Below are 60,948 nucleotides of genomic sequence, written 5' to 3' on the forward strand. Positions count from 1 at the left end.
ACTGGAATTTGACACAACATTGTAAAATGACTATAACTCTGTAAAAAATGTTTAAAAAAATATGTGGCCAATTAAAAATATATATATTGAGTCTTCAGAACTATGAACATGATAATGCCTCTCCATTTATTAGATCTTATGAAGACATCAAGATTACTGTGTGTTTTAAAGACAAAATTAGAAAGTTTATTGCCTTATTCCTTTGGAAACAATTCCTTTTTCTCAGTAGAATGTGAAATTAAGACAGTTAAACCTCTAAGTTATGTGTGAGACGTAGAATCTGAGCTAGTGCTGCCCGGGGGCGCGGCGGGGGTCGGGGGGCTGTATTGAGTTTGCATGAGGAGGAAGGTGCTGGCAAGTTAATGGCCTCAAAGACAATGCTTATAGTAAACATCTTATGCCCCAGATATTCTAGTCAAAAAAGAATGCAAACAGTAAGCTGCATTCCAACAAGAGAATTAGGTAGCAAACCTGCCTTCGAGTTCTCTTTCCCACTTGTAAGAAGATGCCTTTCAAATTCCTGAGTTAATGAGTAATGCATTGCGTTTTATGAAAGAACATCATTAAAATGCTTTGATTTGTTTGTCCTCCAGGACAGGAGAGCAACCCGGGGAATCTGGGGTGTGTAAGATGTTTATTCTTGCTCTTCAATTATGAATCATTGCCTTCACTTTCCCTGGCTCTGCACTGGACATTTCAGTATTCATAAATATCTTGAATAGAATATTATGGAAGAGAATAAAATAAGGGATCAGAAAGTTAACGAAGCTACTTTGAACGCAGTAATGTTGATGACATGTACCGACATTTTCTACGTGCAGGCTCTGTCCTAATTTTTTTACGTATATTAACTCCTTTAATCATTATAACAACCTCATAAAGTGGGCACTATTCTTTTTTACATTTGAGGAAAGTGAGGCACAGAGCAGTTACAGAACCTGACCGGGTTTACATGGGTAAGGAATGTAGTTAAGATTCAAACACAGGATTTATGAGCTCAATCTAGACCGTTAACCAAACTGTGCTGCTCCTTAGCGACGCTGTGTGCTTCAGGCAATCAGAAGACCAAATCCTAAGTTCTTCAATAAACCTAACTTCAATATCATCTATGAATTAGATACTGCTGTGCTCCAGATCTGATAAATGTGAATCAGACACATGGTCAGTAGGGTAGAGAGATACATGCCCCAAACTACAGAGGTGGAAATCGGTACCCAGATTCAGATCTTGTGTCTAAGATTATGCCAAAGAAAATCAGTGCTGAACTAGGAGCAACTTCAGATTTTTCTAGCACCTGCCTTAGACTTTAGTCCCAGCCCCACAGATTTTAGCCACAATGTTTCCCAGAAGAATTTTCTTCCTGCAGCCTTTTCATACCTGCTCGTAAAATCCCTTTATGATGATTCCATTTCTTGTTTTCCTTTCTGCTTATGATCTAAATCGTCTTCCCCAGCCTCTCTTATTTCTGTCGCTGGAGGTAGGCGGGAAGACGAACTCCCACATCTTAGTTCAACCTTGCAGCGCCTCGAGTTCGCTTGAATATGCTGTTCTCAGGTGTTCAGTTCTGGGAACTCTGAGGCTGGAGTTTCTGGAGGTTTGTCGTTCCTAAGTAGAGGTCAGTGCTGTGTAAGCCAGACTAGCATCTCTGGCCGTGTCCATGTAAATTTATGCAGTATACTCAATAGAACCAAAGGAAATGGATGGGAAGGCGGTCACTGTGTTGGCCACTGGATAGGAATGCTGTAACACAGCGGCACTGTCTCCCGCTCCCCGCCCCAGTGGATCTGTGATGGTAGGTGGCTGAAGGCTGTTGGCTCATTAGATGACACAGAGTCATTGATTACCAGTGGTGGTAATGGGACTTCCACAAATCACAAACGTGAGTTTCTGTGACTCCCAATACTATCTTTGTAACATTTTTCATTTTTTTTTCTTTTAAACAGAGAGAACTGTATTTTAGAGAATAGTTCTCAGTGGCAATTCTGTACCAACTGCGGACTAGAAACTGATGAGTTTATCAATTTAGGACATTAACAAAACCCAGGAAACTTTAAAAGTTGTAATCCTTCCCTGTCTCTGAGGCCATCGAAGGCCAGAACCATCACTGCTCAGGCCTGCTGCTTCTTCCTTTTTATTTTTTTTAACCACTATGACTTGCAAAAATCCCTTATAAAGAATTTCCCCATCGAGCAAGCAATAAAAAAGGATGCAAAGCTTTTGGGAAATGCAAAATGCTCTATAAATTCCAGCACAGTTCTGTTCATTGTAAACCCAGACCGATAAACATATGATAATGACCTTGCATGAAAGAAAATATTACTTTTGCTTAATTCAGGGGCAGAATTGATGCATTCAATTAGGGACAGAATTGGTGCAGTGTAAAAAGCATGAATTTGGGCTCGGAGAGACTGGAGTTTGCTTTCAGCTTTGCCACTTTCAAGATACGAGACCCAGACAGATGAACCTCTCAGAGCTTCAGTTTTCTAATCTACATAATAAAGACAATCACACACATGCGTACACATACTCACAAACGTCAGAGTTTTGTGAGAGCTGAATGAGATAAATAACAGGCAAAGTGTCCAGCAGAATGTCTGTCTTACAGTTTTCCTAATGTTTTAAATGCTGAGTCACCAGGGTGAGCAGCGTTCAATCCAAGACAGGCCAGCAAGTGGTGTGCCCAGCAAAGTCGCTGCAAAGGAGGAGGAAAGCCTACCGGTGTCTCATTCTTTCTCATCCCAGTGGTTCTGTTTCGAATAAACATCCATGCGGACCAATAGTGTTGAACGAATAGATGAAACATTTCCTAAAATTGCTCCATAACAGGCCATTGTAAGTTCATTAATAATGAGGGAGTTACGCTGAAGAAGGTATCAAAGAAGCATGGGATAGCAAAGCAACCCAGAAAAAGGGCCGGGTGCTGAGGGACCCAGCTGCCTCCCGTTGTTGGCTGGCCGGTCACCTGGCCTCCATGGGTGTCAGTTTCCTCCCCGGAAAAATGAGGCACGTGGCCCAATGATCTTTGATAGCCTTGGGCCACTTTTTGAATCTGTGAAATGGAATTCCTTCATGAACGAGAGATCTTCTGTAGCTCAGCAAATAAGCCAGCTGCTAAAGAAGAGCTCTAAGCTCTCAGAGCAGGAGAGAACCCGCTAACATCTCCTGAATGGGAACTTTGCTTCAGCCTGTCTCTGGATCACTGGCTGCTGGCAAAGCCCTGAGCTGTCACTGAGGAGTAAGGAACAAGGACCTTCTTCCAAATGGGAATGTTGCCTGTAGATATAGCAACATTTTTCTAACAGCATCATTAATAGAGTTATTCCAGACTTTGACAATTTTACAACAAAGTGAAAAAGTGAAAAAAAAAAAAAGAGAGAGAGAGAGAAGAGGAACATTTCTTGGCTTCAACATCCTCTTTGACAAATGAGAGAGTGCAACAAGGCGATTTTAAAAGCATCTTCCATTTATAAATCCTATGTGTTTATTCTGTATACATAATGAAATTGTTGATAATCTCACAGTTGTATTTGGAAACTACACAGATTTAAGGGCAACGAAAATGACTTTTCTGCACAAAAATATAAAATGATTTCAGTGACTAGATAAATTTCAAGTTCCTTGAACCTAGAATTCAAATCCTTGACAACATAGAATGTATCACTTCAACATGATATATGTCCCAGGGTTACTTTCAACATACATTATTTTGTATCTCTCTCTCTATATATATGCAATTATAATATATGCAATTTTAGAGGATCAGTAGTATTTCTTGCCACAATTATCTATTCCTTAAATCTTTTTAAAAACTCCTTGAATAAGGGATTGGAGTTTTATTTTTTAGTTCTTATTAATGCCTTGCATATAGGAGGAGGTGGAGTATATGAAAATATAAATGAATAAATGACATCAAATCTTTTTTTCAAACACACAGAATGAAGGAGCAAAACCATAAGGAAACACAATGAAAGTGTCAGGAAAGCGGATAGTCTTTAACTAGAGGCTTAATTTATATCAGAGAAATATAGGACTGGTTGCACTCAGACAGGGACTTAGTTCTGCAGCCCGTGTGTTGAAAATACTTGGGAGAGAATCGAACCTACTGGGTTGAGCATATTTAGATTCACGCAGGCTATTTCTGCTCAGTAATATCAGGTGAGAAGCACGTGAAGGGCACTGGTTATTGAAGGTGTTGCAGCCTAATTTAACCCCTGGTGCTGTGTGATTGTGAGCACACTTCACCACACCCCAGGCTTAATAAAACTGATATTAACATGAGGAAATGCAACGAACACAGTACAGAGCTCGACCCTTCTTAAATGTTTAGAAACCTGTGAGTTTCTCCCCCCTCCAACTAATTTTGTATTTCTTATCCTTCTTTGTGAGATTAAAAAGAAAAAGTCATGTGCAGCCATTTCGATGATCCAAAAGCACAGACCACCGCCTGACCTGTGATCTTACTGGAGTCCAGGCCAAACGGACGTGGCTTGCAGCCCGTCCTGGTCATTTCCATCTCTTTGCCCTCTCCTACAGCGTTGCTTCTTCCAGACTGCAAGTCAAACAACGTGGCATAACGGATGTAGCGTGAGCCTAAAGAATTATTATCGACTCATTTTTTTAAGGAATGGAAATTAGGGAAACTTTCCTGGGTGGCAATCACTTTGGGGTGGGTTTCTGGACACTTTGACAGCTGTGCAGTTTCCAAGCTCAGAATTGCGTCCCAGGCCTATTTATCTGTCACCTCTCCGCTCCTGAGCAAAGATTTAGCAAAGCGCCGTAACTCTCTTAACTGAAGATTTCAGAATTTTCAAATGGGCCATTAGAGGAGAACTGGCTTGGCTTCTATTGGTTCCTGGATCTTCCTGAAAGTCTAATATGGTAATTCCAAAGATGGCACCATCACAGCTCCAAAATCCTATTAAATCAACCCAAATCACTAAAGCAGAATTCCTCCCAGTGGTCTGGTCATGCTTAGCTTATAGCTTCAATGTTTTCTCATTACACCTAATTTAAATACTTCCACCTAGCTTTCAAGTTCTTTTTATTTTAATATATACATATATTTTTATTGAAGGATAGTTTACTCAATTTCTTTTATTCAGTGCCTGCATCTACCCATTCAACCCCATCTTCCCTTGCTCCCTGGTACGGGGCTGCCCACAATCTGTTATTGGTCTGCCTCCCCTGCCTCGTTATCTTTAAATCAATGTTACGTTCCCCTGATGCACTTAAGCTCTTTAATCCCAAATCCTTTTTTTTTTGGTCTATCAAGGTCAAGTTGGTCTTATCTTGTCCATAAAAGCTTTTCTGATTAGTCCAACCCCTGTCATTATGAATTTCTTCCTTTCCCCACTAACATCCTCACCCACCCACCGTGCACACTTCTATAACCGGAAGTTTTGCTTACATAAGTTAATGCCCTCTAAGCGAAGCCTTTTCTCTTTACGCCTCCATCACCCATGTGTCTTTGTACCCATATTTTATGCCTGGAAGGGGTGCTGTGAATAGGAGGGGAGCCTAATGAGGAGGATGGAGAGAATGATTTAATTTTTTTTTTTTTTAGCCTGTTTCCTAAGTGTGGGAACTGAGTTTCATGAGATTTGGTGGAACTATCTGACATAACTAGATAAAGGCTGATCTGATTTAGGGCGCATGTCATTGCACGTGGCACCAATGAGGAAAAAGGATGAACATTCTCCCTCTCTCCTCATGAAACTAAGCAGAATTTTGACACTGGAGCCAACAGGGTCTAAGCAGATCACAGATGTGGCTCTCAAGTGGGGGTGATCGAGGTGTGCCAGTGAAAAAAGTAGCAAGAGGAGGCTTTGCTATTTTAGACAAAGGTGTGATTAGGGTTTCAGGAGAGTCAAAAAAGACGGAAGAGCATCTAAGGTGTCCTCCTTAGCTGTGTCCTCCCAAGCTGTTTCTTTTTTTTTAAAACTAGGATTTCTGGTATTAAATATTCAACACAGAAGCCACATTTCAGTGACAATGGTCAGATATCCCCGTCCTAAGTGCTTCTCCCCCAGGAGCACGTGGGGTGGGCTGGGAGCTCTGAGGTGCTTTCTACTCAGAGAGGGGTGGGCAGTGGGGGCTGAAAATGCCCTTAACGACCCACCGTCCCTGCTGGCAGAGGACGGTGATGCAATGCCCGCATTACAGAAGAAGGTTATTTGTTCTGGTTCTGACTCTGTTTTCTGACATCACCAAGCCGTTTTCTATGCTGAGAATGGAGATGGGGAATCAGGCATTTTTCTATCTTAAAAGCACATTTTTCTCTCTAAATTACAAAAAGTCAACTCCATTGGTCTTAACTAGTAATTTATGTAAACTTATAAAGAAGAATTTAATAATCTCCCTGCCTCTTTTATTTTTCTCTTTCTCGCAACAACCAAAGCCTGTCTTTCAGGCTCAAGTCCCCACCTGCCCACATGTAAGGTAGTTCACTCCGTGATCCTGGTCTGTCTAAGGTTAGTGCTTGCCACTTAATGCGGGATTTTTTTCTTGACATATTAGCCTTTATTCCCAAGCCGATATAAGTGCCTTGAGAACAAGGATGACTTAAAGTAACTTTTGTCTCCTATCAAATACATCCCCACCTCCCAGGCCAGCCCAGCCTACAGGGCACTAGGGTGCACGGCAGACCATGTACCAGGCTGTCCTACCGCACTCTGGTTACCAGTAGAAACAATGAAATTGCCTTGATTATCATTGGCTTTATAAAAAACGACCTAACTAAACTAAGACAAAACGTATTTCTTCTATTTCTAGAATCTTGCCAAAATGCAACTGCCTTAAGGAGCAACCTTATACCCCTTGCAACTATGAGAGAAAATTATATACTTAACAATATGCATAGATGCAAAATTTGGTAAGAAAAAGGGAAGGATTTTAACCACGGAATGCAAGTATTAGCATCATTGCCTTAGTGGATGTTAAACTTTTTCTTGTGACGCAGCTATTCCTCTGCTAAAAACCGCTTCTACGTATGCATGTGTGCATCCTCTGACTCTGCAAATAAAAATTATTCTCAGTGATAAGAAGAAAATTGCACTGTCATCTTCTAAGTACCATATTGTAATGCAAGACAGTCTGATCACCACCCCATCTAATTAAAGTAGTAAATCACTTCAGAAAATCCTTGCATTGTTATTGAGGACTTCATTATTACAGTGCTATATTAGCAGAGCCCCAAAGCAAAGAAGTCAGTAAAGCCATTACCCAGAAGAAACAAGCCTTCGGTGCTAGGCTTAGTCAGAAGCAGGATGCTTGTCAAGTCGGTCAGACTGCCAGGGATGCTGTCTCAGCCCTGCAGCAAAGCAGGGTTTTGTCTCCGTCACTTGCAGGCTGGTAATCTCAACTACTTCTTTAATTTAGGGCGGCTAACAGACGCTGTGCACTGACTTTCACAGTAAGAGAACAATTTACCTTTGTGTGTGTGTGTTTGTGTGTGTGCTCAGTTCTGGAGTCGTCCTTTCATAGGACAGTCTGATGTTCTTCCCTCTCCATCCTCCTGCCTGGACGAACTCACACAAGCCTAGCTGCAAGCACGGGCTCCCATCTCCCTACTTATTCCCGACCACCTCCAGTCCCACCCCTTCCAGCCAGTTCTCCCCAAACTGCCTGGCTCTCCAGCTCCAGGTGATTTCATTGTGTGGGCTCTGGACGCTTCCTCTATTGTAGTTTAAGGACCCACTCTGCACAGGTCTCTTTGGCTCAGCCTCTTTCGTCTCTTAGTCTCAATTTCACATCGTTCTTCTGGGAGGGTGGTGATGGGAGAGTCTCAGTGCTTGCTGAATCAACCCTGGATACACTTCCCCTCATGCCTGAGTGCTCCACTAGGGGAAACCCACTTGAAATATAGGGGAAAAGATCATTGGGAGGGTCAGAGAAATGGCACTGTTTGATGTTTTCAGTTAGAAAATTAAAAAAAAATTAAATTTTCATCAAAACTGTCTAAGTTAATTACTCATTTATACAAACCAGAACTCTCATTTCTAAATTAGATTACTGGGTCTTATGATGGATAGCTGCCTTATCTCCTTTAAAAGTATTTTTTTTTAATGAAAAACACAGATAGTTTAAAATAGCAAATAAGAATATTCAAAATGTATAACGGAAGACAGGAGTCTTTGCTGCACACTTTGCCATCCTGGCTCCCCCTCACCACGCACTGAGCATCCATCCTGGGCGTTCTTTCCACTACCAGCCACCTCCGCCTTCTAAATAAGTCACTTGGGCTTCCATTTGTATATTTGACAGTTTTAGGAATTTTCTTACATCTTCCAACTAAGAATAAAGATTTACCACTCTTTTGCCTCCTTTGTCTTACCACTTATTTCCTAATCTTTTCAAAATTGTTACAGCACAGTTGCCTTAAATGTTGCTCATATTTGAACAGCACAGTGGATGTGATTGTCTTTCTTTCCTGGTGTCTTTTTTTTTTTCTCTTGGAGTTCGAATTGCTCCATTAAAATTGTTTGTATTAAACTCTCCAGGAAAGGGTTTTTCGACCTTGGAACTACTGACGGAGCGCTAAAGGGCAGGAGGGTGCCCTGAGCATCGCGGTGTGTTTGGATGCATCACTGGCCTCATCATGCTAGACGCCAGTAGCATCCCCATCTAGCTGCAGTTACCACAAATGTCTCTGGACACTGTCAGATGTCTCCCAAAGGACAAAATCTCCCACTCTGGGAACCACTGCTCCAGGAGAACTGGAAACCCATCTTGGAATGGTCACTATGTACTCAACCAGATCCATTTTTTGCATTTTTGTTTATTTCCTCTTGCAGACATCTCTTCTGAAGCTTTCCATCCCTTGTTGCGTTCTGAACAGATACTCCCCAGGACAGCGGTCATCCTGGGACCTCCCTTCACCCACATCTGGTTTTGCTTTTCCACCTTTGCTTTTCTACTGTGTTGAATCACCTGTTCCCCAAATCTTTTGTCTTCTTATTCCTTGACTCTCTTACATTTTGAAGCGCCTCCTCTGCTAACTTCCCGTAGGTGAAGAACAGGTAAAAATGTTGAGAACGTGCATGGATCAACGCCTTCAAATATCGAGGGAAGATGGTTATTCTGCCTTCATACTTGATAATGAAGTTAGCTGAGTTTAGACTTCCAGTCTGAAAAACATTTCCCTCGATATTTGAAGGCATTGATCCAGATTCGTTTTCCCCATTTCCTCCTAACCTCCTGTACTGTGCTGAGAACATAATGACATCCCTGACTTTTCATCTTCCCCTTATAACCTGCATTTTCCCTCTGGAGGTTTTAGGAGTTCTTCTCTTTAAAACTGGGGATTTGAAATTTCACTGCACTATACCTTCCAGGGAGGTAATTTTTAACTGGAAACTCACATACTCCAGTTTCTACTGGAAAATATCTAGCCATCATTTTATAAATAATGTCCCTCTATCCTCCCCACAGCTACTTCTGGACTACAGTTAGATACAGGTTTAATCTTTTCACTTTCTCCTGCAATCTTTAAACTATTCTTTCATTTCCCACCCCGACTATATCTCACAATGCTGCACTCTGAGAGATCGCCGAATCCTAACCACTAGACCACCAGGGAGCGCACACACAATGCTGCACTCTGGATAATTTCTTTAAAACTGTCATCAAGCTCACTAATTCTCTCTTTGATTATATCCAATATTCTGCTCATCACATCCATTTCATTTTTTTTTATATTCTTTTTTTCTTATTGAAGTGAAGTCAAATACAATGTGTCAATTTCTGTATACAGAGCACAATGCCCCAGTCATATATCTATGTGTGTGTGTGTGTGTGTGTGTGTATATATATATATATTCATTTTCACATTTTTTATTAAAGGTTATTATAAGATACTGAACATAGTTCCCTGTGCTCTACAGAAGAAACTTTTTTTAAAATTTATTTTTGTGCATAGTGGGTAACATTTGTAAATCTCAAACTCCCAAATTTATCCCTTTAGTTATAATTTATCTATTTTTAAATCTACAGGCTATTTTTATTTCTTACTCTATTTTTTTCTGGTCATCTTTTAACTCTGTAAGTAGAGTAAATGCACTAATTTTATATTTTGAATCTTCGTCCCAACACTGATTATATTTGTGAATTTTATTTTTAATCTGCTGTTTATTTTTTCTACTGTTTCTTCTTGCTCCTAATGATTTAATTCCAATTCTGTTTTGTAGTTTCCTAACATGTGGTATGCTGCTCGTTGGAACCCTTACTATGAGATAAAAATTGAAGTTGTGATAAAAGTGGCATTATTTTGCTTATATCTCTGAATTCATGCTGCTCATTGTTTCTGGACTCTTGAGAATTTCCCTTGCTTTTTTAAAATTTTATTTATTTATTTTTTAATCAATGCAGCAATGAATCAAAAAGTTAAAAAAAAAAGTTTTCCAGAACTTTTTGGTATTCTGTAGTATACTTCCAGTTCACCTTCTGATTAACCCTGTATTCCCTATGTTGAAAGACTGAAGTGGAGACATAGAAGGTGCAAAAGATGCTAAAAGCTGGAATTGTTCAGATGGAGAGACAAGAACTTTGTGTTGCATAGAACCAGTTAAGTGTCCATGAAATAGAATGCCTCTTCTTCCCTGCCTCCCTCCCTTGCTATGCTTTTACTGGGCCTCGGAGTAAGTTGTGTCCTGGGCTTAGGAAGAAGAATCAGAGGATCTGTGGAGTTTGGGGGAGAACCTGGGCTGTAGCTTTGTAGTCTCTCCTGATCCAGCAATGAGTCTGAGGCTGGGCAGGGGCTGCACATGTATCTAGGGAAACTGGGTCCTAATCCCCAGAATTCTCAGCATCTCAGTTATTTTCCACTAGTTACCTAACTCCACTGGGCTTTATTTTCATTACCTGTGAGAACGTAATACACTTATTTGGAATCTAAACTTGTGTTTGATGAGCCTGTCTTGCATTCAACCCTGTGCTACTGGTCCAGGGTGCTGCTCGCGGGTCGTCAGCCTCCAGCATACTCGTTGAGTAAACTGAATAAATATTTTTAAGTCACCATTTTGTGGGGAGGGGGGTGAAAACTTTTCTGGGTCATTTCCCCCAGTTCTCTCCTATTATCCTGTTAATTCACTATACATAATAGACAATTAAAAAGTGCTTCCAACTTAGCTCCTTATCACCTCCAGTCTAGCCTGGTTCTCCCACTTCCATCCTCTTTCTTGGTGAAGGAGCCAGCGAAGCTTCACCTGCATAGGACAGAACCCTAGAAGCCAACATCAGCTTTTCCCTCTACCTCGTCCCTGTTCCCTCGCTCGGTAAGAAAAAGGTTTTGTGAAGCATCCTCTTCTCTCGGTCCCTGCCATCCCCAGTCTCTGTGCAGCTTGGTACCTGGACAGTGCAGTAGTTCCTCTCTAATCCACCCTCCATAATGATGATTGACTTTGATTTCCCTCAAAGACAAGTTTGATCATGCCACTTTTATTTAAATCCCTTTAATAAGTCCCATGGCCTTTAAGATAAACTCAGCACAGGACACTCTCTGCAGCCTGCCTTCCACCTGCCAGTGAAGGGGTGGCTGGGGAGGGGACAGGGCACAGCCACTGAAGGAAGGACACAGCAGTGGAGGACCAGACAAACTGGTTAGAACCAAGGTGGCAGAAGACTCGACTTCCAGGTGACCTTGAGCCTCATGGCGCACCCACAGGCACCACAACAGTTCCCAGGCTGACCATGAAAGGTCAAAAGCGGGCCTGTGGGGGCGTGTTTTCTGGAAATCCTTGCCCCTTCCCCAAAGTAGTTGGAGTGATCCTTCTACTCTATAGCACGTGAAATTACGGAGCCCATAAAACCCAACAGCACACCTCGTGGTCGCTCTCTCTCTTGCCTTCCGAGACGGCCCACATCCTGCCTATGGAGTGTGCATCTCCTAAGCTGTTTTCCCTTCTGAGGGAGACAGATCACACTCTGTCCATAGAGTGTGCATCTTTCTTAATAAACTTGCTTTCCCTTTACCATGCCTTGCTCTTGAATTCTCTCCTGCACGAGGCAAGAACCCACTCTCCCCCAACACCATGACATCACGCTTTCCTCTGCATCCTGCACAGCTGTCCTAACCACTCACTATAAACAGACCCCCTACACGCCAGTGTCCACAGACCCTCCCTTTCCCCCTGGAATGCTCATTCTCTGCTTGGCAAACCTTTGCACATTCGTGAAGATCTGGGTAAAAATTTGCCTCTCCAAAGGCTGCTTCATTCCACTGAACGGTGCACGCCTCCTCTTCCCCTAGGCAGTCCCCTAACTGCCTCCCTCCTTTGCGCCTCCCATCACATTTTTTTATGACTATCCATTTAGAAGTCTGTTTTGCTTTCCCTTGAGGCTTGGGTTTCTGAGAGCGGAGCTCCATACATCTGTACACCCCCATGTTCCTAGAACAACACATCCGGTGCAGCAAGTGCGCAATGAACACGCGACGAATGATGGAGTAAGTGGATAATTAAACAAGCAGAACCTAAATGGTATCAATCCATATTTGTTATTTATTTGGTGTTTCTTATTCCATTTTTTTCCCCTCTGAAATCTGCAAGTATTGTTGGTCTCTGTTTCTAGTTTTGCTTGTTTGCTTTTAGAAGAGTCATCGAAGGAGGGTGTGGAGAGGAGGATCCTAACGAAATAGATTATATTTTGGCTGCTCTGTGACCCTGGGAATGACATTGTGTGGCCCTGCCTTTGTATCATTCTTCTGCGTGTTCTCTCGAGTGAACCCAGGAGGGGGAGTGTGGTATGAGACTCGGCTTGTGCCTGACAGCTCATTTCTGAAGGTGGGCTATTGAGTGGCAGTGTCCAGCTGGTGACGTTTTCAGCATAGGAACCTGTTAAATCACCAAGGCAGCATTAATGAGACAGAATGGACTGATTTCTATTCTGAATTGCTTGGCAGTGCCTCAGTAATGAGGCATCAGATTTGCTCAGTGTGCTACTTGGAAGATTATTTCTTCCTTCCCTCAGCAGCCTGAAGACTGTGGTTGACAACACCGTCTTACTCTCTGGTCCCTCTTCAGAGAGAGCCTCACGCACATTTCTGAGATCAAACTCATCTCCAGCTACCTTCCCCGGTGGACCTGAAGTAGCAGGTCCCTGAGCCAGCACCTCAAGTTTCTTCTTTTATTAATTTCACCATTCCTGAGTCATCAACATAAACTTTTCTTTCAAGAGGCTGATCCTACTAAGGTGAGCGAGTGGAAGAGCTTAAATGTGGATGAGAATGAATTTCAAATGCTGGCTGATTCGCATCGTCTGCATTTTTGTATCCAGTGATTTCTTTTCTGAGTCCTGTTGGAATGGCAACAGACCTCTAAATATTTCCTTCCCTCGAATCATTGCTTTGAAGAACCTGGAGAAGATGTGAAGGTGAAATTGGTATCTGCTGCTTCATGGCAAAAATCCGGGCCCACCCACTGCACTTCATTGGCCAGCCCTTTTCTAGATCAAAGCCGTCACCTTTCCCAGGAATAAACTCTTAGGTCATTCAGTGGCCACCTGTGACGTCATTGTCACACTGGTGCGTCATTGGTCAGTCTCAGCCCCGGAATGGGTCACAGTTCAGATCGTGGCTTTGGTCAGAGGCCTATGATCAGATTTCCGTTTTGCCATTTACAGCTTATCCTTAACTCCTTGTCTGTAAAATAATACCCATCACAGAGCTTTGCAGTGGACATCAAATGAGAAGTGTGTAAGAGGCTAGCAGGTGCCTAAGACTGAAAGGGTGCTGTGCAGGTGCCCTCTCTTCCCCTGGCTGTTGCAGGTGACCCCTCACCTGGTGCAGTCTTTATTTTATTAAAGCAAGAAGCAGCCTTCGTCAGAGGGCTCTGCCTCTTTATTGACGCCTGCCGTCCCCTGACCCACCGGCTGCTACCAAGTGTTAATAATTCTGCTGGTTTCCCTTCCCTGCACACAGATGGGGGGGGCAGCATCAGACAGCTTTCCCAAGCTCAGCTGAACCCCAGCATCACCCAGGCAGAGCCCTGTTCTGTCGAGAAAGCATCTTCCAGAACCTGAAGTAGCTGTAAAACGCATAGAAGATTCCAGGATCACAAGCGCCCCCTAGGGAGTGGCGGGGAGAATGGTGAAAGGTGTTCAAGCATCCCCGAAACACAGCGCCCCCGTGGACAACAGCATCTCCACGAGGGTCTGGCTAAATCGCGAGATGCCTGCCGCCTGGCTTCCCTTCTCCCTCCTTGCTGTGTAAACAATTTGTAATCATCGCTCCTGTGGCTGCAAAGGTTGGGAATGTTTGGTAGATGGAACATGAGAGTGGGAGTGAGCTATATTAATACCCTTTACATGAGTCTGAATCGGGGAGAGGCCTGTGCTCTTTCCCTAGCAAAATTATATTTCCCCCAGCAGCGTGGTAGCGATCGAAAGCATACTCTTTGAAGTTAAGACTTTCCGGGTTGATGTCCCAAGTATGTTATTTGATCAGCTCTCTCTCTTTTCTTGGCAGATTATTTGACTTATGATCTTGATTTTCTTAAACTATAAAATGATGATATTAATATTTGTTAACTCAGACAGTCAAGTTCAATAAAATAATACATACGGAGTGCTTAGAATAACACTTAACAAACAGTATGCACTCAGCAAATAAATGCTGTTTTCTCTCCTTGTAGCAAATCTCTGGTATCCGCAAGCAAGAGCACTGGCTTTTGAACCCACTGATGTAAGACTTTCTTAGCCGGCTCCTGCGCAGTTCCTTCCCTGTGAGCACTCCTGTGACGCTGAAGGCCTCGTTCTCCATGTCTGTCATCCCCCGAGACCCCGGAGGTTTAAAGTTATGTGTAACTTCTTTTCTTAGCAATCAATACCCATTACGTGTAGCTCACGATTACAGCCTTTCCTGGAGAAAGATGTTAATGGAGTCTGTCAAGACCACGAGGCAGCCACTTCCTTACATAACGGCTTGCAAGTTTCCTAAAAGCCCGACCTTCAGTTCGAAAGTGATCAGGAAGCTTCCAATAAGCCCAGGAGTCTCACCAACACTTCCCACTCCTGGGTGATGATCCATTGTCCTCAAGGGTCCGCCACAAAGCCACGTAAGCCACACCGGCTGCGGCTTTTCCTGACACTTACTGTCCATTATGTGTTCCGGGGAAAGAGGGAGCTTTTTAAGTTCCCATGGCAGCGGTGGCTAATCTGCTGGCCTTCGATAAAAAAAAAAGATAATATACAATTTAACAACAGAAGCAAAATCTAGACACTGAGAGTGGTCTTTGGGAGACTGGGTTTTTTGGGGCTATTGACAGGTCAACCTTGAGAAGACTGGATTTCAGAACTGAGATTAAATAGGATTTATCTCTGCAGTTTAAAAATCTCCAGTCAAAGCTTTCAGGCTGCCGGTTTCCCTTTTGTTCAGGGATATGGTCCCTATTTTTTACCTCAACGCATCACCCCTGGCAGAAAGGGAAGTGTGTCTTGCAAAATTCACCCAGGTACTTTCTTAATAATCAGGGGCAGGACTTTAACAAGTTTATTTAAAGTCATGATCTGGACGGCCGATGTCTGTTTGACAAAGGGATGGAATCGTCCTGTTTTGTCCGCTCGGAGATTTAGTATGCTATGTCGTCACCTAGTGGCCATTCTAGGAATTTACTGATAAATTGTCAGACTAAACTGCCACACGTTTTTCACAGTGATCAGGCGGTTATGACCTTTATAATGACTTCCCAGTTTCAGCCCATCAGTGTGTGTGTGTTTTAATCCCATAACCACCTGTCTGTACCGATGCCTTGAGAAAAAAGCAAAATGGCTATTTGGAGCCGGTGGCATTTGAGAATACAGCCAGTCCTCTGTCTTCACGGGTTCCATCCGCATCCAGGGATTCAACCAACTACGGATGAAAAAAAAAAGTAGAAATTTCTTAAAGTACACGGGAAAATGTGCATAGGTTATGTGCAAATACTTAGCCATTTTGGGTAAGGGACTTGAGCACGGGAGGATTTTATGTGCTCTGGGGTCCTGGAATCAACCCTCTGTGGATACCAAAACAAGACTGTAATGGATGCTGTATTGGGGATGCTGGTTTTGTTTTGTTTTATTTTGGGTCACCGTCACTGCATTCCTGGCAGAACTGATGTAAAAATATACTTGAGATTCCCTGACACCGTATCATTTATAGAATATTTGTAACAAATACAGATACTGATTTATTTTTTTGGAGAATTTTTAAAAGGACTTGCGGGAAATTAAACTGCCCTCCACCCCCTGCAATTACAGCCACTAATGTCTCTGTTCAGTTGGACTTTTTCTGTTTCTGTTTTATGCCGTTTGCTATGAGTTTCCCTGGTTCTGCATCACTCAGTGGTCAGAGATTAGGGCAGAGGTATTGTTCAAATACTGGGAGCCCGCAAAGTTCAGTAAGTTTCATTCCTCTCTGGATTTTCATCTGTGGTGCTCTCTCTCGGGTACTCACCCCCAGGCAGCTGGGGAGAAGTGAGGGGCTCATCCAACCCGCCCTGTTCCTCTCACGCCCACGTCCCCCTCATCCCATTTCGGGCTGGTCCACTCACACCCTGTCTGTGACTACCACCTCAGCTTTACAAAGATGCACCTTGGTCCTATTTGTTTCCTGTAGGCACTTTGGCTGATAAATGATTTGAGTTCCTGCTCCCCAACCCAAAGCAGCCCACGGAATGTCTTCAAAGAAATGTCAGTACAAACTCAGATTAAGGTCTTGGAAGGTGCAGTGCGTGTGATGGGTTCTGAAGTTCCAGCCCTGTAAGCTTCCAGATAAACCTGGAATCATGCGCAGAGGGCACATGACCCAGCTGTGGGGGACACCCCGGCTCCCCAAGACACAGCAGCCCAGGACTGTGGCGTGCTCAGGCTATGTTTAGGTGAGTACTCACACCAGGAAGGGTTACTTATTTGTGGCAGGGCAGCAAGACATTTGCAGGGGCCGAATAGGAGGCAGAGATCATTAGACAGTGGGTCTAGACAGTAGGTTAGCAGGTGTGTCCGTTCCCAACAGGAGTCCTGCGAACAGTTGTAGTTTCAAGGGAAAGGATTCAAATCCTGGAAAGTGACAAGAGTCAGAAAGATTAGGGCTGTGAATTCATAAGTGGCTCTATAAGCAGCGAAAGAACCGAACCTGCGAGGGGACCACTCGTAGGGGTGGCTGTGAAGATGCTCCCTAATTGGTCGACAGTATTGGAAGAAGAGGATCTGGAAGATGTCGAGCAGCATTTGGAAGGAGGGTAGGGAGGGTCTCTAAGGCCTGGGGCAGGGGGACCCACGGCAAATACTACCTGAAATTAAAAGGAGGCTGACTGTCAGAGGACCCCGGGGATTATTTGAAGAACAGGGAGGTAGATGTAGGAGTCTAGAGTGATTGTTTCAGCAGGAAGCAACGAAGCAAGAAGACTTAGGGAATTCCAGACATATTCATAATTGGAGACAGAGAAGAAATTTGAAAATAAAAAATCACAAGAAATGCGTAGTCAGCTGAAAGTTGAGCCCAAGGTAGAGGAAGTAAGTGGTGATGGGGAGTTTTCCCAAGAAATACGGGAACAATAAGAAAAATGACAAATCCAGAAAGTGATTTTTTCATAGGGGGAATGAGATACCACCAAAATGTATAGCTTCATCAACACGTGTGTTGTCCAGGCAAACAGGGACCATCCCTTCATTCTTGGACATCAGAGTGTTATTGTGTGGTTTTAATACAGAATTTCTCTTTTTTTCAAAAATTTACATAAAATGTCTCAATTAGCATATTTTGCTTCAAGCGTGCATTTATCAGGATTCTTTCCCAAAGGCGTGGTTTTAATTGGAACAGCAGATGCTTATTGAAAGCAGACTGGGTTTAAAGTGCTGAGTCACGGCTGCCCTCGGGGGAGCTCAGTCTCTCCTCCCATGTGACTGTCAGCATAGCAACAAAATTCCCCAAGAACAGCCGGCTTTGGTCCTTGGCTTGCAGCCTTTATTTAACCGGATCAGAACAATTGCACTTAGCATGTGGAAGTTTTATTTCAGTAAATGAAGACAATAACTGCATATAGTTTTAACAAAAAAGAAAACAGAGAACACAAGAGAGCATGTTGAGAAGCATCCGCATGAGAAACTGAAAAATGCTGAAATCGTTCCCAGGACAACCCCAGGCACTGTAATCCACTGATGGGGAGGGGAGGGGACAGGACAGCGCAGACAGGGCACATTCCGCGTCCAAACCCGTATATTGTAAGGACCTCAAAGCCCTTTGTGGGGATTGTGAGTGTTTCTTCTCTGCTGGAGTTAGTTTTCTGAAAGTCTTGTAAGCCTCTGACATTTCTGTCAAGTGCTTAAGGAATTCTAAAAGTTTCAGAACTCGGAAAGAAATACTAGGCGTTGGGAATTACCAGGAACGTTTCATGTCCGCTGTTGTCACCGTCGCAAAAGTTGAAGAACGATTTTGTAGTTACGGTGACATTTCTTCCACCTCCTTCACCAACAGGAAATGAGCAAGACAACCATCTACCTTTACATTAACTAGTGGGGTCTGATGTTTCCTGCGCTGACTTTCTTGGCATTTCTGCAGGAGAGAATTTCACTTGAGCCATAATTAATGGTGATTATGTCAGGTTCAAATTAAGGTGAGCACTTTCCTGCTCCCAAAGAGATAACCTGTTATAAGAGATGTTTTGCTTCTTAAGGCTCAGGGGGGTAATTTACTATCCTCCAAGTTTTGACTTCTTTTTTAAAAAGTAATGAGATGAATAATTTGTAAGAAAATACTAGAGAAAGGAAACTTTTATTTTTGTATTAAGCTAAAGAGCATTGGGGAAACGACACGGTATTTTTTGATCGCATATGCCTACGCCACAGGTTGTAAATTCTACAGGTAATTATTACAGAACGATGCTGTTCCTCTTCGAAATTGTCTGCTTGGATAGAAAGAACATTTGAAAAACTACCAGTAACAGTGCAGCAAATATGTAGAGAAGGTTGTGGAAATCTTGTATCCAGAATCTTCACCCCAGCCTTGCACAGCCATTTTGAATATCCAACTTCAAGCTCTAAATAAAAACAGATGGTTAAGAACAAGTTGTTTTCCATAAAATCTATAAGCATGTGATAGTTCAGATACTCATTTATATCTATGAATTACGGTAGCCTGCCTGGATTCTGTTGTATATACTCCACATATCCACGGTTTCCGCAGATCTCCTTAGCTAATTAAGCAGTTATTATAAAATGGAAAGCTTATCACACAGAAAGAAAATCATTCTGTTCTTCATTATGGAAAGTCAAATAGTTTGCTTGCACGAAGAAGCATCTCCCTCTGCTCTCCAGGATGAGAATGAAAGGACCAGCAGAAATGTCTTTCTTTCTCCGCCGCAGCGGGCAGAGTGTATGGGGCGGGATTTCTTGTAAGGATGCTTTGTAGGGGAAAGCGTCATATAAGCTAGTACGCTGCAGGAAGTCGACAAAAGTCGATGAATGGATGAAGGAAGGAATGAATACAAAAATTCTGAAATGCAGCCAAACAGTGCTCGTTTTTGTCTCCCTTTGGCAAAAATTCACAATTTTTGGATGCATTTTCTAGCAGAGGCATAATAATTCGAAAGTGAAATCATCCCTCAAGTACAGCCCGTTATGGTTTTGTAAGTGGAAACTTTGCCATCACGGAAAGACTGTTCCATGAGAAAGGACACCTTTTCAGCGAAGACCTGGGACCCGCCCCCACGATGAAGAGCTCTGTGAGGCGGAAAGGAGGCTTAGAAGTAATAGACATTCGAGGAAGAAGAAACCAAAAAGGGTGTATTATGCTGGAGACCAAGGACAAATAATGTTGCAAGGCGGGGAATATGACTCTTTCGTTTTGTTGTTTTTTTCAGCTTCACTGGGGTTTAATTGCAAATAAAATTACAATGTGTGTATACACACATATATATATATATATATGTAAAGAAATACCTTTTCTGTGATTACCAGTACTGTTCTGTCCTTTAAAACATCTCATGAGAACCCAAGTGTTACGTGTCCTCTAGCCAAGAAAAGTTAGAGAAAGAGGCTTTGTTTTTGTTGTTATTCCTAATCTGCATTCAGACTCTAACGCTGTGGAACACTAGCTTGCTCCCGCGGTCAGGTTGAAAACTCGTGGTCTAGAACAGTCACTGCCGAATTACCCGTTAGAAATTTAAGCGTATCAGAGAAAACGTTTCAGCCATCCACATCTTTTGAAATAAGACCTTGCCAATCAATGAATAGGTAAAGAACACAAAAGGATGCTAGCTTTTGAAAAATTTAAAACGGAAGCAGGGAGGGGAGGCTATAGCTCAGTGGTGGAGTGTGTGCTTAACATGCATGAGATCCTGGGTTCAATCCCCGGTACCTCCACTTAAATAAGTAAACAAATAAATGAAACGGAGGGAACCATCTGTCCCGGGAACCTACCACTTGGGCACTTTGGTTGGGATCGGTGATTCCTCGTGGCTCTTTACTTGCAGGTTTCTATAATAAATAGATTTTGTTGTGTCAGGAACAGAACCAGATACCACACGTAGACACGCGTACATGCACAGACCACCTCTTCTTGATCCATGAAAAGTCTTAGTTTGTAAATTGCTATGGAATGGGGAGGGGGGCGGGGTAGGACAGTTCCGGTTAAGTGAAGTTTTCTCAGAAACCGTTTTTCCTTGTTAGCCTTATTGTGACGCTCTCCAGCAGTGTATTTGGTGAGAGATTTCCAAACATTTTTCAAGGACTAGAGCTTCCACTCAAAAAGATCTCAGTTGAAATCCCAGTAAAACCAATGTTTAAAAATGGACTGTGCTGTCGAGCAGGGCCTGGGGAGACAGGCCCGTTCAGTGTCCCCCTCCCCCTCGACTGTGCAGCACATCCTGAGATCCTCTTGTGTGATCGGAGGCTTCTGTGCAGAACCACAGATTGAAAACCATCTTAATCACACCCTTTGAGCCATTAGTAAAGAAAGCATAATGAGAATTGCTGATTTTAACAAAGATACAGTTGAGACTCGGTGCTCTCCACGCCTAGTTCTGAGTAAGAAGTGTTCACGGTGCCCTTGAGGATACGTAGACACAGGCCCCAGTGCTTAGGGAGATCTTAGACACCCTGTAATAGCTCCTGTTTTGGCTCAGCCTCTAAGGCATGTGTGTGCTAAGCTACCTAAGTCGCTTCTGTCCCATCAATATTGATTCAGGGAACACCCCTCCTAGTGGGAAGCCCTCCGCCGATGGAGGCCCCTGAGAAGCCATCACTGGGTTTGACCCCTGAGAACCCGGGTGAGAAGTCAGGCGAGAAGAGTGAGGCACCTGCTTCAGGAGCAACATTTAAGGGACACAGATAAACTCTGTGATCACAGTATGTAACATGTTAATGTGTGGTTTAAAAAAAAAAGTCGGAACCATTGCCAAGAATTTATGATGAACATTTTAAAGAAAGACAGTATCCAACAAAGCGAACGTCAGTCAGTCACCGTGCTCTTCCCCACCCTAATCCCAGTGCTGCTGAGAAGGAGGACATTCTTATTTCTGCCTCAAATCAGAGAGCTGTGTAATATTATTGGACCTTTTCAAGGAACCAATGAGCGTCCATGTGGCACCAAGATTATTACTGAAATGGACACAGACCAACACAACCGACAGAAGGGAGCCGAGGGACCGTACCAGCGTGACGTAGTGCGGGCTTGAAAACCTGCCTGGAAGTCTCTCCAAGGGCTCGGCAGTTCTTTGCTAGTGAGAAAAGACACTATTAACCTGCATTTAGTGCTCAAGCAAATAGGACTATTTTCCAAGCCTACAAAATAAACGTTCATCTCTAGAATACAGTCCTAGGAAATCTACAGATATTGAAACACACAGAGACAGTGTTCTTCCCTGGGTGGTGCTCCTGTGATGGATGAGCCTAAGCACTTGTCGGTAAAGCAAGCACACCTATGGGAGAGGGAGTGTTTCTTTATGTGGTTTGATGTGCGTAGCACAAGGCTAGTCTATCACTCTCCAGACCCTAACATCCCTGATGGTCCGAATCCCAGGAAGTCCACAACCAGTTCCACCCCTTTGGACCTTCGTGGTCTTTGAGGGTTTCCAGAACTTCCTGCTGTAGCACTGATGGGCCTGGCTGAGCGACCCTCTCTGGAGTGCTTTCCTTTATTCCCCAGTGATGTCAGTACAATTAGAAAGTAAGGTTCAGGGGAAACAAGACCTAGGAGAGGCCCCGGGTGTCAGAGCAAAAAATAACTGAGCATTATTCATGTAACGGGAAAAAAACCAAACGCAGACCTTTCCCAAGCCACAGGGAAACTAACCTTAACTAACATATCAAATAGGCCTCAGCTAAATCATTATTATGTATATAATTTTATGCCAAATAATACAAACAACCTAAAAAAGATTCGAGGTTCCAAACTCTCCTATGCAATCTACATTTACAATATATTATGGTATACAGTGAATTAAATTCATTCATATATTTAACAAATATTTATCAAGCTCCTCATCCAAGTTCCCTCATTTAACCACAAGAGTCAAAAGCCCTCAAGGATTTTGTCCTCTAGACGTGTAACAAGCACGCCGAGGGCCGTATTTGAACCTCTGGTTGGCTTTGGTGTTTACTATCATTGGTCACACCCTCAGACCCCCTTCCCCTGACCCTCTTCTCTGAGAGCGCAACTGTTCTGCATATTAATTGCAAGAAAATGTACTTAGGAAAGTAACTTCGACAGCACATGACGCACAGGAGATAATTAACACGTATTAAGTGCTAAATATATACCAAACGCTGTGCTAAGTGCATTTACATGCAGCTTCTTATTTAAACCTGATATTAGCATCCTCTGTTTTCGTATCAGAAAATCTCAGGGTAAGCTTAGAAAATGATCACACAATATTTTCTGTTCGTTTGAGTGGACAATGAAGACTTATTTCCTGGGGTCACCACTGGCATAATAATAAGCACTACTGGGTAACCATGATAAACCATCACATAATGAGGGAAAAGTTAACTGTCCCCCTCGAGGTAATTGATAGACGTTCAGTAGAAGCCTTGCTGTTACATGTGTTTCTGGGGGAAGCCGGGGAGCATGCTCTGCAATATCGTGCAGTAAAAAACGCAGGGCTTCTGAAACATGTAGCGTTGGGGCAAAGTATTCAAAACACCTAGAGCTGTGTAGTGAGACCACCACCAACCACACAAGTCCTGACTGTAAGAGATTAGCACCATTGTATGTCCACTGGCATTTGCGTCTAACAATGGTGAGTCCATGCATCCTTCGAGACTTTGGTCCTGGTGGACATTCCCATTGGTATAATCTTATTGTGACTGCGTTCTTCATTGGTTAACACATTTTTAAAAAGGGAATGCCTTTGTAGTTTCTTAGCACTCACGTTTTACTTTTTCCCAGTGAGCTGAACGCACTGGAAACCATAGCTAAAGGCACTAAACAGGCCACTCCTTGCAGGGTCTCCTACAGGATTGTCAGCTTTTTTCTTAGGTTTCCACACATGGCTACGGGTGTTATTTTAATAAACTTTTCCTTGAATGTGAAATATACACAAAGAAATGGACAAAGTGGAAGTGCTGAGTTGGATGAATTTTCACAAATGGGCATGTCCGGGCAGCCAACCCCTCCCTAGATCAAAACTTTTATAAAACTTGGCCAGCTTTTCTGAAGATCCTCTCTTCCCTGCGGTAACAACGACCCTGACTTCCAGGACCATAGATTTGTTTTGTCAGTTGGAACTTATATGAGTTGAATCGTACAGTTTGCTTTTGGGTTTGGTGTGTTGTCTAACGGTACGTTTGCGACAGTCCATACATACAATGGTATGTTGTAGATGTCAGTAGTTTGTCCATCTCTCCTTCCCTGTAGCGTTCCATTGTTTCAATATATCATGAATTGTTCCCCCCTTTTACTGTGATTAGACATTTGTATTATTTTCATCTTTTGCAAATAATGCTGTTGGAACATTATTGTGGACGATTTCTGATATACCCACATATGCATTTCTGTTGGATGGATTCATACGGCAATACGATATTCATGTGGCAAGAATCGTTGGATTACAGGGAATGCCTAGGGTCAGTTTTAGTACAGAGTATCAATTTTACCCACCAGTTGTTCCATTTAAACTTTCATTAGCATTTATGAGAGTTTTCACTGTCTGTGTCTCCACTAATCACTGGCATTGTTTTCCTTTATTTATTTTAGTCATTTCATGGGAAAATACAATACAGATAAGAACGTGCGTACAAAACAAGATCATGGCTTAAGGAACCATTTGACGCAAATATTCTTGTACTCACTGCATTGGTGAAGAAATAAAACTTGGCCATTTCAAGTTACCTATCATTATTGCCACCCACTTCCTCCCCCCAAATCAGCTACTTTCCATCCTTAAACTAACAACCTCCTCCTTGCATGTGATTATATTTTGAACCTCAAATATTTATCTCTCATCACTGTAACTTCGTCTTGTACTTTTTTAATTTTAATTTTATTTTACAAGGAAAAGATTTTCCCAATACTTTTCTGATACTAATTTTTAATATAATTTTATTTTATGTCTAGAATGTATTTGGTATGATCCTGCTTCTTTTCAATTTATTAAGACTTGTTTTATAACCCAGAATACGGTTTACGTTAGTACATTTTTCTCGTGGTGCACAAGTTAATCTTTTATTTAACCAACACATTTGCTCTGATATAGTGTCTTGGTTTCCCTGGTCTCCTGCCTTCCTCTCCTTCCCCACGTGTTGACAGAGGTTGTTGGTATTGTCTTAGACTTTATCTTAGACTGTTCTTTTGCATCTCTGACCTCACTTAGCTTAGGGGATAGTTCCATTTCAAACACACACACGACTACTTTTTATATTGGTTAATGAACTCCTGCAAATGCAACTTTCTTACATGTAGAGGGTGGATATCAGGTAAGATGGGCTCGGTCCTTGTCTGCTGCTCAAAGTATCCTTTGTTCTCCACTCCCAGGGTCTCTCCAGGTGGGCTGCCGAGAAGGAAAATGAACATTGACATCAGCTGTGGGATAAGCCTGTGATTTAATATCCAATCATCTAGGAGATTTTTGAAAAGACCGATACTCATGTTCCACCCTACAACAATTAAATCTGAGGGAGGAACCCAAATTAGTAAATGTGTGTGTGTGTGAAAAATCCCCTGTGCTTCCAATGTGCCGCAAGGTTTGGAAGCCACTGGGAGAAACATTTGAATGAGAACAAAGTGTGTGAAATCTTGACTTACTACTCCTATTCCTTGGTCTTCAGTAAAAGGCTTATCCTTCCCCTGTCAAGCATCCTCCATGACCATAAAGCTTACACAGTACCCGTAATGGTCCCTTCAATGCATAGAAGATACAGACATACCTTTGAACATGCTTCAACTTGATACATTTTTTGTAACGAATTAATAACGTGACAACCACAACACTGGTAAAAACCAGGATGAGCACAACCACGAGGATGGAGACATCTGCAATGGTAAAGGACACGTGCTTCAGCCAGGACCTCAAGGCTGGGACAGTGGAATGTTAGCATTTAACTGAGCGATTACAATCCTGCTTCTTCCTTCCTTAAAGGACTTTAATTCCCCCTCCTCCAGTTATTAAATAAACTAAAAGGCCAAAACATTGTACAAATGATTAGCAGATGACACTCCATCCAAGACTCCATTGTGTTTAAAGGAGTCACAATGAGCAGGAAAGTTTGTTTGCAAGTTACTCACTGACTATAGCAAAGACCTTACTGCATTATGGGTGCTTAGAAGAGCTAATCCAAATGTAACTAGAATATACATTAATTCTAAGAAAGCGGGCAATTGCAGTAAATTCAAACTCAGGTATTTAAATACGCAAAATAACAAAAAGACCATACAAATCCATACAGAAATACAATATATATGTAGTAGACTTTTAGCGTGTAAGCAAAAAACATCCTCATTGGCTAGGCTTTTTAGATCTGCAAGATGTTATATTAACCGAGGATGCTCACTGGTAACATTTAAGGTTTCCTCCCAGTCCACAGGCGCCTTCTCTTCCTCACACTGGCACTCAAGTTCACCGCCATCCACCTGGAAGAGCCGTCAATCGTATTACTTATCAAATGGCTAACATACAGGTTGTTGTTTTGCACCTGATTTAGCTGAGTGCTAGCACTCCATCAAATGCACACACACACAAATACCCACACCCACATACCCGTGAATTTTTAATTGATTATTGATTAACTAGACTGCTTACCAAAATCAATGTTGGGAAAAAAATAGCAAATGAAAGACAAGGAGGAGGGATCTTTGAAGATGGCCTCTGAACAAGAGAATGATTCTGACAAATTCAAAACCAGGTGAGCCAGATGGTTTGACTTATCTTTCTAGAAGCCATCAATATTACTAAATGAAGAGCCCCTGCTAGAGTTGGACGTATCATAGCCAAGGAGGACATGCCACCTAGGCTTTGTAACAGCGAGATAATATTAACATGGGAAAAAAAAAAGTGATGCCAAGATGTTTAGTTCATCAAAGAGCATCGTGTAATGGTTAAGAACAGACAGTCTTAATTGAGTGGAAAAAAAAAAAAAAAGGGTTTTATTGTTTTTTCTCAAAAGCTTTAAGCTAATGTTGATATTGGTGAAATTTAACTGTAAATTATGATAGATCCAACTTTAAACTTTAGGTTTAGATTTCATAGGTGCATAATTACTGGGTTTCTAGATTACCAGCTCAATGATAAGGCATATACTTGTAATACTGGCATTATCTACGTGTATAATACTTAGTTTGGCTCTTTGGATCAATATTAATGATGATACATGAAAAAAATGGATCTCAAATGCATATTTGATTTAAAAATCACTATCTATACGTATTTACATATGCACCCACACATACACAGGCTCAGGAAAGGAGCCTTATGTAACTAAATGACTGGCAAGACATTAATTTAAAAAGGAATCAAACCTTACAGCATTTTTGTTGCACTGAGATGAGCAGTTGGTTGAACTGTAGACCTTCTCAATCTCCACACATTCGCCATTGCTGCACACCTAGAAACGGAGTAACCGATATGAATTAGAATTCCTTGCTGTTAGAATTTGCATCATTTTTTCTACTCTGAAAAACCACATGTAGAATCTTCTGTGGGAGAAGAAATACTCTATGGATGTTCAATCGATATTTGAAAATAATGTAGTGTACATTCAATCATTGATATACACAAACCCATTAATTATTAGAATGTCTATGTCCTTACTAATTCTTCAGATGCTAATCTATCAAAGATTCTCCTCTTGTAATGGCAGTAATTTCTCCTATCATTTCTGTCAGGTTTTCTTCTGATTTGATAAGGATCAATGTTTGTTATGTCACAGTTGCTGGCTGGGCATTTTGTTAATGGCAATTAATCTCCTTATTTATACTTATTACCTTCGTTTTTAAATTTTGATTTTTTTTTATAAATTTTATGACTGAATTACTGTTGTTTTTGTTGCTTGTGGTGATCGTATGGCTTATCTTTGCCCAATTATTTGTTAACCATTATGTTTATTTTTACCTATTTCTTTTAAAAAAGGCTTATATCCAGAAATGTTTTTCCAATTCTATTGAGGTGTAATTGACAAATAACAATTGTATATGTTTAGAGTGTATATCATGATAACTTACCTACTTAGACATTGTGAAACGATTACCAAAAACAACCTGATAAATACATCCAGCACCGCAAATAGTTATTTTTTTTGTGATGAGAACACCCAAGCCCTACTCTCTCAGCCAATTTCAAGCACACATTACAGTATTATTGACTAGAGTCACCATGCTCTGTGGTAGATCCCCAGAATTCACTCCCTTTATAACAGAAATGTGTACCCTTTAACCAGCATCTCCCTGTTTTACCTCATCTGTGTCCAGCACAGTCACTGGCACCATGGCATGTGCCCAGGAAATATGTCTGAACGAATAAAATAAGTGCAGATTGCATGGTTACTTCATAGTCCAATCAGTTCAAAGGCAATTAAGTCTAAAGCGAACTGTGGTTACCAGGAGTGAAAGGGGCAGGGAAGGATTAAGCGTTCGGGATTAACAGACACACGTGACTGTATATAAAATAGATAAACAACAAGGGCCTACTGTATAGCACAGGGCACTATATTCAGCTTCTTGTAATGAGCCATAATAGAAAAGAAACTGAAAAAATATATATGTATATATGTATACATACAAACGAATCGCCTTGCTGTACACTTGAAACTAACATTATAAATCGACTATACGTCAATAAAAAAAGGATAAAAAATTAAGTCTATAATTTAAGCATCTACTGTGAGATACTAATTAAGTACATTAGTAACATTACATAATTTATATAACAAATATCAAGCAAAATGAACCTTTATTATGGTGTATGGCTACTCTGCTCAATTTAAAACAATATTGCCAATTTATTTTTTTTTCTGCTCTCCCATGTATAGGCCCTCTGGAACCAATAATAGGACCCAGTGAGGTTTTAGGGCGGCCAAACCAAGAAGTGTTAATAAAACAAAAGGCTTTCATCTTACCATTCCCTCTCCACACTTCGTTCCAGGAGCAACCAGACCAAAATCCTTAGAATTGTGGTATAAAAAAAAGGTTTTGCATTCAGTGCCATTCTGCTTCAGAGGCTTCTTAAGGTGGTAGATCTTTTCTTCTCCAAGGACAGAAGCGTGCTGCCCACCTGTGCAGAATATCTTTCCGCATTTGACATCTCTGAAGGAAAGGAAGAGTGGTCTCATGCATGGGACCAGAAACAGAACTTTGGAGACTAGGCTGGCAGGGAAGGGGCCTGGTCACGTTTTTCTAGACCCAGACTTGTCAGAGGCCAGGCGGGGAGAGCAGAGTAAACTGTTGGACAGCCAAAGTCCTGACCGTGGGCACTGAGATGCATAGGGAGAGAGGTGAACTCACTGTATTTCTTCATGATTTCTTGTAATTCTCACAAACCAGGACTAGCTCAAGTTCACAGAAGAGGCTTTCTTATTAGAAATTCGAATTAGCACACCTTACATCAGGACATTAAGATTTCTTTCTTATTTCCTGCGTGCAGCACATCAGTTGATTCTCACCACAAACCCATGGATTTGTTATCATTACAACCCCCTTACGCAGATTAGGCAACAGGTGGAAGTCAGGGAGGGGAAGTGACTGCCCGGTTTGAGTTAGGATATTTAGAAAGCAGACTTGACCTTGACTATAGGTTTTTATTATTGTTGTTTTCAGTCCAAATCCTGCTTGGGGGTGCACAGAGAGCCTTGCCAAATATCAGGAACAAACCCGGAAGCATGGCTCCGCGCGGGCTTCTAAAATCAGATCTAAGTTTCAGTTCTCCCATCCTGTCTTCCAGTGTCAGCGTCTGCCTTTCCTTCTTTTTATGGCTTTATTTCTTTCCTTCTTTCTTCCTCTTCTCCCCTTTTCTACTTATTGCCCCCTTCCTCCTGTTTGTTCTTTTTTTTTTTTTGTAGCTTCTTTCTTCCTGAGAATCTTATATCTTCCCCCTTTCTTCCTTATATTCTGTTACTTTCAGTTACAAAATACAGAACATAAACACCAGTTAATTCCACAGGGATGTGTGCTCACTGCCTGGTTACTTCCTTTTCTTCCTAATCTCCTCCGTAAAAAAGAGGTTGGCAGCTGTCAGAACAAGAGCTGCTCTGATTTTGCAAGACACTTACTTTTCTTCACAGGGAATTAATGTCTGTTCCTTGTTTTTGCAGTATCCAAATTTATTTCCTTTTTTATTCATCTTGTAGCACATACCGGGACTGTCTTTTGCCTCTGGGATCCAAAACGGTATGAGAAAAGGAAAACAATGAACGCAAGAATATTACATGTCATAAAATGCCTGACTTGTCTGTTGTAACTGGGACTTTCACTATCATGCCGTGGTGACGCGGGATGGGGTAAATAATTTAAAAACTAGCCTATTGCCTTTGGAGGATGTTTTAGGAAGGAATATGGGTATTAAAAAAGTAACAAACAGACCTTAACCTACACACTGAACTAGTCAATTAATATTACAGGTAATATCAATTAACATTAAAATTATTATTCAGAAGGATGGCAGGTAATAGCTTGGAAGGAGGCCACAGACGGCATTATCTCCAGTCTTGCCCCCAAATTCCTAAAGGACAATCAATAACAGAGAAATAATGACTGTCATCTTCACCAGGCATTCCCTGTAATGGTCCCTCACCATTATCGAATAATTCAGAGCATTGGTCATCCCGGGTGGGACATCTCCCCATGAAGCAGTAGCCTTTTGCCTTCTTGCAGGGAAATCCATTTACTTGGAACTGGTCCTTAGGACACCCAGAAGAGTGGCCAGTACACACTTCAGGAAAATCGCATTCGTCTTTTGCTGGTCTGCATACAGACCCTGCTTTTTTCATCTGTGGAAGGAAAACGAAGCCATTGACTCTTGGACACTCTTAGGTGGGTAAGGTTCAGGAAGTAAGAGGAAGTAAGTAGGCTGACCCATTTAATTTATCCAGAAAAGGCTTTGAGGATGAACCATGACTTCCTTCTCCATTCCATGTTACTGACTTTTATGTAATTTTAGGACTGACAAGCTGGTGTTTTGAAATTTGATGTTAGAACAGCATTGGGACAGAGTTGGAATGGACATAAAATAGAGACACGAGCATGTGCTCTGTTCATCTTGTCTTCATCTCTTGCTTAGGACGTCCCTTTCCTCCGTCCCCAGCCCACCACACACACAGCTGGGAGCCGCTGACTATAACGAGGAATCCTCACTCCCAAGAAATCAGATCTCTCCAGATGAACCAAAATAACGCCTTGGCTCTCACTGCTGGAGGGCACTATGTAGAAATACTCTCTCGTTCAGCCATTCGAGATGCATGTAATTGTGCTGGGTTTTGGGAAGATTTGGAGATGAATAAAACACACTTCCGTTCCTTTGTTCAGTTCACAATCCAGTGGCTTGGAAGAAGTGCCCATAAACCCCTGGAGAGAGGCATTTGGGTTTCTGGTCATCCTTCCAGGGATACTAGTCCCTGCCACTTTCCACTTCCCATAGAACCCTCTTCCCTTTTAGTTCACTGTTGCTGGAATGTCAGTTTTCCCCCAGCCAAGGTTAAATCGGTTGGTGATGGTTTACAAAAGAATAGTGTTATATAAATGTCATCTAACTCCACTCCTGAAAGTCCTAGCACTGCTCACCTGCTTCTCCACCCTCCAGACCAAAGCACTGCCCAGAGCTCAGAAGTCAGAGCATCTCAGAGAAGGCTCCTCTGGGTACCAGTAAGCCTGGCCCCAGTCTGGGATTAGTGGTGTCAGGTCGTTCGGTGGTCAGACATCTCTCTGGTCCTAAGGATACTTAGCAAACTGAAACCAGAGAAACCCAGTCCCAGCAAAGGATCTCACCTGACAAGAGTCACAGCATTCTCCTTCCGTGCAAGTGAATCCTGGCTTCAGCATACATTTGAGTGCATCGCAGCAAGGATTAGCGCACTCCTGGCAATAATGGAAAATTAAAGATCAGAAGTGGTCTGTAGTTTGGCTCCTGTTTGAGGAGTTGATGTGGTGTGCTTCTGTGTAACCTAGCCTTAGCTGATTTTCACGGTGACATCCAACTGCATGGTCCTGAGCTATGGTGTGTGTACACAGACTCCTGCTTGCAGCTGCTGTTTGGGACGTTTTCCTTTCCCTTGTGGCTGCTCCGAACTCCGCAGCTGATGAATTTGCACTGCGACCATACAAAGTCCGAAGCTGGTGACCTTCCATTTTCCAGACGACTGCCGCTCTCTGGAAGGGTCCTGCTGCTTCTCATGTGGAAGGTTTGCTCTGAGATAATACAGCTTCTGAAGATCTGATTTTATATTTCCCTCAAGATGTTAAGTATTTCAGGCTGCCCTTTGGCTTTTTATTTTTAATGCCTCATTAGATGATAATAGCAAAGTGGGCATTTAGATCCTATCTGTTCATTGAAACTAAAACTCCAAAACCCTTGTCTGCATCTTGTCACATAAAGTACTTCATGTGTTAGAACCAAACTGGAGAACAATTCCAAAGACTGCATGTGGGCAAAAGCATCAGTTTCCAGAGTTAAGATTCTCTTCCCATTTAAGGAGACATTTGAAGACTAGAAGCTCTAACTTCTCGACATGTCACTGTGCTCATGCAGTCTTTTAGCTGCATGATCCTCTTTGACTTCTATTGAATTGCATGCTGTCTACAGCATGGCTGCAAAATTGTGGTCCTTGGGCCAGTACCACCAGCATAACCTTGTAGGTTGGCAGGAACAGGATCTCAGTTCCACCCCAGACCTATTGAGTCAGCATCTATAGTTTAACAGCATGCCCAGGTGATTTATAAGCACTTGATAATCTGAGAAGCAGTTATCTAGGACACAGACCTGTACCCTGAACTCTTGAAAGAAATAGCTTTTATGCCGGAGAAAAGCAGATTAAGAATTAATTAATTTAACACAGCCTCAAAGGCTTATTCTAAATGTTCCAGAGATTGTAACTATGTGTAAATTTAGGAGGTTTCTGCTCAGCTAAGTTTTCTAATAATGTGACCCGATGAACTGGGATCTAGGCTAGCCTCAAAAGGCCTTGAGTAAAACCCGATTGACTGATTATGCGCGTTTCCTAGAAAACATTCCTACGGTGCGTGAGAGACCAGACTTAAGGACACCCATGGGCTCTTCTCACAGGAACTGCCAATTAATATATAAACCAGGCTAATGCGATGCTGTGGACCGAGGGCAAGATCGTTACACACAATTCAGGACTCGGTAAGAAGCCTTGCAGTGAGGCGGTACCAAAAGCTTGTTTCCAAATTAAAAAAACAAAACAAAACAGTTTTTAAAGCTTTACAAGGAATATCATGGTTGGTTAATGGCTGCGTCTCCACCTAGGTTCGGGCAAAGCATAAACTTTGCAATTTAAAGACCACATCATGAGCCAATACCTGAACAGGGCCACAGTCACACTCCTCTCCATCATCCAAATTCTTGTTTCCACAATAGGGGTAATCACTTAGCTTCTCAGAAAACGGGACGTTGAACATGCACGTTGGCTTGTGCTCCTCCAGGTGCCGCAGGTACTGGGTTCTGCTGCAGGTGCTGAATTTTAGTGCAGGGATGCTAGGGGTGGGACGAGTGAAAAGCAAACATTAATCACATCAAGGCATAGTGGTAGGACAGCTGTGAAAGCTAGCAAGAAGTGAGAAAAAAAGCAAATATAAACGCTGGACTCAAAGTCCATTTACTTTTCTTAGTCTTGCCTTCTGCTATAGCAGAGTAGTAACTGGGCTGTTTATTATACAAAATATCTTTTTGAAACGCAGCCAACACGTGCTCTGGTAGTGAAAACTCTCAGAGTATATATCCTCCAGAACATCCTTCTTGAAGCTCACGATTTCCACTCATTGTGTCTGCTGCTCCCACGTCACTTTTTATTTGTTCCCCTTAAAATAATCTATATATTTGTCTATCATCCATGCAGGATGCCTCCTCAAAACAGTGACTGAATCACGTTTCAAATTTTTAAAAAATAAGGACCGATTTTTAAAAAACATTTTAGTCTACTGAAAAAACAGAGCTTGGTATTTAAGGAAAAATCATACAAATATATTTACTATATAAATGTTTAAAATCATCACCTAATACATAGGAAGTCAATAGTTTCATCTTTGAAACATGTACCTTATACATAGTAAAAAAAAAAATAATAATAATAACGCAGTGCCTGGCACAAAGTAGCTCTCTCCAAACATTTTGGGGAAAAAAAAATTGATACTATCTTACACATCCCAGGAATGTGACCTACTTCTTTTTAAACTGAACCTCACCTCTCTCCCATCTTTCTTTTGTTTTGACTCCCTCGTCATTATTATTACTATTATAATTATTTTGTCTTAATTGAAGTACCGTCAGTTACAATGTGTCAGTTTCTGGTGTACAGCACAGTGTCCTGGTCATGCATATACATACATATATTCATTTTCATATTCTTTTTCATTAAGGGTTATTAGAAGATATTGAACATAGTGCTTTACAGAAGGAAATTTTCTTATTAATCTATTTTTATATATAGTCCTTGCCATTATTATTGATACCATGATTGGATACAGATGGACTTTTAAAGTCTTGGAGACATTCCAGTGGGATGATGGGCACCCCTCCAAGAGATTACTAATTATGTAGACAATGATGTAAAATTAGACATCAGCTATTGCGTTCTCACTCTATGCCAGTCACTGTCCTCGGGTACTTAAGCTACTTTAACTCATGAATATACAGAAGCACTGATCATCGCCTACCATCACTTTTCTTACTATGAACAATGCACTGTTTGTACTTCCCATAAAGGAATTCAAAGACGTGCAGGGCTTAGGACCTGACCACACATGATTCACAGCACGAAGAGGGAATGCTGGGCATTCATTCATTCTGTAATAATTGATGAAGTACCTACTATGTGTCTGGGACTTTTCTGGACAGTGTCGATAGGACAGTGAACAAAACAGACAAAACCTTCTGACCTCGTGAAGCTCCTCTTCCAGTGGGGGACTGAAATAATTCACAAGCTGAATTTTATGTAGGACACAGACCATGTTAGATGGTGATACGTACTAAGGAGGAAAAACAAAGCAAAGTGGGAAGAGGTGGATAATGCCAGGAGGTCTGTGTGAGGGGACCGGACTGAAAGATTGGAGCAGGTGGCCGGGAAAGTTTTGCCGAGAATAATTGAGTAGAGATTGAAGGAGGACCTGAGAGCTGATCTGAAAGATGATGAAACAAGGCAGGGAGAGTGCGTTCCTCTCCTGAGCACCTTGCTATAAGACTCATTGAGTGTCATGCACTTTTGCAATATGTCCTGATGGAGTCTTAGAATTTCTGTCCCCATATCAAAAGGAGAGACACTACCAACCGGGCAGATTCAGCCCCAAGTAGGAAACTCTTTACCATGCCTGGTTTTATAACAGACCTTCCAAGGTATATGAGGAAAAGTCCACATAATAACAACGTACACCCACAATATTGAGTTTTAATCAAAAGCCACTCCCCCAACATTTACACACATCGTCTATGCTCTGAGCCTCACCTGGCACCGCTGTCCATCACGCATTTTCCCAAAGTACAGGGACACAGGTCATCGTCATGCTGCATCCCAAGGTTATGTCCCAGCTGATGTGCCATTCTATTTGCAACTACGTTTAGGTCGGGCAGAAGGTCCTGATGCCAAAAAAGATGTGCATGAGAAAATGCTGTCAGTTAGCACACGGTAGTACACAGCTTGCTTTGAACTAGTGGCTAAGACACCTGGATTCTAGCTTCTGGTTAACTAGCATTTTATCTGAGAGGTCGTGGATTTAGTTATTTTTCGCTCTTGTACCTTAACTTATTTAATTGTATAATGAGGTTGGACAAATAACCTTTTGAATGTCTCAAACTCTAACATTTTGAAATGTTTTGTGTGTGTGGTGCAGTGATAGTCAGTGCTGGACTTACAGAGACTCATCCTTATGTGTGGCTAAAATGTATTGAAGTCCTACAGCCTAAACTAAACATTACTGATTGTCTTCTATGACTAGATATTCAGTTGAATTTGTTTATTCAAAAATAAAAATACGTGTGGTTCAGGGTTTCGATTTATTCTCACACTGGGCAATAATGTTACATAAGCACCAGGAGGGAGTTCCCACTATGAAGAAAGTCAGAAGCTCAGTGATGTAAAACCCAAGGCAGAGTGGACTGTTGTCTCTGTTCCTAGCTGCATTTCATGTTTTAATCTCTATATTAATGACAACAATTAATTTCCAAAGAGGGGTGTGGTATCAGGTTACTCTGAAGGTAACACACCCCTAATTTGGTCATTTCATCTTACTCTTATGAAGTTTAAAATGTGTCCTGGATGGGTTATAATGTCATAACTGGAGTGGACAGCCTAGATGAGATTCATCTGACTCCATTATGCAAAATCTATGTGTCTCAAATACCAGGGGCAAAGAGATAATTATAAAAAGAACCTCAGGAATACTAGATCAGGCAGTCATCTCAGTAAGTTTTTAAGTTCAAGGTCTCGCAAGATGGGCGGAGCATAGCAACAACTAGGCAGAGATCCAACCCAAACCTTGATGCTTTAAAGGATATCTGAGATAGAGTTATCTGGCGTTTCCTAGGAGAATGGAGAGTTGGGAAGAGATCAGGTAAACAAGCAGTTTGTAGGTCTTCTCGCCATTTCGACAGGATACTCGAAGGGGTTTATACACTTTCTTATCAGCACAAGAACAATTATCTTCACTTGCTAAACCAGACATCAAATTTTGTAAACATTGCATGTCCTTCTATGTAATGATATTTAATATGCAAAAGCTTTTCTAGTCTTTGTATGTTAATCCATACATGATGTTCTTTTCCACTCTGAACAGCACTGTTTTTACCTTCATCATTTGTCTCTAGTTTTTATAAAATATTTCCCATTCAATAAAGGAAACATAACAGTTTCATTGGGACATATCTTGGTGGGAATATATGATGGAATGCATCCATGGTCCCTTTCAATAGGACACGGAGAATTACAGAAATTTAAAGTAAACTTTTTGATTAAGCAATATAACATAAAAGTAAAACACAGCCCACCTTAACGACACTGGAGGAATAATAGGGCAGGCACATGCCCCCTGGATAGGACGTTCCTTGCACAGGTGTGTAGAGCCACTTCCCACTATAAACAAAATGCAAATAAGCTCTAGTTTAATTAACACAAAGACTGAATTGCAGTGAACCCCCACAATGCCTTTGCACACAAAAGCGCCCTTTATTTTTTCTGGAATTCTGGAATTGAGGATGACCTTAGCTGCTTTTAAGCTCATTTTTAAACCTGTGCTATTTTAGAGGCACTGAAAAAGGCAATGCAATCTTAAGCTGAAATCATAAAAAAAGTACTTTCTGAAAACAAAACAAAACAAAACAAAACAAAACAGAAAACAAGGTTAGAGTCCATTCAACGCGACTTTAGTCAGCTTTAAATAAAACCACTTAAAAGACCAAAAAAAAAGGTTTAAAGTGCTCAGAGGAGAAAATGCAACATAGTGAATGAATTCAATGCAATGGTTAATTTGCTGTGATTGAAGTTTAAAAAAAAATTATTAAACCATAGCAACTCATAGAGGGTTTGATAGCTATAATCAAACATTTGAAACACTTGTCGTGTGGAAACAGGTCTATTCCTGGATTACCTAAAAAGACAGGTGTCGATATGTATATTAAAGGGGTCCAAATTTGATTTGCTTTCAGGAAGAACATTTAGAGTTGGAGCACTTTAAAGAGAGCTACCGTGGGCTGGAGGACCCTACTTACAGCACAACAGAGAGGCTTCAGATACAAAAAATGTGGTCAGGCTAGATGACCTTTCAGTCTTTAACTTTTTTGATCAAGAAGATATGCTGTATTTCTTCACTTTTGAAATATTTCTGTCCCTCTATTTTAAAGTCTTGGTACTTGACTACCCATTTTGGAAGAATGTAGCATTCTGGTCTTCCTAGAATGCGGAGATCTTGGGAGAACATCACCTTTGGAGATGAAGCACTAAAGAAAGTACAGTCTAGATTCTGACTTTGCTCATGGTGACTTAGAACCAAAAGTCACACCACGGTAATGCCATATACGGTATCTGATCACTTCCAGATCTGTGCGAATATAGAGGGAAGACATATAAGGAACCCAACTATGGGTTCCAGTTAGACATTTCGTAGCATCTCCCATCCACCCCATCCCTGTTTGCAGACATACAGTTGGTGTGTGAAGCTACTGCTCAGAATAAGAGACACTGACGGAAGTAAAAGACTGTCTACTTAAACCAAGTTAAATATTCCTAGACTGATTTATTAAGGATTTTAAGACATGCATCCAAGGAACAAGCAAGGGGCTATGTGCAGTAGGAAGGTCACGGTGACATTTTACTTTACCCCCTGCCCCCCATAATTTGAGGGGCATACTAGTACATGAATTTCTGAACCTAAGCCAGGGAAAACTTCCCCTGGAAGTATGTGTTATGGGCCATCCTGGAAGTGAAAATCAGAAATGATATTTGGAAGTCTAGTTCACTCATCTACCTGCCAAAGGGTTGGAATGACCTCTGACTTGGAAGCGTCCCGGTTCTGAGTTCAGACTGAAAGTTAACATTTAGGTAATGCTCTTAGAAAGCTCATTTGCAGGCTGTGTTTGTAGACCTTAGCAGACTCTCTGGTACTGTAGGTAGCTGAAGCAGGTAAAGTGGGTACCACTCTTATACAGTAGCTTTAAGGACGTCCAAAGGGATGCTAGAAGACTCCATTGCTCCAAAGTTGCTCTTCCATAATTTCACACCCCTTAGGATAACAGGACTGTGTGAAACACGAAGCTGAGTCAGATCAGCTCCATCATAATTCATTTTTTCCCTGTAGGCTGAATAGGGAGCTAGGTATTTTGAAAACAAAAATGATTTAAAAAAATACCCCCCCCCTTTAAGAAATTAATGACCTTGTAGTCTAGGTAAATCCAACCCTTTACTTGGGAACATTAAAGCTGTGGCAGGTTTAATTTAGCAGATTAGTTATCTGTTATCTTGAATATAGATGCTCTTGAAGAGCTGGTCACCAGATGGGGATATTTTGTTGAGGGAGGAGGACCAGAAAATGAAGAGCTTTCTCAGAAAAGTAGGCTTTAGTGGAGAACTGAAGTTGCATAACATGGAAGGCTGAAGGGAGTCAGTACTGGATGCTAAGTCAAGTAAGTGGATTCTAAACGTGCTTTGCTAACTTGATGGCGTTTGAACCCTGGCCAGGAATATGGGTATTTTAGGGTTATCTTTTCTGGTAGTAATCATTATTAGAAAGAAAGATTATTTACAAGTGCATTTGGAAATTTTCTATGTACCTGCACATAGCATTTTGTCTCTTTGCACCATCCAAAAGTCAATTGCTTTAAAAAGTATCTTGGTGGTTCTTCATTTGTTTTCTTTTCTTTTTTTAGTAATCCACCTAAGATAGGCAGAAAGATAAAGCAGCTACATACCTGAGTAACATAACATGATCAAAATTCTTCCTTTTTTTAAGGATCAGTTTTTGCCAGGCGGAAAAACGCAATAAGGTAGTTTCTATATTTGAGTCTATTTCTATCTTATCTTCGTTTGTCCATATTTCAAGGCCAACCAACGTCACATGAACGTCCAAGGTTTTATAAAGCTGTTCAAAGGAGAAATAATTTTTCACAATGTCAAGTTGTGGAAAGACCCTTTATCATGACTACATTCCTTTACATAAAATGGTAATTTTAATGTGAGAAGTATGTAAGCAAAAGTTCAGGCCTCATTTTACAAACAGTTGTACTGAAACAGAATGTAGGGTGAATTCTCCAGAATATTGGGTGACTTGCTATGACCAACAAAGAAACTTGACTAAAAATATCTGATTCCCCTTGAACTATCACAAGCTTTACAGGCACTAAGCTCAGGCTGTGTTTAGAATAAATAATTTAGTAAAGCTTTGAGATGATATCTGACCAAGAACATGAGTTTATGAACGGTGGCACACAATGGAACGAATGCTCTTTACTTGTCTCTCTATTTTAGGTCATGAGTTGGTTCTGTAGAAGGTTCTAGAGAGGTAACATTGTTTTCAAAACCCAGCAGCTTAGCTATCATCTTTGCTCCCTGTGTTTGAGTTCTGGAACTACTTTGTTGTATAAGAAATCCTATCGGTGATTCCTCAAAGCAGACAGAAACAGCTGTAGCCCGAGCCTTCTCACCTCCGTTTCCATCTGCTTTTGTAAACACCTAGTTGATAGATATTTTGATGCCAGGACAAGAGAAGACAGTTTAAGCAAACGTTATGAAGATTTTGAGACAAAGAACTATGTGTTACATCAAGTTTGTATTTCATAACAGCCAGTGTGAAGCAAGTTGAAAGAATGAATGAATGATAAACTATGCACACTGAGTTAAAAACAGAAATAGAGAAGTCACTCAACAAATATGAATAGAGAATGTTACTGGTTATGAAGAAGCTTAATATTTCACATCATTTCTATAACAATAACCTTGTGTTAATTTTTCACTTTTCTTAACTGGTATAATAAGAATATGAATATTAAATTCCAGGTGTCCACATGAGGACCCAAAAAGGTCCTTTCGTAACCATGAGAACTAGCTTCTTATAATGTCATATAAAATTAGACCTTTAGTTAAATCATTATCTCAAACTTGTACTAAATGTCCATTCCTTTTGGCTCTGATTTTATTGTGGAACAAACCTTATGAGTTGGGTCCCCCAGAGCAAGTTTTTTTTTTAACCTTGGCCCTTTTGGACTCTCTGTATTCATGAGTGGGCTTTCGGTTCATAAAACTGGATGCCAGTGTAAATGGGGACAAAAAATTGTCATTCTATGCATGTGTTTTCTTCTAGTGAGAAAATATGCTATAAAATAAAGCCATGGTTTATCTACAGAATGCTTGCGTGGGTTTGGATATACATATTCGAAAGGCTGTCAAGAGTTAATTCACTCTTCTTAGGAGAGAAGGAACTTTGGAATTTCTGAGATAAAAGAGGTGAAGACATCATGACAGTAAAGGGAGAAAGGATGCAGTGAAATAAGTTGGAGTTTGGGTTCTGTAGAGGTTAAAGGGCCAGCAAGAGGAGCTCTGATGGGAAAGGTCAGGCACTTTCCCACTGTGTTGCTTTAAATTGTTTGTGATGTGAGCCCCCAGTCTGAACTGAAAGTCTTTTGTAATAAAAGTTCAGCAATGTGCAACAGTTTTGGAGATGGAAACCCAAGGAAAGAGGTTGAATCTTATATTTGGATCAAGGCTGGTGTAGTAATAAAGACAATTGCAAAATATAAGAAACAGGAGAAGCAGAGCTTGAACTGAGAGATGGGTGCATAGAACAGAGCACCCCCAGAGCAAAGCCGGTACTCGGCTTGGATGCTCTCCACTGATGCCCAGACAGGGGGATTCATTTAGAAGCAAGCCTGGTGGTAGCTCTCGGCCTCTCCAAACCAGAGAGCCTGTCTGGGAAACTGAGAGTGCCCTGGGGCATCACCTTCCCATCCCGACCCAGCAAGGAGGCTGAGACAGCCCCACTCACTGTGGGGACTATTTTGCAGCCCCATCTGCCCAGCAGGGCTGGTGAAAACACCTGACAGCTGTGTGGCCCAGCAGTGCTGGAGCTGAGAGAAGGGTGGACAGAGACGAAAGTCTGCAAGCATAGCCAGTGATCCTGCTCGGCTGGGAAACCTGGAGGGTGGGTCAGCTGGAGTTAAGACAACAAACAAAGAGCTCCATCAGTTTTACAGAGCTGCCTTCTCTGGCTGTGCCCAGGCAGGGAACCTAATTTGTACCTTCACTCCTTGCTGAATAGAGACTTCAGGCTGTCCAACCAGGGGTGCTAACCACGGGAAGCCACATAGCCCACTCTACAGAAATGAGTACAGTGAAACTTGAACAGAGAGGTCACCCTGTGGCTTCCCCCACGTCTGCAAAGCAAAACTGGGTGGCCTCACCTAACCAAGGAATTCAGTGCACATTCAGGGCTGATTCAGAACCCCAAAGATTATAGTAAACAACTAGAAAGAGATCAGATGTCCCTTAGCTGGTGAATGAAAAAACACTGACCTAGAGCAGTTTTTTCTTACAGTGTCTTTCTTTTTTAAAAAGATGTGTACAATTCACAGTATTGCTTCTTTGAATGGGCTATAGTTCATTCCACGTTAGACAAATGAATCCTCTTAGTGCGTTTTACTGAAATATTTACTGAAATAATTGGGCAATAAATTATAGCTTGAAAGACTTTTTTTGCCATTCAGGGTCATGGAACAGTGATTTAAGATAGTGGATTAGATTTATTTGCGATGGGCATTCAAATCTTTGTACCTTGCTTTATAAATTTTGTGATTAGTGACCGACATTTGAAACTTATTTAAATATTAAATGTCATTTACTTAGAAACCAAAAACTCAGAACTATGATTTATTTGTTTCTGTGATTTTTTTGAAAATCGAATTTTGCTAATTAGTTCTACTTGGTGAATGTTTGTGTTTTGGGCTGTCTCAATGTCAGGATTACCACAAAAATCCTGCAGAGGTCTGTCCTAAAAGTCTCTTTCCATTGTGTTTTTGGTTCGATTCAAACTGTATCATATCTTACCATGCTGACAAAATTGACCATTCCCCAAACTCGACTCCTCAGTTTATCGAGAGGATGATTATTCCTGTGATACTGGAAATATAAACATCAGATCAACATTTATCAATCATGAGTTGGATCAAAATTCAACAAAATTATTCCCGTCATGAGCTATTTCAAAGAAAAAAAAAAATCATTGGCCTTCCTTTCAGTGAGCTCAAATATCTGGGCAACTTCTGCAAAAATACTTTTCTTGTTAATATAAAATAACTAGATAGAGCAGTTTCTAAAGACATGCTTCAGCTTGGCATTACTTTACAGTTTTCTTTATAACTCTGTTCCCTTTTCACATCATAGTATATTGCACTACATTGATTTATTAAACCAACTGATAAGCATCTTTTAGAATCCACGTGTATCATGTTGATGAAACATAACTTATTCAAACTCCACGGCAACCATTACATTGAAAAAAAAAAAAAGGCAACTTTATCAGTCCTCCTGTGTCCATGTTGGTCATGATCATCCTGGAACCAGAAATGTGATGGAAGCAGGCAAGAAACTGTGGTTTTCCATTTTCTCCAGGAAAAGGCTAAGAAGACAAAGCAGAGTCTTCTGCTCCAGCTTATTTTGTCTTTTTTTCTTTTTACAGATGGAGTCCCTGCTTGGGCTTGTTCTCAGCATTAGCAATTTAGACCTAATAAAATACACCTGAAAATAACGTAAGCTATCCTGCCGGAATAAATGCAAATGGTCAAGCTTCTTTCATAATAAAATAAAAAGAAACATGCCTTTTCTGAATCCTATGAGTATCCTTAGAAACATTCCATTGCTGTCCTGTCATCTTAAATGTCTAAATACCTCAAAGTTATTACATCAGAATCCTTCCTACTTTCGTGTCCCACTCACTCCTCGACCTACTACTCATTGATTCAATGCCACTATTCCCTCGAAACTATCCCTGATAGGTCCATAAATGTCCTCTTAATTATCAAATCCAGTGAGTTACTAGAATAAACTTCCATTGTTATGCATACTTTTTTTGATATGTGCTGGACTGGGTTTGCAAGTATTTTTAGGAAATTTTGCAGTCGTATTGGTAAGTGAACTTGGCTTGTAATTTTACTTTCTCGTCTGGATTTGTTATCCACGTCCTCATAGTTACGATGATGACCCTTAAGGAGTCACTCTGCCAGGTACTTACACACGTGTGTGGGTCTCTCCAACACCGGTTCCAGGCTTGGCCAAACTGGACTTACTTTGGCTCAAGAGATGTTAATAAATATCCTATAGGCAGAAGCCTGAAAAGCTCTTGTGCATTGAAGCCTGGACTCTCTCTTGATGTTTTGACGCCCAGCTATGATGTGAAAACCACAGGCTTGCGTACTGGAGACACGTGGGCCGAACCCAACAGTACGTACCAGACAAGTGGCAGAGGCCAATTTGCACCAGCCAGCCAGCCCAGTGGCGCCTCCACATGGTCACCACTGCAACTGCATAAATGACCCACCCTAAGTTTTGGGTAGTTTGTTACACAGCAGTAGATAACTAATACGAAGGTTATAATAACTGTATAAAATGTGTGAAGAATGTTTCTCTTTTCTTATTCTTCAAGAGAATTCGTAGAAGATAGGGTTGTCTGTTATAACAAATTTTGGTAAAATTTGTCTTTAAACTCATCTGAGCCTCGTGTCTTTATTCGTTACTAGATTGTGGACTACTTATTTAATTTAAAAACTTTGTTATATTCTTTTTGGGGTTTCCTAGTTTTTTCTCAAGTCAGTTTGGTAATGTTACACTACATGCTTCTACTCATAAATTTATTGGCACAAGGTTGTACATATATTTTTAATAATATGTAACCTTTATTTATAGTTTTATTTATTTATAGTTATATTTTTCTTTTATTTCTAATTTTATTTGTACTTCTTTTTTTTCTTTAATAAATAGTGTCAGAAGCTTTTCTATTTCATTTATCTTTTCAATGGACCAGCTTTTGGCTTTGTTTCATTCTGGCTTGTGACTTTTATTAATTTTACTCACAGTTAAAATTATTTTTTTCCTTCTATCTTTTTTGGTTTTAGTTTGTGTTTCATGTTTTCAGTTTTCCAGTTAGGTTCTTAGTTTATAAAATTAATAATAAATAGCAAATAAAATTTCTTAAGCAAAATTTTTTAAATAAAATTTAAATAAGATTTTTAATAAATAAAATTTATTTTTTAATAGAAATGTTTATCTACGTATATCCTTCTAACTACTGCTATGCCATCTGCATCTAAAAAATTTTGTCTATACTAATATTTTCTTTCTGCGCTTATAAATATCTCATAATGTCACACTTGACTTCTGCAGTAAATTAATATTTGTCAATGTACTTTGCTTTTAGTTTCCAAACTGGTGATTTTTTTAGAAGTTTAGTTTAACAATTTTTTTTTATCATAACTTATCATTTGGTTGTGACTAGAAAGAAAAAGAAGTGGTCTTTATCATATCTATTTTTAAATTCCAATTTTTTTTTAACTTCCTTTGTGGTCAAATATCAATTTAATTTTGGAAAATGTTTTGTTTGCATTTGAAGAGAATGCATAGTGTCTATTTTGTGGGTGTAGGATATCCTATGAATTGATTAGCTCAAACCTGTATTTATGTGGTTCAAATCTTTTCTATGTTAAATTTATTCTGAATTAACCTAAAATTTTCTGATAGAGAAGTTAAAAAAAAACCAAAAAACCCGTCTTACCCCATAACCTCGTTATTTTTTGTTGCCTGTTTCTCTATACCCTGTTGTAAAGTGTGTAATCTGATACAGCACTGCCTGATTCCCCAGTCCTGGAGGACCTCCTTTCCATTATATTGCTTGAGTCTTCCTCGCGTGATTAGTTTCATCTTGGACTGTGATTATAGGGTCTTTCTGACTTGGGGTCTAGGAATTTTCCAAATTACTAACCAGCTTTTGTGCTGGAAGCTTGGCTTGGCATTGCTGTATCTGAAGAAGAGTAGAACGTCGTGCCCACCTCAGCGCATGACCAGGCTTCAGCCTTTTGCTTTCTCATGCACAGCATGTTCCCTGCCCACCAGTGCGGGCAGGAAGAACGCTTCCTTTCCCTTTGCAGTTTCAATAGAGAGCTTTTCCAGTTCTCTTTCCAGGGATGGGGCAGCTCTGGGCTTTACGCAATATGTTCTACGTCTTGTGTGTCTCCAAGCCCTTTGGATTTTATTTACTGTTTTGGCAGATTCTCTCTCTCATTTTTAGCACTTGGGGATTTCCTGTGTTTTCTTTTGAACTCAAGCATAGATTGTGAACATACTTTCACTTTTTTTGTAAGTTGTTCATTATTTCCATATGTTCATAATGGGGACGCGGATTCTACTTTGGCTCAGTCCGCTGTACCACCAAAGGCCCTCATCATCTCTTATACATGTCTGTTTTGGGGAAGCTAAAAAACAGAATGTTGAACCTAGAATGGAATCCTTATTAAAATACTATTTTCTCTTTCTTAAAATCACAACTATAGTTTTATAAGGCTAAATGGAAGGCAAATGTTTATCTGAAAACTTACCACGTTATTGTCGGCAACAATGAATAGTTCAATATACTTTTCTTTATGGATGCTCTGGAAATGCAGGGAAAATTGAATGAATAATGGTTAATATCTTTTATCTTAACGTTTGAAGTTAAAATCTCCAAGGTAAGAAATGTTAATATGATTGATACAGGAAGGTGAGGTTCAGAAGTATGTCTAACAATTCTAGAATTTTCTCTAAATAAAACCCACTCTATTAGGAAGACATGGGACCCCGTGCATCAGATTTTAGTAAACCTGAAACAATGTTCCATACTTTAGTATCCTTCCATTCTTTGTTTAGGCTTTCAGATTAAATATGAGTTGTAAATAAAGAATTATGAATCCAGTTTTTAACATTTAATTTTTTTTTTTTCATTTACAAAGTAAATGCTACTAGGTAAGCTCATTTAAAAACCGACCCATCTATAGTTGAGAGCAAGGCTTAGGACTTTCTCACAGGACTGACTGTCTTCCTTCTACTCCTCTTCTGTCTGCCAACCCCCCGCTTTGTGGCAGTCTCAATTCAAAGGAAACGTGTGAAAGTTGCTTGTTACAGATGTTTCATTTTGTGAAACGCCAGTACCAGGAAGTGTTCAGCTGTCAGTGCCGTGCACTCAGGTTACATGCATATTCTCTGAGTGTAAGCCAGAGCCGTTCAAATTTTTCACTCGGTCATTCTTTTCTGAACTGAGCAATCATTGATTGACTAATTGATTCAATTAAAACAAATCTGTTAGGCACCTAGTAAACTTCAGACGCAGTCTGGACCATGGAGGTGTGAAAAAGGTGAACACTCATAGATCTTAAAGGCTACATCTAGTGGGAATTTAAGATACTATAAACCAGTATAGGAAAGCTTAAAACACAGAGGACTGCCACTGTGCAATCATTCCACTAGACGTCCCATCTTAATAATCAGAATATTTGGCTTGATGAGAGGGGAGGAAACTGACTTATCGTCAGCAACTCCCTCCACTGCCCCCAAAAGTAGCAGGAAATACAAGGAAAGGAAAGACAGTTTCTAGGAGGAATTTCAAGATGTAAATTTCATTCTTTCCAACCACGTAGGGTCCTAATGCTATAAATCTATAGGTAGGGTGGTAAATATCTTCCTTCTTTGAAATTGGTGAGACAAACTGAGTTTTACCATAGTGAATGAGCTCTTTCTAAATAGATAACAAAAACGAAGGTTGGATACTTCAGATTTCAGACAATGAAGAGTCAGACTTGGCACATACATTTCATTATTTGGGCTCATAATCTCTCTCTTGAGATCAGAAAGAAATTAAGAGGTACTTTATCTGGAATAGAGATGACTTAAAAACAAAGCACTCACTTCCATTTTGGAGTCTTCCGTGGATTTAGCCTTATCCTCTGGAACAGCTGTCCTGGTAAAATTGAGCTCTGTACAAGAATGATTGACAGCATACAGCATCTTGGGGTCGTATCTGAACACCAGATGTTCGCCTTCATCTGAATATTTCACTGGTTCAATGAGGAACCTTTGGTCATACACCCTGAAGAACCCCCTGTGGAAATTGGGCATACGATGTATATTCAAGGTCTATTCCATTTTACCACCACATCACTACACAGTATTATTCAGATTCCTTTTATGGACTTTGCCTTTTTAAGGAAGGGAAACTGTAAGGTCAAAGCCTTATGAGCATGTAGCCAGATGTGGCCTTTGACTCAATAAATTTTCTGAAAGTCAACTCATCTGGACTTTCAGAAGTTTGATGGCCCAATCTCTACTTTGAAGCTTGGTTAGAGCAACAATTCCCACCTGGGGTTGAGGACCCCTGGCAAGGCTCAGAGTTCTGGCGGAGATTTTGTGAATGTTTATGTCCTTCATGCATTAACCATAGAGTCAATAGGCGAAAGTACAGACACTATTTTGGGGTAATTTTGTCATTAAAGAGTTTCTCATTCTTCGAAATACTGGGAACCACTCAAATAAAGTTCTCATAAGGGAAGATGCAAGTTTCTTGTTCTTCCATGTTTTCCTCCCCACATCTCTCTCCTTTGTCCTTGAGTCCAAGACCTAGAGAGAACTTACAGAGGCTTTCCTTCTGACTTTTTTACTTTCTAGAGACTGGAAACGTCACCTAATTTAGCAACAAGCTGTGAGGCGTTGTGGTGTGTTGGGGTGGGAATTCATAGGACTAGGAGTCAGGAAGCCTGGTTTTGGGACCAAGTTCAACCACTAGCAAATTGAATGCTCAGGAGCAAGTCTCTGACTGTGGTGTCCTGATCTGTACCACGAAAGGACAGGCTGGATGATTTCCAGTGGTCTCCAACTCTGAGTCCCTCGATCATGTATTGAAAAACCTGTCTTGCTTAAGGCTATGAATTAGATGTCTTTTTGTCGAAAATGAACGTTACCAATGGACCAGGATGGACAGTAATGCTGAAAATATAGCTTCTTTCCATTAACTTTTCTATTAATTTTCATTAATTTTCTATTAATTTTGCCATTAATTTTAAGGGTTCTTAAGAAAAAGAAGTGAATGAATGTCTTTGAAATGTCATGGGAAAATAGATAAAGGAAGAAAAATAAGGTGCCTCACCTCAGACCTTTACATGTGCTGATACTGGCAGCGGAATCTAATTCATGTATGATGGATCCTTGGTAGAAACAGTGATCCTAAAATAGATGAAGAGGACAGTGACATAAGTACATATATCGATATTCCATAAATACTAATATCTACATCTTTTATGTTCACAAGATAGCATTATTTCATTTTCACAGATTACACATATTCATTTATTCATTCGGTCATGCATTCATTCATTGAATTCTCTCACTGGAGAATTTTGAAATGACTTTAGAATGCTTTTATTTTAATTGCGTGATTACTTTGTGTAAAGCAGAGTATGGATTCCTCCCTCACAGACTTAATAGTCTGTTACCGGATGATGTGAGCTGCAGAAATGTGCTCCTTTTTCTTGGAAATGTTACTCCTTTAATCCATCTTAAAATCTCTGTCGAACTACCCCTCCTGTGCTATTATTATAAATTTTCACCAGTTGCCTATGAAGTCAAGTCAGAGTTTTTGATCATCACAAAAATCAGGTCTCACCCTCCAACCAGGTGCCCTCATGCTTTTCGCTCCTGCCTTCCTGCTTCGATCAAGTTGGTATCTTTATCACTCCCTACTTGGTGCTTTGTCCATGGTGATTCCATCAAGTAATTATTCTTTGCATCAATTCCATCTGTGCACTTCCTGCCATGTGTGACACTCTCCACGGCCCTGGACCTCAGACCCTCACAGACTAACAACCACTCCCTGCAAGTAAGTTACCCAGTTTTCCCCTAGTTCTAGTTTACAAAGATTGCATGATGACTTAGATTTCATAGTTGACAGCTGCCTTAAAGAGAGGGAATACGTTTTTAAAAGTATATACTTGGTGAAAAAAAAAATCATCCTTGGCTAGAAGACTGCAGTGGGGATGTTCTAAGAAAGGAGAATACGGTTATAAAAATAGAACTTGTATCCACTGGAATAATGTTGAGGATAAATGAACCACAATTCGTTTGCAGGATGAAGGAGAGGATGCTTCTGGTGCATCAAAGGGACTGGGCAGGGGATGCGACTCACAAGAGGGTCAGTTAGCTGGAGATTTTTAAATTGTTTCATGTCCTTAAGTTTAATCCTTTTGCTTTATCATTCCTCCAGACTTAACACCATTTGGGGTACATAGAAGTCAGTGCGGTAAAGGAAAATACATCAGCAGTCACTGATTTGCTTGTTAGGCAGTGATCAGCCTTCTTTAGAGTTCAGAGGGCTACAGTCTCTATTCTAGGATCATTCGGTGATGGTGGGCGATGCAGGATTAATTTCTGATGTAACACGTTCTGAAGCTGCCTGCAAAGCTAGGGCGGGGTGTCATAGTCACACAAGGAAGTGATAGTTTGAGAGAAGAGACGTAGTAAAGTTCCGTAAGATACCATGGTCTGAGGATGCTGAGTGATCGCCTCCTCTTTTTTGGAGTAGTACGTCTCACTGTAATTTGAGGCTAGGAACTCCCTGGAAAAGAGGGCAGAGAGGCCGTGAGATTTGCTCATTCTAATACAGTTAACAGATAAAGCCTATTATGTGAGAAAAATTCTCACCAAGACCCTCTTATGCTAATAACAGACAAGCAGAATCAATTCCACACACAGGAAAGCCTTTCTGCCAAGATTTCACGGCTTGGTAAAGACTGTTAAAGAGACAGAAAAAGATCCTGGCAGTTTTAGCAAGGCATCATTTTGAGAAGTACCTAGAGAAATTATTATCTAAGTAAAAATGCAGAAATTAATGCAAACATTTGTGATATGTGCCTCATATAGAAATATGTATATCATATATATAATTTAAATATATAGCAGTTGTGTTAACACATGTCTATATATATTATGTATATATGATATACACATCATATGTATCATGAATATATTTGATACACACAAATATAGTTGACTTATATATCATATATACACATGATACATATGTCTTAACACATTAATTCAGCACTCATATATTTAGATAAAGGCAATTTAGGAAACATAGAAAAGTACAAAACATATTGTCCTGAAATCTCATCATCAAGCGACAACCACTGCAAATATTTTCACATAATTGTTTATAGTCTTTTCTTGGCACAAGTGTTATCCTTTTGATAAAATTCTGAGTAATCAAAAGAGCACCCTGCTTTCCCACATCCCCCATATCGAACCCTGTGGGTACCTTCTGCCTGGGAACTAGCATTGCGTATTTCAACTGCCTCAGGACATGAGTCCTCCAGCAGAGCAGAAGCACAAGAAAGGAAATGACTGGTTTTTCTCTTCCCCTGAAATGTCGACTTTGGCAACTCATGGCAGAAACACTAGTCTTGAAGGTCTGCTCTGTTGAGCCTTCTCACTGTTAACACATAATAAGACTCTGTTTACTTGTTTTTGATGGTCATAGTTTTCAGTGTACAAGTCTTGTGTATATTTCTCAGATGTATAACTGAATGTTTTATTCCCTGTTTTGAGTGATTGCAAATAGTGTTTTATTTTTTAGCATTCTTTTCTTATTGACATATAGTTGATTTACAATATTGTGTTAGTTTCTGGTGTACAGCATAGTAAATCAGTTTTATATATATATATATACTTTTTTTCGATACAGGTTATTATAACCTGTTGAACATAGTTCCCTGTGCTATGCAGTAGGACCTTCTTGAATTTTAGTTTCCACGTGTTTGTTGCTAACATATAGAAATTTAATTGTCTTCTGTATGATATATCCTGTAACCTTGCTGAGCTCATTAGTTCTAGGTGGCGGTTTTGTTTGCTTGTTTGTGTGTTTGGTAGATTCCCTGGGGTTTTCTATGCAAACCACAATCGTATCAAGTAGGAAATTGTTCTTCCTTTTACCATTCCAACCTATAGGCCTTATATTCCCTTTTCTTGCCTTGTTGCTCTGACTGGACCGTCTGGTAATGCGTGGTTGAATAGCAGTGGTGAGGCTGCACATACTTGCCTGGTTCCTGATTTTAGGAGAAAAGCGTTCAGTCTTTCATCGTTAAGTATGACGTTAGCTCTAGGGTTCTATAAATATTCTTTATCAAGTTGAGGACATTGCCCTATATTCCTAGTTTTCTGCAATTTAATTATAAAGGAATGTTGAATTTTGTCAAAAGCTTTCCTCTACATCAATTGACGTGATATGTGATTGTACTTAGTGGAAAGAATAGGGAAAAATATGTCTTCTTGGTTTGTTTGGAAGTGAAAATCCATAGCCTGATTTTTTTTTAATAAATCAAAATACATTAATTTTAAGAACTTATGTAGAATTATTTGGAATTCCATCCTTTAATAATTAGGTCTAATATCATTGTGCTGGGCCAGTAGACAATTGTCAGTTATGCTTAATGTTATTTTAAGTCTAAAAAAAATGTGTATAGCATAATTGCAACACATTTATAATCACATAGTATTTTTGCCATTGGTAGGACCCATTCAATCTAAGGACTAACCAAGATAACAACTGGACACCAGTGTTTCCCTCAAATGAAATATTAAAAAAAAAAAAGAAATATTTTGTGTGAATATTGAAAAGTAACATATGATGAAAAAAACAAATAGAGCCTAAGTAGGTGTAATACATGATTTTGACCTGAAAAATCATAAAAATTATAGAATTTTAAAAGTGTTGTATGGTCATGATGTTCCCGAACTAGGAGTGACTTAATGTTTCAGTGATCACTTGGTTGTTGCAGGAGTAAGCATGTTAATGGATTTTAATGAATTAAAGGAAACGAGTTGCTACCACCGAGTTCAAGATATAAACAGAAGTACAGAGAAATAGCAGAGTGCTCACGATGTCCTTGAATGCAATGATGCTTCTGTTACTCCTTTAGACCACCCCTGGCCACTCGCTTCTTGGTCCCACCTCTAACATGACAAACTTCCAGAACTACTTCAAAAACCAGCTCAAAACACCCTTCCTGATTCCAGGGAGACCCTGAGGTTCCTTCCTCTCTGTGTATTTCGCACCTCAAATGATTTCCATTTTCATGTTTCCTACATTTTTATCATGATTATAGAGGCCACCAAACTTTTTCTCTAAACATCAAGATGATAAACGTTTTAGGCTATGTGAGCTACACACACCCTTTGTTGCATGTCCTTTGTTTAGTTTTGCTCAATTTTATCTTCACCTCAAATATTTTAAAACTGAGAAATCATTGTTAGCTTGAGGGCCATATATGAATAGGAAGTAGGTCACATTTGGTTCGCTGGTTGTTATTTGCCTACCCCTAAAAGGTTATCATGACTGTCTTTAAGTGTACCTGTAAGCTACTTTAAAGAAGGGACCTTTTTTTTTTTTTTTTAAATGTATGTTTCTCTGGTTCCTAAGACAGTATCTGACCTATTAGCAGTGTTTAATAAGTAAATACTGCTAAGAATAACATAGCTGTAATGAAATTTGAGCTGCCATTCAAAAGACACTTCTCAGTTCGAGTTCAACAAAGTATTCAATCTCCTCAGAGGAACACAGAATACAAAGCCTTTACCCCTTTTCATTTAAATTGTTCATAATGCAATCTAAATTTATTCAACATATGAAGAAACAGGAAAATATGAACTGTTGTTAACAGATAAGATAATCAACAAGAGATCTACCTCAAGATAATCCAGAGATTGAAATTACAAGTGAGGATTTTAAAGCAGGTGTTATGTAACCGTGCTCAACAGGTAAAATAAAATATGCTTGAAATGTATAAAAAGATGAAATGTCACCAGAGAAAAAATAAATTGAAAATATTTTAATTGAAAAGTATCCTGAATGAGAAGTTTCACTGCCTTGAGTTTAAAATAAGAATGGAATTGATAGAGAAGAGTTAGCAAACTTGATGATAGATCATAGAAGGATAATAGAAGATAATAGAAGGAATCAGTGAAATAAACAATAGAAATAATTAACAAATCCAAATTTTAGCTACTGGAAAAGATCAACAAATTGATAAACTTCTTTCGATTTGTCAAGAATAATAGATGGAACTTAAATTACAGTATTAGAAATTATAAAAGGGTTATCATTAAAGGTACTATGACATTAAAAGACTAATAAGAGATTATGAAATATTATATACCCAAACTTTGACAACTTACATGAAATACACATTTTCCTTGTAAATGATAGTTTAAAACTGACACAAAATGAAACAGAAAATCTGAACAACCCTCTCTTAATAAAATTGAATTTGTAGTTATAAAACCTCTTTCCCGCACAAACACACAAAAAAATCCTCAAGGCACAGATCGTTTCATTCATGAATTCTATCAAACTTTCTAAAAACAACAAACATCAATCAGTGTAAATTACCACATGGACATGTCAACAGATGCAAACAAAACACTTTCAGCAAACTTCTCAGGCAACTATCTTAATCTATTAAAGTACACCAATGACAAAGCTACTGGCAATATTATATTAATCATTCAATATTAACACTTTCCCCTTAAGATGAGGAATAAAGTGAGGGTGCCAACACGTACTATTTCTGCTCAGATTGTACTGGAGCTCCTAGCCATTGCAATAAAGTATAGGAATAAAAGGAATAATGACTAGAAAGAAAGAAAGAAAGCAGCCAACCTTTGCAGATGAAAATCTCTAAGCAACCTGTGCAACCATCAGTAAATTCATAGTTAAGGATTGAAAAGTAGATAAACAGGATAAAACAGACAGCCCAGAAATAGTCATTTGATTTTGCACAAAAATGCAAAAGCAACCCAATCCAAAGAAAGACAGTTGACCCGCCTGTAAATTAAACACACACACACACACACACACAGACAAATTCAAGATAATAATAGACAGAAACTAAAAGCTAAAACCATGAAAATTTTAGAAGAAAACAGGTCACAGAAAGCAATTACCATTAAGGAAGAATTGACAAAAGTTCTTCAAAATTATAAAATTTCACTCTTTAAAAGGCACAGTTCAGAAAATGAAGGAAAAGTCACAGGATGAATATTCACAGATTTAGGAGGCTCTGTGATAGGCACTGAATTCATTTCCTTCATGGAGCCGAGGGAACTACGGTAACGCTACCTGTTGGAAATACCAACTTCAGATTAAAATGCTTTGCACGTCTGCAGTTCTGTAACAGACCACTCCAGGGTGATGGGCAGAATGAAAGATGGCTAATATAATAAGACTGGATACTTGAAGCCTGGGCAGCACGGGGAAATTTTGAAAGCAGGCAGATCCGAGTTAGTATATTAGCATCATCATGTGTGTTATGACCTGGACAAGTTATTATTTCAGTGAACCTATGCTTCTTCTGCAGTAAAATGGAAATAAAATAATATCTGCTTCATATGGCTATTGTAGGGATTAAGAGCTAATTTTGAGGAAAGGCACATAGGAATTACTCAATAAACATTCGCTTCCTTCCATCCCGAGAATGTTAGAATGTGCAGATACTGAATAAATTATCAACATAGTTTGTTACTAGGTTTATTATAGTTCTGCATATTTGTCCAATGGGATACTCAGAGTGGAAGGAGGGTTTCTTGTTTGTTTGTTTTGTCTTTTTGTTTGTCTTTAGCTAATAGGCCAGAGCCTCAATTCGTCAACAGAATTATCCTTCTGTTTTACTTAAAGTCTGACTGTCCTTCATGATTTTAATGTTTAGGGCTGGGAGGCAAAGCGTTGTGTGTAGGAATGGCTCAAAGAACAGCAGAAATTCAGCAACAGCAGAAACAAAGGTCGTGAAGAGAATCAATGAAGAAAATGAAAGGCATTCGAATTATTTATCTTACACAAAATAACTTGATGAATTAAATTCTTCCCAGTCCTTAGCTTACTCTCCAACAGAACGTGGTATGGTATCTGTTTTCAATAACTTAGAAGTCACTTTAAAAACTATGGTTTTTCAAATTTCTTTTGTTTCACTGACTCACAAAGAAGTAAGGCTTGAACTCTCAGAGTGAGAACAAGACGTTCAAAGAGCTCCAAGTATCCCAAATAAGGAGTCATTTAGGACCTGGAGAACAGTGTCTGCAATTGTTGTCAAGCTGTTGAAATGAGATGGGCTTGCATCAGAAGAGTAAGAATTCGGATTATGCACAGATAACAAGGACGTGAAGAATTCACTTCACCAGAAGTTTTTTATGGGATCCTGTAGACTCATACATCTGCAAGGTGTTGAATCATAATAGAACTTACCTTGATTTTAGAAGGTGAAGAATTAGAGTTTTTCTGTTTAGTCTGATTTCATACAACAATTCTTCTTCGTAAGTTTCCTGAAAAACAGCATCCATCATGTGATGTGAGCGTGTGCTCCTTTAGCGTGCGTTGCTAGCGTGGTGGGTGGAGGGGAAAAATCACAGATTTTTCACAGTCTACCCAGCAGCCCAGCCGTCCCTCCAAGGCAAAATAATAAATACTGATAAAGCTGAATTTATCTGGAGGATTTTGCTTTCAAGTTATTTTTAATTAAAAATTTTAATGGCTTTTTTTCTAGTTATAAAATAAAATGGGAAAAAAAAGGTACATTTTCCCCATGTCCAGAAACATACAAGTTATTCTATGGCCCTGAAGTTCCACCCCTCACCCCCATGGATTTTTCTGTTCGTGTATTTTTACCAGCTTTGCGTGTGCTGTTTTATAGTACACAATTTCACATAAAAAAAAAAAATGACCATGAGCACTTCTCATTCCAATAAATGTTCTTTTACGGTATGTATTTTATGACGCACAATGTGAACTTATTTAATCTACATCTATATTAGAAATTTCATTTGGCGCATTCGCTATGGTTAGAATTGCATTGTCCACAGCATAGAAAACCTGTAAAGCTTTTGGTAAGTATTGCCAGATAACGCTGAAGAAAGGAAGTAGAAACTTGGAATTTTACCCAAAATTTATAGTGGTTCTTGTTTCTTTGCCTTAGACATCGCCACTAATAACAGCCTCTCAAATAAGGAAATGATAACCTATTGGGATAAATTGTTTTCTTTGATGATCATTGGAATTAATCTTTTCTTTTTGTTTATTTAGTTATTTTCACATTTGCATAGGAATTTCTAATTTATGTCCTGTCACCATTTTCTTTCGTGGTATTTTATTGCTTTATGATTCCTAAGAATTCTTTATAATTTAAGGATTCATAGTTATTAGTCATATATCTTGGACATTTCTTTAGTTTGTTGTTTATTCGTTTACTCAACAGCTGCTATTTCAAAGACAGTGATTATATACAAAGTACAATGGTGCACAGGATAGAGGTGCTCTCGTGGAAGACAAAGCTGAGCAAAGAAGAAAATCAAGCAAATGTAACTGAGTATTACAAGCATCATAGTATGAGAAATGCAGTGACCATGTCAGGGACATTGAAGGGATGAGTCAAGGGCAAGAAATAGCACATGCAAAGGTCCTGAGGTAGGAAGAAGCTTGGCACATTTGAGGAACAGGAACAAAGAGAAGCTCAATGTTGCCAGAAAATCAAGCATAAGTTGAAGAGAAGAGAGAAATGAAAAGTTAGGAAGAAGCCAAATCATACGTAGTCTACTAAGTCACTTAAGAGGATTAGGACTTTATCTTCAGCGTAAAGAGAAGCAAAAGATCTAGGCAGAAAAGTGCAGAAGTAGGTATGATATTTTAGATGGCTTACTTATTATAGCTAATGGAGCAGGAGAACTCATGGCTGTAGGCAGAGGGAATAGTAAAAAGTAGATAATTTCAAAGGATATTTACCTGCTAGAATCTACAAGGCTTAGAGATTGACAAGGGAGGCAAAAGAGAAGAGTCTAGATTCACCTCAGGTTTCTGGTTGGTTTAACTGTGTCACTAACTGGAAGGGGTGTCTTTTGAAGAGGGGCAGCTTGGATGGAGAGTCGAGGGCAAGTTTGTATTTGTTGAATGTGAGGAATCCATTAGTTTGGGCTATTTCGATTTCAAGTTTAATGTAAAATTAGGACTTTATTATAAAGACACAGAATTCATAGGTGGGCAGGCAAAAAACTAGGTGCTCAGTCAGAAGCAAAGGGATGAAATCACATTTACCATGAGATAAACTGTGCATGTCGGGATGTGTGTCGGTGTGCCTCACAAGATGGTTTAATGGGACTTTTTTGAAATCTGAACGTTTGAATATGGATTTTATATTAGCTAATATTAAGAAAGTATCATTAATATTGTCCAATGTGTTCATTATTATTTTTAATCTTGCCAGTATTGCCTTTAATAAACAGAATTTTCCATTTTAGTTTCATTTCCGAATTCTATTTATTTTTATTTAATTTTTAAATTAACTTTTATTTTAGAATCATTCTGGATTTAGAGAACAGTTGGAAAGATAGGACAGAAGATTCCCACAGACCAACTCAGGTTTCTCTATTGTTGACCCCTTCTTTTGCTGTGGTATATTTGTCCCAACTAATGAACCAAGGTTGACATTATCAATTAAAGTCTGCATTTATCCAGATTTCCATCGTTTGGGTCTAATGTCCTTTTACTGTTTTAGGATTCCATCCGAGACCCCACATTACATTTAGCTGCCATATCTCCTTAGGCTCCCCAAGGCTGGGGTAGCTTCTCAGCTTCTTCTTCTGTCTGATGACCTTGACTCTGAAGAGTATTGGTCAGACACTGGTCAGGCATTTTGCAGGCTCTCCCTCAACTTAGATTTTTCTGATGTTTCTCTCGTGCCTAGACTGGGGTTATGGAAACTTGCTAGAACACGACAAAGTCAAGAGCCCTTTTCATCACATCATATCGAGAGTACATCCTATCACCATGACTTATCACTGATGTTACCAGGGTTACCTAACGGGGGTAGCACTTGTCAGCTTTCTCCAACATACAGCTATACTTTTTCCTCCTTCCATACAATTCTACTCTTTGGAAGGGAGTCACTGTGCACAGATCATACTTAATGTGTGGGGAGTCATGTTCCACCCCCTGGGGAAGAGAGTGTCTACATCAAGTCTCTGATTCTTCTCTATGGGACATTTGTCTATTCTCCCCCATTTATTTACTTGTTCAATCATTTATTCACTTGTTCAATCATTTATTCATATCAATATGGGCTCATGGATGTTAATTTATACTTTGTGGTATGATCAAACGTATGTTATTGACTTGGTGACTCAAATTGTCCCTTCTTTGGCCATGGGGAGATCTCTCAGTTGGCCTCTGTTCTTTCGACATATTCCCATCAATGTGAGTTTGAGTTTATCTGTTTTGAGAACTTTCTTACTTTCTAGGACTACAGGATGCTCCAAACTCACTGTGTAAATTTCCTGCCCCAGTCCAGGCTCACCTCATATATTCATAATGAGACTTTTCACGTAATCTTAAGCCAATAACAGACGCTGGAAGAGCCCACCAGCTTTTGCACGATGGGTGGCAGAAATCTGGTTTTGACTTCTTAGCTGAGTACCAATGTCCAACCAGTAAAAGTTTTGAAAAAGTGAGAAAAGAATTGGAGATCAAGAGAAAAAAAATAATTTGCAAGGAGATTAGTAGAGATAAATGGTTAGACATTATTTCTAAACAGCACCAGATGGAGAGTTGCATTTTTTTAAAATCATCTCAAGCCATGGGAAAGAGGCCTCCATGGGGCCATTTGGAAAGTTGAAAGGTGTCTTACTTATGACTGAGAAACCTAAAAAGTGAGAGCCTGGAGGGCTGGCTCCTCTAATGGTGGAGGGAAGACAAGTCATTGCGTTAGGGAGGGTCTCCTCTCTCAAAGGAGTGTTGGGGCGTAGTGACAGTCAGTATTCTCCATGGGTCAGATTAAAAACCTAAGGCTCAAAATGCAAGCGGTTGATAAGAACTATCAAGAACAGTCACTGAATGCCTTTTATGATAGGGAATTGAAAATAACCTAATTTTGGTTTCCTCCTTATTCGGTATATTATATATTTTCTATATACATATTTATTATTTTTGGAAATAAAATTTTAAATAGTTAAAAATGTTAACACCTGAGTAAACACTCTTTGGAGCAATGGATCAATCAGGCTTTTCTGTCCCTGTGAAAGTTGTCCAGCTTTGCTGTAGGATCTCGGAGGCCTGTGTATCAGTTCCCTGGGAAGGCAAAGTGCTCAGAGATGACGTTCCATGGACACCAGCTCAGAACAAATGAGGTTGCCTTACATCAGCCTGGAAAGCTGTCAGTGGAACTCCTCACTCAAACTGGAAGATTTTTAAGTGCCCCCTCCTAAAACCTGAGCTTTATGCTTTTTTGTTTCCTAATCCATCAAGGGATCGCGTTCTCCCCCAACCTCCACCCCCACCCAGCCAAGCCCATGCTGCAAACTATACAGGTGTCAGAAAAATCGAGACTCCTTTGTCTGCCTCTGATTGGAGACCGAGGCTGCTTTCTGCAAGCCCGTGAAAGCAATGCCTCTTATTAAACCAAAGTCTGTACCTGTATGTCAACATCATGGGTGTGCCAAACATCTCGCTTCTGGATCAGGGGAAGCCTTTTAGGATAAACCAGTTGTTGACCCTCTACTCCAAGAATTACCTTTTCTAAAAGGAAACATAAGAGGGAAAATACATCTGGCATGAACATTCACCCACAGTAACTGGGAAACAGAGTTATTCTTGTAGAGTTCACTTGGTCCCAGTTAGCGGTCGTTACCACAGCATCCCCACTTGACAGGTAAGGAAATTGAGACTGATATTTCCAGATGAGGAAAATAGAAGCAAAACTGGAAAGGAAGCAATGAAGCCAGGGTCCTTCAACTTCTCTCTTTTTACCTTGTTCTGCAATTACCACCTTTGTCATCTTTTTCTTCTCACGTTTGTCTCTGGATCCTGTCAAAGCCCACACTGGAATGGTCTATTGCAATGTCAGTTACTGATTTTATTTCCAAGGGACATTTGCATTTGAAGTCTTAAGTCTCATAGCTACATAGAAGACTTTCCTCTGTTAAAGGGATTTTCGGTACTTTTGAATCAGTGCTGAGCCTGACCGTCTACACATTACGAATCAAGTTGGTAGTCATCTGTAGGTGAGCCTTGCCATCCCCAGTACCGAGCGATAAAGAGGAAAGAGGATAGGTTTTGGAAGCTGCTTTTTTACTAGTTTTATTAGTAGTATGGCTGTAAATAGACTCTCCCTGGTCTGTAGCCATTAGTCTCAATTCCCTTATCTGTGATGTGGAGGTGATAATACAGAACTTGAAGCATGCTAACATTCAAAGTAGCCAATGGCTAACACAGTGTCGTCCACCTTGCAGATACACAGTAAGTTCATTTCTTCCTCCTCCTCACTGTCCATCAGAGTATTTAAGAATGATACAGCATTTCATAGACTTGTAGAATCTCAAGATGAGCCATAACCTAGTCCAAGTCCTATGAGATATTCTCAGCAAAATCATCCATGGATATTAATGTTTCTATCATTTACAATTTGTGATGAGAGGGACGTTGCCTCATAAAACCCTCGTAAAAAGATTAAGACATACCTTTAATCTGAGAAATGAACACAATCATGAAAAATAAACTCCCAAGAAACATTCTGAATGATTCTGGCAGAAGAGGGACACATGTGCTTGAGAAGAGACGTGCACAGTTCTCTGTCCTTGCTTCCACCGTGAGGATGAAGTCGCTCGCAGCCAGACAGGCAGTTTTGATGCAGCACAAGGAAGTGTTCCTTGATGGTGTTACATAACTTGTGAGATGCTTGAGGCTAAAACCTGGACGATGGACAGCATGTGCTAATTAAAGGCAACCACAGAGGTGGTGGTGGAGGAGGTGGG

The 60,948-nt window shown here is 40.1% G+C and overlaps 1 protein-coding gene across 1 annotated transcript; it reads right to left on the reverse strand.

The window, feature by feature from the left end:
- Positions 1–15,760: 15,760 nt before the first annotated feature.
- On the reverse strand, positions 15,761–60,706 carry ADAM7 (ADAM metallopeptidase domain 7). The gene is made up of 22 exons (XM_010948610.2): positions 60,655–60,706; positions 59,610–59,713; positions 55,400–55,476; positions 49,642–49,720; positions 48,257–48,333; positions 47,023–47,215; positions 45,681–45,734; positions 42,142–42,213; positions 39,015–39,184; positions 36,600–36,684; positions 35,062–35,192; positions 32,924–33,098; positions 31,373–31,462; positions 30,183–30,378; positions 29,662–29,764; positions 28,513–28,699; positions 26,923–27,003; positions 25,954–26,032; positions 25,330–25,435; positions 24,860–24,953; positions 20,386–20,442; positions 15,761–15,841 (listed from the first exon to the last, which is right to left on the reverse strand). Exons 1-22 carry the CDS (start codon positions 60,704–60,706, stop codon positions 15,761–15,763), a joined length of 2,343 nt encoding a protein of 780 aa, XP_010946912.2.
- Between the last annotated feature and the right edge of the window lie 242 nt (positions 60,707–60,948).

The sequence above is a fragment of the Camelus bactrianus genome, chromosome 31 (assembly GCF_048773025.1).
Source record: "Camelus bactrianus isolate YW-2024 breed Bactrian camel chromosome 31, ASM4877302v1, whole genome shotgun sequence".
Classification (NCBI taxonomy): Eukaryota; Metazoa; Chordata; class Mammalia; order Artiodactyla; family Camelidae; genus Camelus; species Camelus bactrianus.

Bases quoted from the DNA above. Each gene is read 5' to 3' on its own strand.
- ADAM7 (XM_010948610.2), bottom strand. From the start codon at position 60,706: ATGTTTCTTGGGAGTTTATTTTTCATGATTGTGTTCATTTCTCAGATT. The intron at 31,463-32,923 runs GTATTGGCTCAT...CATTATTGCCAG, and splicing joins GTGACTGTGGCCCTGTTCAG to GAGTGCGCTAATCCTTGCTG. The intron at 30,379-31,372 runs GTGAGATCCTTT...TTCCTTCCACAG, and splicing joins AATGCTGTGACTCTTGTCAG to ATGAAAAAAGCAGGGTCTGT.